The sequence below is a fragment of the Gavia stellata genome, chromosome 19 (assembly GCF_030936135.1).
Source record: "Gavia stellata isolate bGavSte3 chromosome 19, bGavSte3.hap2, whole genome shotgun sequence".
NCBI classification, from domain to species: Eukaryota; Metazoa; Chordata; class Aves; order Gaviiformes; family Gaviidae; genus Gavia; species Gavia stellata.
The window spans coordinates 3352187-3422844 of NC_082612.1; the positions used below are offsets into that span (position 1 = coordinate 3352187).

Here is a 70658-nt window from a genome sequence, read left to right on the forward strand (position 1 = left end):
CGGTCCTTAAGGAGAACGGCCCTCAAAATTTCCAGGTTTGACGGGATTCGGTCTTCTCTTCCAGCCGCATTAGCCGGTTTTAGGCGGGCGGAGGCGGGAAGGCGAGGGGGGCGGCCGCCGGCCGCCCCCCTCGCCTTCCCGCCTCCGCCCGCCCGCCGCCGCCTCCTCAGCGCCCGGGAAGGGGCGGGGCCGCTGCCTCCGAGGGCGGTGCCAGCGCTCGGGGCATGCGGCATCCGCCTCTGCGCAGCGACCGCGGCCATGAGGCGGGCGGCGCGGAGCCTCCGCCCGCCGCCCGGCCCTTTGTTTCTGAGGGTGAGCGGCTGCCTCTCCTCTCCGCCCTCCTCTCTCCCCCGCGGCCCTTGATGGCAGGGGCGGTTTGAACCCGCCTGAAGGGAGGAGGAGAAGGAGGAGCCTTTGCCGCCGCTGCCCAGGATGCGATGGGGAACTGCTGGGCGCAGTGGTGCTGCGGGCTCTTCTTCCGGAGGGAAGCCGGCCGGCTCCAGCGAGGCGGAGGGTAAGCAGGCAGCGCGGCTACCCCTTTCCCCTCCCCGGGGCGGGGAGGTGCTGGGCCCGCCCGGCTCCGCCTTCCCGCCTCCCCCCCCTTCTCCTCGGCGGGAGGTGAGGAGAGGCGGCCGAGCTGGAGGGCCCTGAGGCGGCCGGTCCCCGTCCCCCGCCGGTCCCCGTCCCCTTGACAGCGGGCCGTGGGTTGCCTTGGGGTAGGAAGGGGGGTGACAAGGCCGGGGAGGGGTTGCGGTGCCCGGTGCGGGCCCAGCAGGGAGGCGAGGTGTGGGTCAGGAGGTGAGGCGGACGCCCGGCCCCTCACGCAGGGTCTGGGCGCGCCCGGGCCGCAGGCAGCCCCCTTCGCCCCCTCCCCGCGGCAGCGCGGGGAGATGGAAGAGGGCAGAGAGGAAGAAAAGGCGTGTGTAGCGTCTGCCTTGGCAGCTGGAGCTGATGAAATGCCGTCGGGGGGTTGCTCGGCTTCGGGCAGTTGGCGCGGTTGATGGTAATGCACTTGCAGGGATGGTTTAGGTTGTCTGGCTGCGGGGACCTTCTGAATCCTTAGCCCTCTTCCAGGGTTGTTTTTCCAGAAGAAGCAGCTTAGAAAGATTTTTCAGGTCGGTTGCCAAAATCTGTGCAGGCTGCTGTGTTTGTGCAAAGATGGAAAAGCATCATATTTTCTGGAAGATGATCTTGTGTCCTCTGTGAGTCAGAGGCTGAGACTCTGTTGGGATAAAGGGTGACTATTACAGAAGATCAGGAGGAGAATGGTCCAAATAAACTTTCATATATCTTGTAAATGTCCAATCCGTGTTTTGTTGTGCAACAACCAGTTCATGGAAAAGCGGTGTACAAACAGGAGGGACGTTACCTGTACAAGACCTTGGTTTTCTTCCGTATACTTACCAGCGTTTCATACTTACACATCACTTATTTCTGACTGATGTATTAGGACCGAAGTCGTTCTAGACAGATACGCTGAGGATTTTACCTGTTGCAAACTCGCAGCCTCTTATTTCACATCAGCTCTAGCAGGCCAGTCTCTTGTTCTGCTTGTCCTAAAGATCTTTTAGGAATACTTTGCCGAGGAATGAGTAAAAGACCAGGACAGTGTGTGTGGAGGATACCTGCTTGTATTCTTAGTACCCTCTAGCAGAGGGTGTGAGAACATCTGAAATGTCTGGACAGCTGACACTTAAGTATCTGGTTCTTGTGCTACACTCTGAGAAAAGCAGGTAATACTTGAAATGTTCTTGCTTCACATGTGTTTTTTGCTGAGTATCCGCTCATAGGCTAATACCCCTTTTTTTTTAGCAGTCGAGGGTAGTGACGTTAAGTCTCCGGCAACGTGTACTTACCCTGTAAATTATTCCTTTGGTTGTGGGGTCTCTTTGGTCTTTTATTCCCCCCCACCCCCAACTACTTCTAACTGACTTACTAACTGACTTGAGGGCATGGGATAGGAAACAGAGTCCAAAAAGGCACAAGGTTGTCCTGGCTGTAATAGCAAATTCTAGATACGCAGTTGTCTTTTATCTTTCCCTCTGGTCTAAAGTGACTATTACCTATATTTTTTTGTTGTTGTTTTTCCCCCCTTGTATTCTTCTTTTCTTGTCTGTTTGCAATACTCTGTTACCCTTTTGTATATTCATTGGTGTTTGCAGTGTCATCTCTCCTAGTACTTGGTTTTGGTGCATGTTTGATTCACGAAGCATCATTTGTTAGCTTCCCGCCACACCGTCTCATAGTCTCCAACTGGTTTTCAGCAGACAGTCGCCCAAGTTGCTGGCTTACTTGCCAACCTCATCATGTGTTTTGGTGCCTTTCGTGTAACGACTGGCTTACTGCTTGCTTGGGTTTTAGAACGGCAAATATGAATGCCGATGCGCAGAATTATGCGAAATGCCATTCTCTTAAATGGCAGGGAATTAATGAAAAATTTCTTCATGAGCATACTCTCAAAGGAGAAGTTTGTTTGCTATGATGGCTTAGCTACTCATATGTGCATGTATTGCTTCTATTAGTCCTATATCAGACTGTCTGTACCAGTGAAATGAATCTCACTGCCTGCTGTTGTCATGTTAAACTGTTACATACATTTCTTCAGGTCTTACACAGCCTGTGGTGAAAGTCTTAGAAAAATGAAATGGTAGTACAGAAAGCAGACTTTTCCAACTGAAAGGGGCTGCACCTGTTTGGATTGGCTTTTGAAGCCTGAACCTGGAATATTGTATACAGGGATCAGTTTCTGACAGAAAAGTTCATCACTGCTACCCCTTGCAGATAGCTGGCACAGGTCTCGGATCTTCTTTGTTTTCTGGGTGTGCTGGTAGTTTACAGAACAGTATTGGAGTGTTGAGCAATTTAGGTATTTTCCTTCCACTGTGTGGTGGGAGGGGCAGGGAATGGTATTAAAAACAAAACTGTAAAACGTGTCTTTTAAATTTTCTAAGTTTGCAGGCTAGACTGCTACCACATTCTGCAGATTTGGCTACTTTGGGAACAGCATAATGTAATAATGTAGCTTATCAAGTTAATTGTGATTATTTTAATCACTCAGATTTCCCCCCTCACCCAAACTAGTGCTTCATTATTTTTAGATGCTCCAAGATTTAACTGTAAGAAATAAATTCTGAATTAAGTATACAGTTTTTAACAAGTGTTTCAATATCCTGCAAGATGAGAAGTTGCCTTTGCTTGGAATTGTGCTTAAAATCTTGGAGATTCATGTATGAATTGCTGCAATGATTTTAGAGTTCATGTTGAGCATGTGCAGAGAGAAATGAAACACCAAAACCTTCTTTAGTGTAGTGTAAGTTTAACTTTCTGTTAAAAAATACAAACTTTCAGTTGGTAATTTTAAAATTTTTTTAGGGAGTGCTTCACTTTTATGCTTCAGCTGAAATAGTTTTGCTCGAAGAACTGCAAGTTGCAGCCATAAGTAGAAAGTAGGTCATAGCTAATTTGTCACTATATTCGACCATAAGTATTCCTCTTTACTCCTAGAGGAGTGTTTAAAATAAGGGGGGGGGAAGGGGGCAATAATAAATATAATATGTCTCTAGGTTATCTGTTTGGTTAGTTTGGGAGGGGTTATCATGTGGCAAAATTGAAATAATCCTTTTTTTCACCAGTGTGGAAAAAGTAATTTTAACTCATGCCCTGGTTTTCATAGTTTAAAAGTCCATTTTCAGTGACTCTTTTTCCACACGTAATCTGTATAAGTTGGTTGGGCTTTTTTAAATAAAAGATGATAACATGAATTTGCATAGAAGGAGAATAAAGCATATGTATGTGTGGAGTGCTGAAAAGTTAGTCTCTTTAATAGCTTTAGATCTTTGAAGATTGATCTGACAGTCTCTATAGGTCCTGTGGCCTATTAGCTGAAGCGTTTTCTCTGGTGCCTATCAAACCTAAATGTTTCTTAAGTCCGTTTTAGAAAATAATGAAACAGTAGAGCTTAAAGGAGAATAACAAAAGCTGTAAGCATTTTAATAGGTTACTATTTTATTTCAATTGAAGCTGTTCTGTATGGGGGGGTGAAATTGATGGGTCTTCCATTTCTGTCCCTAATGACCTCGATCTTCCATAGTTGCTCTGGGATTTAAGGGCTCAAACTCTGGCACAGAATTAGGTCTTCTGTTATTGGGTGCCCGTTCAGCAGGAAGCAGAAAGCGTCAGTCTTCCTTGGCGTGTCATTGCTGTCGGGCTATTTGTAATTATGTTTAGTAAGCGTGCACTGTGTTGTTTTAGTTTTCTATAGGTTCGCTGTTCAATTCTTGCAACTAATGTGACTGCAGCTCATGTGTTTGTAAAGTTGAGCATAATTTAGTTAGCACCTGATGCTGTGAACAGGAATTGTGCTTTTGTTAACAACACAGATAGTCCTGAAACAATTTCCTGTAACAGTTTTATTAAATTAGATTCTTAATGGTACTGGCTCCTGTGCACCAAATGTTACACAGAAGGGTAGCAGTGAAATGACTTTAAATGTTTGTGCCACGTGTTCTTGCGAGGTAGTGCGTGAATTGAAGTGGCCTTTCGCCTCTGGTTTCATAGCAATGAATCAACTGGAGACAGTTCTGTAGTGGCAGCTATACGCTGTGAGGTACACTGCTGTATAGAAGGAAAGGTTGACCAGGACTCTGCAGTGAAGTGGGTCGTGCAACAAGTTGCCAGGGGAGACGTACCCAAAGAAAAATATGATCAAAATGAAATAAGATATGATTAAAACAATGAAAACAATTGAGGCTTTGGCTGGTGTGTTGCTTTTAGTCTAGTAGAAGTAGATGTTGGCTGCAAGTACAGAACGATCTTTTGTACAAGTATAGAAATGCCTGAGGCCCTGGGTTTCCTCTTGATATCAGTCAGCATTTGTAACTGGAAACTCTGTTGTTTAAAATAGTTCGATGAAATGGATGTTGTACTGAAGCACCAGTATACATTTGAATGTTCTTTTGGATGGTAGCCAAACCTCTTTCACTAAGAAAAAATGTATTCAGGTAACTTAATACTGTATTGGTTTTTTATAGCGGACAGTGTTAAGATAGTTAAAGAATCAAGGAGGAGACTGATTCCCTGTATAAAATTACAGGCTGTGAATAATTTTTTTGTAGTTGAAAAGTATTGTCTTGACCTCTTCGTAGATATTTTTCTCTGAGGTTCAACCTTCTAGCTGTGCCCAGCTGTCAAAATAAAATGTATTGTTTAGCACAGATGTTGTACAAGATGCTATGCTCGTAAGGAGTTAAGAACCATGACGAGCAACAGTGTTTTCAGAAATTGCCTGCAATAATGTTTTTCGAGAAAAATGTATTAAAGGTATTGCAGAACACACTAAATATCTGTAAAGGTCAAGTCCAGCATCCTGATAAGTGATTTGTTCTCACTTGAGCGTGTTTGTCTTTTCTCCAGTTCTACAGAAGATGTTTACATGCTTTTGCCTCTTTCCACACTGATAGCGATGCAGAGCACAGGTTAACAAGTAAATTACTTTAATACCTGAAGATTTTATGTGTAGTTTATACTTAACATATTTCAAAAGCTATTTATAATTAGCAGGCTCGTTTTCCTTCTGCTGTGAATTGAAGACTGTTCTGTAGTGTAACTGTAGACTTATTTTTCCAGATCTAAGTATTTTAGAACATGTTCAACAGGAGAACACTTCACTATAGAGGTGAGTACTTAAATTTCTAGTGATTTAGAAGGGGGGCAAAAAAAGTGGAAAAAGCTGAATTCTAGCAATGCCTTTAACACTTTTTGGAGTTTATGTACACTGAAATATTTTGGGTTACTCCAGACCAAATTGATGCTGCACTGAGTGGGAAGATAGTGGTTCTTATAGCACCTCAGAATATTAATACATCATCTCACTTGAATCTATCATTTAGATAGAAGAGAACTATCTGCTGTGATCTGATACTCAGCACCAGAGCATTCTAAAGTCTGCCTATTACCTCCAACACAGCAGTGATGAAAGATGCGTTGTTTTTTTTTTTCCTTTTCTGCTTGTGTAAATGCAGGAAATTGGGTTCTTGATTGCAGGATAATGAATCTGATTCTACACAAAGCTAGAATCCAATAAGCTTACTTTATAGTTAGTTGCATTTGTAGTCTACTTTGTTCACTACAGAGGTCCTTTCTCGGCCACCGAATATCACCCCTTTTTGCCATGGGTACTGCAAGGTTAATTTCTGTAAGCTGAGATTCTCAGAATAACCTGATTTACTTTTCTCTGAGTGTTCCTTAAGGTCTAAAAGTCCTAGACCTTTCAGATTGCCCCCATTACTGAGAATAACATGAATAACTGTAATCACTGCTTTGGCTTTCAAGAAAGGGGGCAGACATATATGGTGGGGGAAACTTGTTTTGGTGCACAACTTCCAGTTGTGAGAGAGTGTTCCTGCAGCAGAAATATGATAGGGAAAAGAAGGTTCTGTCCTCCTCCCAAATGGTTATTCATATTCTGCTTACAGCAATTAGTCAGTATACAGCTCAATAAGGAGTCTTGCTGTGGGTACTGACCTCCATGTTTGATGTATTGACTGCATGTGAGATTACTGTACTGAAAATAGTACAGAAAATTTCCATTTGCTTTGTTTTTATGTGATAGTTGAATTTCTGCCGGACAAGTTTGTGCAGCTTAGAATGCTTCGTTTATTCTTGCCCGGTTTGGGCTTTTTTTGGCTTCCTATCATTAAGCATTACATTGCCTTTATTGACCTTAGTTTCTTATGTGCAAAGGTGGGAGGGGGCTTGTTGTTGCTTGTTTGTTTTTAGAATGCTGGGTAGAAAGTCACTTTATGTTTTCTGTAAATTAAATGCATCTTGAAATACTTGTTGATAAGCATCACAGTTGCCATCTGAGGTAGAGGTTACATGTACTACACCCCTTACATCTTCTACGTTTTTAAATTGAGTGGGTGCTTTGGTCAGAGCCATACCATTCCTTCCTTCCACTGCTTGCATGATAATGCTTCAGATAGACAGAATTATTAGCAACCTTATAAGCTAATGAGATTTCATTTTTATCAGGGCCCACACATAATTTGTAGTGAAATACATGAATGCTTTTTAATTTTGACTCCTCTCCTTTTAGGAGAATGGAATCTTTAAGAAGAGAAACATTGGTAAAAAGATAGGTTCTAATCTAAAGATGATGTTTTCTCTGAAATTAGGGGCTTTCATAAATGGTATTACAGTCCCACTGTTATCATTGGAATAGCATTTTTACAAGACAGATTAGATATGTAATCATATTTCCTGTATGTGTTTAGTGACTTGTTATATTGAATTGTAAAGATAGTTTACTTTTTTTTTCTCTGCAGTTTGAGAACCTAGTGGAAAGTGATGAGGTAGGTACCTAGATCATAATGTGAAACCTGCTAGTACAACCCTTAAAAATGGTTCCAAGATCTGTATCCTCCTCCCACTTGATGCTATGTTGTAGCCTTAAATTGCAGGGGTTTTTTACTTTAAATTTTGCTTGCGCTAGGAATGAATATTTAACGCTTTGGGAAAGATGAAGACCTAAGAGAAGAGAAAACTGGTTGGGGGAAGTATGGGACGTAACCCTTTCAGGAAGAGAGCACTGTGGACATTAGGAAGGCAAAAAGAAAAGAAGAAAAAGAGGGGGGCAGCAAAAGCGGGGCGGGGGAGACTTGAAGGAGAATTTGCTCCTGGTGTAACTCTTGTATAAGACTCGGCAAATGCCCTCTATCTGAGAACAGACATGGACCTGGGTTGCTTTGCTGAGGAAAGTTTTGGGAGTGCTCTGTCTTTACAATTATGGGTTAACTGGCTGAATAGTACTTCAGAAAAATAGAACCACCACATTTTGAGTACTCTGCCCTGTATTTAAAAACATGAGGACTAATAGTTTGGTTCCTGAAATACACCATGGGAATGTTTATTTTCAGTTGGAAGAAATTATTTGTTTTACTTAGTCAGCCACTTCAGTTGATGGCATAACAAGTTTTTTTTTTTAAATTCCAAATGAAAGTGGGATTTTTCCCCCCCCATTTGTAAGACTGATATATGGGAGAAGCTATGATTTCCTATTGTTCCCCCCCCCCCCCCCCCCCCCCATCTTAAGATTGATTGATTGATGGGTTTCTCAAAAACTCAGACTTTTCGTTTGTTTGTGTTTTTGTTTTTTTTAACAGGGGGACAGCCCAGGAAGCAGTCACAGGTGAGACTTAGAGATTCAGGACCTCTCCTTACCTCTGCTCCCCCCCTGTGACTATTAAATTTTTCAGAGTTCCTGTCAAAAACCTTTCTGTCTTTTTAGTTGTCAGATACATGGAAATAATATATGTCAAACTAACCTTAATGCTTAACCACTTCAAAACAGTTTACATTATAGTGCATCATGCAAAACTATACAAGACAGTTAAAACAGTATGTTGCAAAGAGAATCTTTATTCTTGTTCCCAGGGTCTGCATTTAAAGTTACATGGGTGTTATTGCTACAACCCCAGTGATTTATTATTTTTTTCCTGTGTGTGTGTGTGTGCATGTTAATGTTTATGTAAGCAGTAGAAACTTAGAGGTCTGCTCTATAGGAAACATACAAAGGCACCAAAGTGTATGCTTTTGTTGTCTAATTCTAGACATTTTGTATTATTTAAGTTTGATAGGTACCAAATGTTGTTCCTTGTCAATGGTCCCAAAGAAGCGATATAGCAAACCTTACAATTATTGCAATGCTTTTGCGGTCTTGTTTGTTTCTACATAAAAGTAGACCTAAAGTAGGCAACAGATGAAAGGGCAACAATTTACAATTAGGGGACCAAAACAAGTAAGAAACAAAGTGAGATTTAACTGTGCAATGATTATTAACCATTCTGTTCCAGTAGTTCAGTTAGCAAACAATGCTTTGAAAATATGCTTTCTATAAAGGTACAAAAATGCTTTGTTAGAGTAAGGAGAGATAGCGTTGTCTTGAGTAAACTGGAACTTTGGAACTCTGTCCTCAGGAGGAGCAGGCCAAAAGCACAGCTTGTTGAATTTGCATTAAAGGACCGGTCACGAAAGACTATACGGATATGTTGAAGTGCAACTTAGGGTTGTCATGCGTAAATAATAGATGGAGTCTTTTTGTGTTTCTCCCATGCTTTTAGACCTCTGACTGAGGAAGAAATTGCGGACTTGAAAGACAGACATTATGACTCCATTGCTGAAAAGCAGAGAGTTGTTGATATGAAACTTCAGTCAGAGGTAAGCAGTTACGATACACCGTACGACTAGTATGGTGTGGATAGTTTTTTTTAAAGTCGTTAAGATCAACTGTGACCACAAGGAGATTGCGTTTGCATGAACGAAACAATTGGGTTTTGTTCATCAGTTGGTATTTTTTAGTCTACAAGATAGACAAAAATTGCTGTGCAACTAAGTTTGCATCAGAGATCGCTTCTTTTTAATAGCCTCTTAGCTGAAAAATTTTACGAATAGGCTGGCTCTCTGACTGACATCTGTTAAATTGCAACTTTTTTTAACGAAAGGGAAAATGGGGACTATACTTGATTCAACTTTTCTTGTGCTCAGTTTTTTCCAGAGCTTTTCTTAAGGAAAAAAAAAAGCATAATTTGTCGTTTTGTTTTAGTGTGCTGTGGCAATTAATGGAATATGATGTGGGATACAATGTAGAAATTGAGAATGATTTTTAATAAAGTACCAATGAAATATGCAACTGAAAAGATTTAAGTCTTTCACTGTGCAGTTCATAATAAAATGCAACATGCATTTACAGCAATTCATGAGTAATGATGTTTATTCAGTAGGGTAATGTTTAGTTACCTAAATTTCTTGGGATGTGTGGTGGTGGGGAAGCTGTTAGATTCAGTCAATGAAAAATGTTTTAGCTATAGTAATTTTTTTTTTATTTTCTATTAGATCTTCTTTTGTTTTATTGAACTTATGGCTTTATTCATAGGAAGATAGATAGGTTCTGCTTTTGTTAACCATTACTATTTTGTTCATATACAGTTAGCCTTACAAGAGGAGAAGTTAAGAATAGAAGAGGAGGCTTTATATGCTGCACAACGTGAAGCAGCCAGGGCAGCAAAGCAGAAAAAGCTCTTGGAGGTGAGGGGAAACAGACCCCAATATATATATATATCAGAGCTTCTGTTCTGTTTCTATATATGCAGACTTTTCTGATATCCTTTACATCTCAGGAAATGTAATGAGGAAATTGCTTTGGCTTGTAAATTCCAGTAGAGAAAGAAATACACTATTTGAAAGTACAGCTGACAGGAACAGCTGAAAATGATCAGAATTGTTTGAAACAGCTTACGTCGCCGAGTATAGATTTTGAATGAGAGCTGTATGTTTTTAATCTATAATTAGCTTAACAGACTTCTTACATTACATAGAAGTTACTGATCTTTGAAGTGATTTGTGATGGTTTTCTAGTAAAAACCCTGAAATTAAGTACACGTTATGACGTCATTTAGACTTGAAAAATGTACTTTATGTAATTTGTGCACTTAATTGTTCCTTATCTTTGTGGTTTGTGTTAACATGAAGATAAGTGTTTCCAAGTCATTTGAATTTACTGTTGACCCTGCTTTGAGCAGGAGGTTGGACTAGATGACTTCCTAAGGTCCCTTCCAACCTGAGTTGTTCTATCATTTTGTGATTTGTATGTGTAGTAGCCAAAGTCCAGTAATGACTTAACAGTAGTCTTCATTTAATATATCTGTGCCTGCTTTCAGATGTGTGGTGTCCATGCTTTTGGAGCTTGGTCAAGCAAAACAAAAACCACGTTATGTTTTCCTGCTTTTTTGAAAACAGATGCTGTTCTGTATCCCGATAGTATTTATTACTGATGATTTTCATGCTGCAGTTCAGAGAGTTAAACATTATTGGTGCCTTTCATATTTTTGCCAACTTAACAAACTATTAAAGTATGTCTTCTCACGCAAATTTCAGGTTGCCAGAAATGTGTATGTTGACAAGAACGTTTTCACTTTTTGCTATTTGTTCATCTATAACGTGTATGGCTGCAGTTGTAGCATGTTCAGGGCAACAGTCCACTAGGTATGTGATATGTGTTCAATTAGTAATTTTTCAAAAGTTCAGATTTAGGCTAATTGAAAAAGTCTGAAATCTACAATAGGTATAGGGGAGATCTTTAACCCTAGTGTATTGTCTATATTCAAAAGAGATTGAATGGAAAATTGTTATTTCCAGACTGATAGTGATGACTGAGTTTTCATCTAATATTTATGTTGCTAAGTATAGGTCTCATTTCACATTTCTCTTTCTATCCTCTTGCCATTTGGTATGGGAGGGTTAATTCTTTCTGACCTTTTTCTGCCTGGTTTTTGTTTTTTAAAACACTCTTGGTCTATAAAAAGTCAGCAAAACTAGATTGTTTTATGGCTTTAACTGTTTTTTGTACAAGTTCTGTGCAAGCAATGCTGTCTTCCTTGTCTTTCAGTATTTTTAATACGCACCTCTTTTAGTCAGGACCTAAGATAGAATGCATTATAGAGTTTTTAATTGCCTGCTCTTGTAGAATTAGTACCACTTATCTCCTTTACAAACAACCCCCCCCAACCCCGTAAGGGTTTTCTAAGGAAGCATTTTTGTGTAGATAGGCATCAAGCATTTAACCTTTCTAAATAAACTAGAAGCCATTTTTGAATACATAACTTACCTCATTGCTGTTTGTGGGCAGAAGTCTTCTAAATGAGAAAATGGCTTTTTCATTGGAAGTATGGCATCCCTTTAAAACTAATTTGGTTTGCTGTTGTTGCCCTACTAAATGTCAGGGTTTGTAACAGCGGATAATTTTAATATATGTGTATCCTGGAACTTGCAGTGCTAGATATTTGTACGTTACCTGGCAAAATGGGTAGATAATTTAAATTGGATTTTATGTGGGTATGTGAATCTTAAAAGAAAATTGTTGCATATGTCAGTAATTGATTTTTACAGACTTGTTAACTATGTTGGTGCTGAATTCCTGTCTCTTTCTCCTTGCGTACTTCAGTCTTCTCACCTATAACCACTGTTATGTGATATTTCTACTTCTACGCTTCCCATTGCCTTCCTGGTTTCAATCTGCTTATTCTGATACTTAAATACCCGAGATAGAAAGTGTGCCAAGAAATGAAGCCATCATCATCTTGGGATTGAAAAATACTAGCTGATCCAATGCAGTTATCTCACAAGACTATTTACCCAGCGAAGAGCATTTCTTAGATGGAGTTAAAGTAGACGTTAAAAATTCTGGTTTATTTACCCCTGCTTTTCTTTTGCAGGGACAGATCCATTAAGGCTGGGAATAGATTCCCCCCCCGCCCCGAAAATACAGTAGCTAGATACATCAGACTTGTCTAGAAAACTAGCTCATTCATTTTTGTCATTATCAGTGAACAATTGCTGCTTCATAACTGATTTACCTTTAGTCGCATAGTTGATGTGCCTAGTTTTTATGCTCTCATTTTTTTTCAAGGCAGGGAAAAGAAACTTCAGACAACTTAAGCTGTTTAAACCATAAAACTTAAGCAGAACCCTACTTCCATGACATCTGTTGTTCCTCTTGTAACCACAAAATAAATGCATTTCTGGCTTGTGTCTTGAATTTTTCATTCTGTTTTTGCCTAGTGATACCATGAAAGCTTTCTACCATAAGAGTGTAGAGGTATTAATACTTTTGGCCCAGGAAGGCAACGAAGCTTTTATTAAAATAAATGAAGCACTTAGTGCTGATACAGACAATCAGAGGAGATGGCAGTATTGCTTTGTACAGGGATAAAAGGCCCTGTAGGAAATTACTCTTTTTAAATGGTAGGGTGACTGTTCTTGTGCACAGAGCAAAACAAATCAAACATAACCCAGGTGTGTGTTGTGCATTGAAAATACCCGTGGCTTGAGAAGAGAAGACAATAGAGGACAGATGCAATCACGAATGAAGTGGTGTTCACATGTTTCTAGACAAATTGATGCTTTTTTTTTGTGCATGAAATAGGTTGACATGTTGAGAGCTCTATTCACAAGCTACGTTCTTGTAAATGGAGAGATTTCTGAGATTAAAACCAATACTGCTTGCATGTAACGGTCCCTTCAGTATAATAAAATTTAATCTTTATTTGAATGACGATCCTTTCCTGAGTTGTACTTGGACTGCTCCAAGGACCAGGACAATGCTCCTTCTAATGTCGCAGTTGAGGGAACGCTTCGTGTATTGAGTATATTGCTCTGAGTGATTGCATTCAGCTTTTTCAACAATTTACTTCTTTTGATAGCAACGTAGACAGCAAAGGATAACACAGAGAGCACATGCTGTTAATAATGGAGAGTATCAGAGGTAAGATATAAAATTTTATTAATGATAATCGAGAACTATGACACTTTTTACTCCTGTTCCTCATTTCCCCCTCACAAAAAAAAAATCCCCGTTTTTCAAACCTTACATATGCAGCATTTCTAAGTCAGAGTTGTTTCATTCATTGCACACCGAATAGTTACTGAATGCAAACTGGTTACTATTAATCTGCAAAATTAGAGAGTACATTGCACTCATTCTGGTTTTCCCTGTAGTTATTAGACTGATACATACAAAATTGAACCTACTCCCAGGTACTATTACATGTGTATATACACAAACAAAATCTAGTGTTTTATATTAAGAAGGTGTTTATGTTTAAAATCTTGGCTAATATAAAAATATTTTTATTATTCAGAACCCTGTTTGAAATGCTCGGTGAAAATACACGCTAATCAATTGGGAATTGAATGGTTTATATAGTCTGCCTGTTTCTTCATTAAGATTATTCATTTAATTCTCCACTCCTACCTTCTGTGTTCGGTGAGGGGGGGGAACCCCACCAAAAAAGCCCCAAAGAAACTGTGCAACAGTATTAGAGTTTAGAAAAAACTCTAAAATCAATCCCCTATTTCTGAATGGAAGAGAAGGGGGATAGGAGGGATTTTCAGTTAGGGAAGTACAGTTAGAACAGGAGCTGTGAAAACTGAGGTTTTATGGCATGAGTAGGAATTAGCCAGATTTTGGAAACAAAGGACTACAGTAGCAGGATTTGAATTCATTAGTTAAAAAAGGAATTGGAAAGTAAGGAGGCGTTATCTAAAGTGACAAAGGATGAGAGAGGAAGAGTTGTTTTGTGACAGAAGTTAATTCATTTTTAACTGAAAATACTCCTAAAGATTGAGCAGAAGCTCAGACTGGGAGAGGATGTGATGAGTAGGAATGGAAAGGCACTTTGTACATAATTGTTATAAAGATTTTAGTTAAAGGTATATGTGCTTTGTAGCATAGAACTGGGGGGCATGTGGATTAATGTGTCTCATGGCATCCTTAGAGGTTTATAAAGCGAAACTCAATACATGTGTTGTTCTTACAGCTCTGTGGCAGAGGAAGATCTTGATTCTTTCTTAAGAAACACAAAATTCCAGTATGAAGCTTTTCGAAGTAGTAGTAAGTCTTCCTTTTCTTATGCATGTCTTTAAATGTTAAGTGACTCTGAGGAGCACAGAGTGCTATTTATTTTTCTAGATTAATGTAATTTGTTTATATTTTTATATATATGCACACACATGTATACACATTTTATATATATATCTGTAATAAAAAAATCTGATAGAAACTTCTTTTCGTTTCTAATCCCTGATGCTTCAAGTGTTTGAAAAGCATAGCATATACGACTTGTGCTTACAGCCATTCCAGTTCTCAGAAGCAAGTTCTGTAAGCAAACAAGTCCTGTGCATGGACTTTATTTTACTAGGCTTTCCAACCATCTTTATGGAGGCAACATCAATGCAGTGAACTTTTCTTGTAAAATGTAACTGTGTATTAAAGATGCAATTGTGTGCATGTATAGCTTTGTTAATCATCTCTTAGCAAAATAATTAGATTCATACTAATGGTTAATTTTTTTCTAATGAAGTGCAGGAGAGGATTTGGCTGCTTACATTTAAAAATTCCACTAGCAATTTAGAGGAAGACAATTTTATAAACTTACATGCGTAAGTTTCGATGACAGTACATGATAGTCATTAAGAAGTTGGAGGACTGATGGTAGTTCTTGGGAAACACTGCCTGTAGTTTGGGGTTTTTTTGGGGGGAGGGTTGTTTTTTGTTTTGGGGTTTGTTTGGTTTTTTTTTTGCAAGTCTTCACAGAAGTCCAGCTTACTGAATTCCTCTATAGTTCTAATTTGACAGTATTGCCACATGTCCTCTTGTAATATCTTAGTCAGGTTGAGTATTAAAAAGCTACCGTATACTCTTTGAAGTGATAGATGAAGTAGTTTTTCAAATGTTCCAGAGGTTTAAAGGCCACAAAGCACAAGAAAAACTTTCTTTGAAAGTTAGTTTTGCATATTGAACCTCAAATTCAAGTATGTTTACAAATTAAAAATACTTTTTTTGTTTTTGTAGGACTTTCCTCTGATGCTACGGTGCTGACGCCCAACACGGAGAGCAGTTGTGACTTAATGACCAAAACAAAATCGATGAGTGGAAATGATGACAGCACTTCATTAGATCTAGAGTGGGAAGATGAAGAAGGTATTTATTCTGCCATTCAGTTTTCATTCTGAACTTACAAGTTAAAATGCTGACAGTTTAAACTATGTTGACTGTAAATTTGTTGGTTATCAAAAGGGGAGGTGATTTAAAACTTAATTCTGATGGAACTTCTGTCAAGTGTGTAATGATTAAACTGTAAATCATTTTTACCTAGAAAATTGCTTATTTTGAGAAATGTTGTTATCTGTCTAATAAATGAATTCATTTCTTTGGATCCTTCAGTAAATGTCTTCTGCATTTTGTGGAACTGACTTGTAAACTCACAACAAAACTAATGGTAAAGAAATGCTGCCCTCTTGTGAGCCAGTAGCAGAAGGAACAGCTTGTTCTTTGTTTTAAAATGTAGAAGTTGGTCAGGAGTCTCTGACTGAAGTATTTCAGGAAGCATTGTTTTTTAAACCCTAATTACTTTTATTGTAACTTCTACTGGAAACTTAGGTCTGCATTCCAGGTGAGTATCCCAACTATCCTAATAGCTGCTACTGTTTGTTACAGATCTTTTCTGTTCTCTTTAGTAAATCCGCAAAAGCTCTTGTCTTTGTTTCAAAGTTAATCCAAAATTTTGAGACCTTGACGCTTGAAAAGCTAACCAAAAATAAGCTAGGATTTCTTTTAGCCAATGCATAGCAGATTTTTTTTTTTTGCTTTAATAGACTGTTTTTTGACAATCTGTGTGTAGTTCAAATGTTTAGCACTGTCAGGAGCACTAAAACGTCTAGTTCAGAAACCTGTTTTGAAATCGACTTAACTTTCACAGATTTACCCAGAAATACCCAGAGTCTTTTATAGCTGGTGTGTGCAAGAGCTATTAGCATTCTGGAGGCACTGAAGCTAGGGCAGTATCATGTTTGTTGAAGTACACTGGGTTTTACACTGAGAGTAATTAGCACCAGTGCAGAAACAGTGTTCTGGGAACTCCGTGTTCTACACCATGCTTAAGAAAAGGGAAAATTGCATTCTTTGCTTTTTTACAGATTAAGTCGTCCTCCCACTCTTAGGTGTTAGCTTAATGTGATATCTTTCTAAATAACTATTGAAAACCAGATGAGAGCAAGATTCGGTCTCTACCAGGCATACCTGCATGCAAAATTACCTTGTTCATTTGACTGGTTGAGGGTCTTGTTGCATACGGGCTTGTATTATCCATGTTGCTGGGTAATGTAATTCTGTGTGTAGAATTAGCAATCTGTTAGGTTTGCTATTTGTTGTTCTCTTACCGCTGGCGCACTACTTAGCCATTCATCTGGTTTTGAGGTAACTAAATAGTAAGTGCTGAGAAGAGCCAAAAACTGCCTGAAAACAGAGACAAAGATTACTGCATAGTTCCGTTTCCGATTCCTACTAGCTTGTGCTCTACAAAGGGGGAAAATTGTTGAAGAGTTGGTCATTGATGGCAGTGCATCTCTTCTCCCTAGTAACTTCAAATCTTGAGCAGAAGAGATAGTAAGATAAGCTATGGAAGATTGCTTATGCTTGAGAACATCACTTGTTTTCATGGCTGCAAAGGAAGGAATGTGGCCATTTGAAAGAAGTACTGGTTAATATTGCAAGGGCTTTCAGTAGGTTTTAGCACATTCTTGGTACATCTAGCCCAACTTAAGTGCGTTAAAACCATCTCCCTGAAGGGCTGACTGCTTGCTCAGGATAAGAGGTTTAGTTACTGTGTGTGCTGTCAAAATCTACCGTGGAGACTGAACATCTCCAAAAAAGTAAGTGTGGGGGGTGTGTGTTTAGTGATCTGGGATATTAATTTATGGTCTAGTCACACATTTTTACTGTTCGTAGATGAAGTTGTATGGGGGCTGAACACAAAGTAGAGAAGAACCACTGTTTTGAAAGGGAACTAGCCTTCAAAAAAACCAATAACAAAAAATTGTAACCAAAGATGACATTGCTTGACTGAAAAGTTGCCAAATTAGGAGGTTCTTAACAGGGAATGCCTAGATCCTGAACTAGGCATGATTAGGTACTACTAATGGTAGTGTATAATCGTTATGTAATGCTAGTACTGAAACGGGATTGTGGATCGGAGCTGTCTGAGCACAGCAGATGCATAGTTTGTGCCCTGCAATGATACAGTTCATAAAGACTATTATGCAGAAAGAAAAAGGGTGTGAGGAGAAAATGGAAACGGTAACTGTCCTGGATTAAATTCAGATTTTTTTGATACAGTGATTCTGTTTCCATTCTTTGGTGTCAGATGCAGATAACAGGCAAGGAACTTGTAGTACTAATGTTGTGTTAGTATTTCTTGCCAGTGTATCTTGAGATGGACAACAACTTCAGTGAGCTGTTGGTACCAAAGGAATAATCAAGTTGAAAATAGCTATGTTTTGAAAGACCTGTGAAGCGTTATCATTTGAGTCTGATGAAGGGAAAAATTTACCTCTTAGATATTTTTAGTCTGCATCTCTCTTCCCCCCCGCCCCCAGGTGGTGTGTTTCACTTGCAATATGTAACTTTATAATTAATTAATTAATTAGTTAGCTAGTTAGTCCAAATATAAAAGGGGAGTTTATTTAGGAATGCACAAGGAGTGAATAAGAAGAGTATCGTAAATCCTCCCGTTTTTCCTTTCCAGTGGTGTGAGAGGGTTTTGATACACCATGAGAAAGTCTATAATTACTGACAAAATAAATAACGTCTCTGATGTCTTTGTGCAGCTTTCTGTCCAATGTTTTGCCTTATTTTGTGTGAAATTAAATGTACCTTTTCAGACAAACTGAAGACCTTTGCTAGACAAATGCACCCCACAGCTATCTAAATTTTAGCTGCTGTTTGAAATGTTTCACGTGATGGTGATTCGTCTGTTTGTCAGTAAGTTACAGGAGTATTACAGGATTCTCCAGACACTTAGCTTTTCTGGAAATGGCACAGTACCAAAAATCTTCTCATATTTACATGCCCATAATGTAGGGCAGCAGGCTGCATATATAGCAGAAATAAACACTGCTAGTTAGTTGTTCCACTATGTTGTCTGTCTTCCTTAGAACTCTGTAAAACAATGTCACTGGCTGTTGTGTTCATTTGGGCCAAAACTGACTGCTAACCGTGGATTTAATGTGAACACCACCACCAGAAAAAATACCATAATGCTCAGGAGCTGAAATTACCAGAGTTTGGATCTCTAAAGGATTCTTCTTGTTTCTTGTAGTGTTCTAATACAAACATAAAGGTACTTCCCTCAAAATTATGTCTGTCATAAACATGTCTTAAATTGCAGGCATGAACAGAATGATTCCAATGAGAGAACGCTCCAAAACGGAAGAAGATATACTCCGGGCGGCACTGAAATTTAATAGTAAGAAGACAGGAAGTAATCCAGCTTCAGCCTCTGACGATTCTAATGGATTGGAGTGGGAGAATGACTTTGTTAGCGCTGAAATGGATGATAATGGCAATTCAGAATATGCCGGATTTGTAAATCCTGTATTAGATTTGTCTGCATCAGATGTAAGGATATCTGATTCTGATCATCAAGACAGATAGTGAAACTGCGTGGCGCTTGTTTATGACCAAATGTTGAAAAGTGAAATAGAATGTACAAAACCAATTTGCTCTTTTATAACATGGTTCCCTTTTTCTTATAAATTGATCGGCAAGGGATGGGAGTGACTTACTATCTGAATTAATTCAGAATTAAGTGCAATTTTATCATCTACCTTCTAAACTTTTATGAAAACTGGGGTGAGTCTATTGTCTATATTTCTGGATATCTGGATTTAATATAAAGTTATCTGCACTAATTTAAGCTTCATAGCTTGACATCTCTTATATTTTAGCTAGCCTTTTTTTCAGGATGATGTTTCTACTGATTTTTTTTTTTTGTTTTAAAATTCATCATTGGCCAAACATTGATCTCAGAAACAGTCTTATATAATTTATCTAATACTTGAATATAGAAAAATAATTTTAAAAAACTTTATTTCCAGTATGTGCTTTTTGACTTCTTTGGCTATTTAGAGGGTGTACTTAGCCAGCTGCAAAACAAATTTCACACATGGTAAATTGCAGTTTTTCCCTGTCTAGCTTATAGTCTTCCTAGCCTTGTGTTATCCTCTTCCGATTTGTTTTATTTGTTTATTACTTTATGCTATGCACAGTTAACCTCAATAAACATAGTATAAATCATCAGGTTAGGTAAGATATTGTCTTGTATAATATGCCAGACTTAGTGTGTGATAGATAGAAAAACAACTATAAAAATTATTTATGTGTCAAACTGGAAATTTTAACCAGTGTCTAGTGGACAACTGGGAGGACCAAAGTCTTGATTTCCCCGCCTCCCCCCAAACAGGCCATCATCTGTTACTACATGGTCCTTAAAATTCTTTAGTTGTGGAAAACTTGTAATTCGGCTCGACTGGAACAAGTATTGAAAAGCAACATTCTCTGAGCAAACTGGGGGAGGGATGATTGCTCCGCCGCTGGGGCAGGAGGAACAAGAACCTAAAGACTGAATTCGTACATCGGCATTTTAAAAAGAAAAAAGAAATTCAAGTTATGAAATGGTGTGTTTAAGTGCTCTAGCTTTCCTGTGCCTCTAAACTGGGTAGTTAATACTGCTAGTATGGACTGAAATTCAAGGAGGTGTTCTGTTACTGCAAATCTGGTGTAATGTATCGTGTGGTCTCCCCCAATATTTAATGTAAGTTATACTTTTTTAAAAGAAAGGAAAAGCTCACTGAAGAGAACGTGCAAAACACTGTAGATCTCAAGCTTTCCCCAAAGTTTCAGTAAAGCCATTCTACTCTATTGTTATTTTGTATAGCCGTCTTGTTTTTCCCTGAAAAAAAGGGGAACGGAGTGTAACTTCACCATTCTGGAGTAGAAGCAACACGCTGTGCTAAGTAGTAGATCTGCCTCATCAGAAGAACTGAATTTGTCGGTGAAAGCTGTGACACTGTTTTAGATCATCAGAGCCTACATGTAATGTTAGGGTCACTACCGTGTGGTCCTCTTTGTGATAACTTCAACAAAAATACTGCACACTTGGTTTAAATATGTACAAATATCAACACTAATGAACAGATAAATCTTGTTGATAACATTCCATTTCTTAATTTAAGTTGTAGCTCTGTCATTGAAAATATTTTAATGTCATTATCTACATTTGCAATGCCTGTAATAAGCTTTAAAAATTTGTATACATCAAATGTATATTTTTGGTTTGGCATAAGCTTCTACTGTGTAACCTCTCCTGAACATTTATTTGTATAATATATTCCTATGGACATGAAGGCGACTTTCTCGACATGTAAATAATACGTTTTTTACCTGCTGAAGCTGTAACTTGCCCTGCAGTGGTCACTACTTTTCCTGACCAGTGAACATGAGGTTAACTTGTCCTGACCATGCTTTGAGGAAGTGAAGGAGCTGATAGTCCTGCTTGTGGAATGAACAAGCACTTAGGAAAAAGGAAGCTGACTCCAGCTGAAAGCTTTTACCTTGACGGGCATGTTCTGTAGCCATAGTTAGCAGCATTCTGCTTTTCAGAGCTCAGTGTACCACACCAAGTGACTTAAGATTATGGTCGATATTTGTGGAAATTGAAGAAACTGAACGATTATATAAAGAGCTCATGTGAAACAGTTCAACAGTACTGTAAAACACGTATCTGTACAAATTTAAAAGTCATTAAAAATTTCAGTTGGTCTTACGTTTGGCAATGTTTTATCCGTTGCTGGTTTTGTGGCTGCCATGTCATACGTAGGGAAAGCAGCGCGTGAAGACGAATTGTTAAATGTTACCCAAAATGTGTCAGCTAACTAAGGAAGGTTTTAATAAATAATTAGCTGTGTTTTTTAACTATTGAATTCCATAGCATCCCTTCTTGAGACCTGCTGCTTTGGAAGGGAAGCTCTAACACGCTGCAAATGCGGAGGACTTGAGAGACTCAGAGCGTGGAGCCCTTCTTCTATCAGAAATGAGCAGCTGTAGCCTCATACTTCAAAGGTAAGATAACCTTCCTTGGGTAATGCAGGCAGCTTCCCTGGCTTCATGTCTGTCTGAACTAGTGCACTGTTTGAGTTAACTTAGCTGATTGTGCCTGTACGGAGGAAATAAAATCTTTTTAATAGGAAAATATTATTTTTAATTCCAGGGAAGTGCTTTACTAAGCCATTTACTGGTTATACATACATTTCTATGCTAAAGTTGAGCCATGCTCGAATATAAAATCATTTGACGTGACTATTCGGGCAGTCTGTTCAGAGTTGCTTGGTTAAGCATAAAATTGGTGTTTCAGCATTGTCTTTTAGTATTTCATGATTGTGAATACTAGGACAGCTGAGCCAAGCAAAAACTTACAAAAAATGTTGGCTGCCTTTGTGTGTTTAGTATTTCTCACAATTAAATTAGCAGTGTAGGGCTAATGGCAGCCTTGGGGTCAGGGGAGGCTTCACCAGTTTTGGTGAACAAAGTATGTTCTGGTATGCCTATACTGAAACAGTTCTTCTTCAGTCAAACTGACTTCTGCTGGTTGAATCAACGCAGTGATAGGAGCCTCCTAGAAAAGGATTAATTTTTTTAATGCATATTTTGGGATTGATTCTTACCCTTGGTAAATATAGTTGTAGAAATGATTAGTGTTTGGAAACCATGAAATTGCTGGGGGTTTTTTTTCCATTCTCAAGGTTTTCTCCTGGTTCCTGGAGATGTGCCTACGGAATTCTCTGCTCTAGATCTGTGGATATCCCTAGAGCCACTCTGTACATTGTGAACACAAAATCTACTGAGACGCAGCACTCTGAAATCTGCAGACCAGGCGGAAGATTTTTCTCAGGTGAGTACTGTTTGTAGACGCTTCTGTTATATATTGCACTTGAAAATTTGAGATCGAGGTTGTCACTTTTTCTTTAGATAATAGCCCAGAAAGTGTAAGCAATTAATATGATCAGTGCCATAGGTTAATGTCCTGCATGACAGGCCTAGTGAATAGAAATTGGATAACAATGCTCCTTAGTGGTGGTATTAGCAACCTGTTTTTTAAGCCCAAAGCAGTACAAAACAAGAACTTGCATGTCGTCTGTAATTTAAGAGCACTGATAGGAAGAGAGCTGTTTACTGGGAATGCAACACTAACGCTCCCTCCCCCCTCACACGCGAGCCAAATGAGCGAACCTAAGAAATCCCATGCATTTTATATGAGAGGCTGATGACATATAAAAGCTTTTATATGTAAGAGCTTGTTTCAGATTGTATTTGCATCTTGCTCTCTTTTTCTAGGCAGCTTGCATTTGCAGGTATTGGCCGTTCTGCCTAATTAAAGAGTAGAAAGACTCAGGTCGAAAGCATATAAAAGCCAAGGAGCCAACAACTACTGGAAAACTGCAACCAGCAGCACCACGTCTGGTGACACGGTGATTCCTGCTCAGGTTTGTTTTGTTAAGCTGAGGGGCTGGGTGTGTGACAGAGGCATTTGTGCCAAGAGGGTGGCTGAATTGCACATCTAGGCCAAAGACTGTAAAAGTTAAGCAAGTACCAGAGCCTAGTTCAAAGAGCAGAAAACATGGGAGCAAGGTACTTTTGGCAAGGATGAGATGAATAGGCAAATGAAAGCCTACGTAAGTCTGTGTTTGAGTATCAGTGTCTCTCCCGTGACTTTCTCTCACTTCTGGTTGTTAGCCTTAATCTCAGATTATGTTGTGCAATTCAGCTGTCCTCCCCTCAATTACAATTATGGTTTTCTCGTAATGATGAAGGCTGAAATGCATCCTAATGTTTAGGGACAGTAAGGTGGGTAACTCTTATGTGTGCTCTGTTCTGATTCTTTCCAGTGTGTCTTTCAAGCAAACTAAAACACTTGACAAAAAACAAGTACTGATGAAAAGCTGAGCCCCTAGCAAAGAAAAACTTAACTGAAACAACCTGTGAAATACTTAACTGAAAAACAAAATTGTAAAAGAGCTCGGGGTGGGGGGTAGAGGTAGAAAACTTGCTGAAAGTATTTGTCAACTCTTATCTTGAGGCAATGCCACTTTTAGGAAGCCCAGAATAGTGCCAGTGAAAATTTCTTATCTGGATTGTTCTGGAAATAATTTTATTCACCATAAGTGCTTTTAGATTGTAGTTGTAGAAGACAGCAAATCCTTACTAGGCATCCAAATGCTTTTATTACAAAATTTATCTGGATTATTACATACCGTGATCACTGACACTGCTTGTTTATTCACATTCACAACCAAAAGTAGTTCACGTGCAGAAAATATGTGTTTTAATTCATTTTAAAAACAGAAGAAAAATCTCGCTGCAAAGTTAATAAAAACATTAACTTTAAGGGACTATGCTAACAAAGTGTTTCTAAGCTGCAAAATCTGAGAAGTTACAACCTAGGCTTGAAAATACTGTTTGGAATTTCATGTCAATAGCAAAGCACAAAGTATAACAAATGCAGTGAGATGTTACGTCCCTACTTAGCTAACCAATGCTGGGGCTAAAACACTGTTCTGCATGCTCTATGTTAATGCCTGTTAAAATATACCTTCAAGGACTGTGGTCACAGTTCTTGAATGGAATCTGCCGCAATGTATTTGCGTGGCCCTCTGTCTCTCACGCGTTTACGTGGCAAACAGTGGTGATGAGAGAGCACATATGCCCTGGTGAAGACAGTGGCAGGAATTTGTTTCTGTTGAACAAAGTATGTTCTGGTATGCCTCTGCTGAAAACAACAAATAAGAAGATTGATGTGCAGTGGTGAGAACCATCAAGAACAGTGTACCGAGATGACAGCCTTCAGTTTCAGAAGTTGTGCGGGTTTCAGATCATCAAAATCTGATCCAGCCTCCTTCTCCCCGCTAGCATGACTCATTTTCATCAATCTCTATGGGGCTTTTGCCTTGGGAAGGAAACAAGGAAGAAGAAATGCCATTCTCCGGCACAGGTTGCAGTGATGGCAGGCATCTTTCTTGTAAGATTGGAACTTCAGCCAAGTGTAAGTAAGTCTCAAAATAATCCACGGACTCCCCTTCTTGAATCTCTGCTAAAATCTGGTAGTCCCCAAAACAAATGATGCACTTCCACGGCAGGTCGATTTTGTTTAAGTAACCCAGTTCTGTTTGGTCCACAAGCAGTTTTGTTTTCTTGCTCATGTTCTTTATCTCAAAACAAAATTCTGAGCTGTTGAGTTTTCTGTAAAACTGCAATGAAAACTGAATCCGAGAAACACGAGTATCCATGAAGTTATAATGGCAGACATTAGAATCACGGCCAAACTTGGCCATTTCATCTGCCCTGACCTGTTCTCGCTTACAGAAATTCAAGCAACGAAACATCATCTTGTCTTCTTGGCGAGGATGGTAAAAAGTCATGTGGAGACACGTTACTGTTTCTTCAGTTTCAGCTTCTTCAAAAGAGGTCATGATGAAATGAGTCCTCAGAACTACAAGAAAGAAGTAAAATAGCAGCATGAAATCACTGTAGTACCAAAAAAATGGGCTTCAGAGTGGCATTCATATACTACTGTACAGTGACCGTATATAATTTATAGCAAATTGGCTGACAGTAAATGTAACGAAGCCACTGGAACGAAGAAGTGGGACTTGAGCCTACCCAGTCCATGACAACCATCGTTTCCCACCACTTTGCCCAAGACTTGTTTGGTGACCAGAGCTAAGTGACAGATTGCTCTGTGCTGAACTCTTCTCACCAGTCAACCTCACATCTGTCGCAATGCCTGCGTAGCACTTCAGAACTCTGTAAAGCACCCACCACTTTAAGTTGCTGCCAACTAGCTCTTCATGAGGATCTCGCAGGTAGATTTACGTTTGGAAGAAATATGTCACTTAGCAGTGACAGTAAGGTTTAGGGACTTAAAATGGAGCATTAAGTAGTACTGTCTGGGCCTGCCTATTCTCTTTTACAGCGTAAAAAGAAGAAGAAGGTATCAGACAAATGACTTTTACAAATGCAGTCTGACTGTAGGCAGTAGTATTTCAAATGTGTATAAAGCAGTCTTTTTGGCTCTTTAGTCAGAATTTACCTCTTGCATGAAACAAAATACAGTGTTTAGAAGTGACCGATGGGACAGTATGTAAAGTGAATGCAAAAGCTGGAATATCAGCAAGACCTAAAGGAGGAATTGTCACCAACTCTAGCTATTTCCCCTTTGCCTATCGGAAACCCCCAGCTATCTGCTGCAGAAGTACTTAATTAGGCACTAAAAATAACAAATAACTTTTGTTGGGTTTTGGTTTTTGTTTTTGTTTTTTTTTTAAGCTTCCTGCCTGCAGCATACAGATGCTTGCTAATGAACTGAATTCTGTTCCAAAGTCTGAATGACTGCAGTGCATCCAAATAAAATTGATGCGACACCTTAAGAAACGCTGTGATCTAGCCCTCTATACATGCAAGGCCAGTATTTTCCTGCACTGAAACTTAGTCTAAAGAAAGAAAAGGCTAAGTATTTAAAGTAGGAACCAGAGAATGAGTTCTCAGTTACTCAGCAGAGAAACATGCGAGCAGCCATTTAACTGGAATCATACAGTGCAGATGTTTGTCATGTCTAGGCTGCAATAAGTTCCTGACATGTCACACACCGATCCTGAGCTTCCTTACCGGCTCTATTCAGTGAATGATGCTGAAAAGCAGTTTACTGTTTAATCTGGTTTTTTTTTTATGGGTAGGTGAGTCATCACTGCAGTTAAGTATTCTGATCTGTGGGGTTTTTTTAAGGCTAAATTACACCACCGTACATGAACTCCACGTACAGTGAATGGTGGCGTATCTGTGTCACTTTAGGTGTGAAACCTCAAAATCGCTTCCTTCTTATACCTTTAACACAATAACAGCAACAGTTCTGACACTGAGGTTTAGCAGCTACAGTAGGCTACAGTAGCTAAAGTAGGCTACAACAGTCTTTCTGTCAAGCTGAGATGATGAGAGAAACACAAAATTTCAGGTAGCTTTCAGAGCTCACTTTAAAGCAAACTAGAAATATCATCTATGCTTTTGACAGAAGCACAGACAGATGCCCTGATGGCAGGTTACTCCTTTCCTATCTGTAAGACAAGCTGCAGTGGCATGGGTATCCATCCCTCCTCCTACTAGTATACCTCCACTCCGGTCAGCTGGCAGCGGCTCTGTGAGCAGGAGGATGGACTGTGTCTTTCTGTGCTTAGTTCTGCCCTTTGCTGTTCTGCACCAGTAAAGAGGATGTGAGATGTTATAGGAGGTCAGCTTTGGTTAACGGGGAAAACCAAGTAATTTCACTTAGCTGGCAGATCGGCCCATGGAGACAGTTTTCTGTCTCAAGACTTGCCCAATTTGATGCCAACTTAAAAGCATCTTCTGCTTCCCTTAGTATCTTCCTTAATTGCTTTCTGAAATGCATCGGGACTGAGCAAAACACAGGAATACAAAGAAATGTATTTTGAGAAATCTGCAGTGTATACAACTGCGTATCAGATCAATGCAAAATGTTGTCTTTATTCGTGTTTCTGAATTACACAAATGGCTACATTAATTAAGGAAGGGGAAGAACTGCCACTGATTGCTTTAGCAGCTCCCGCTGGACCTGGATCTCAGCAGGTCCCACAGACCCCGCTAGCTACTCACGATCTGCTTGTGTGCCACCTCAGGCAGCCCGAGCGCCGTGGCCGAGTCCTCCAATAAAGGTTTACTGAGGTCGGACTGAACATAGGTTCAGGTAAATGCTGAAGGAGTTTCTGTTTACTTGATTTTATTGGACAGGAGCAAGATTTCAGAGAACTCAAACTAGAGAAGGAAACTTTCTATAGTTAAATCCGTATTTCTGCTGGAACTGTAAGGTAGCCCATTGCACTGCTGTTGCCTGTACCTTAATCTGACTCAAACAAATCGTGGTTTTGCCTCTTTCCCTTCTCTCAGTGTCATCTCTTTCAGTGTGCATCGTTATACCCATTTTGAGAGACAGGGGAATGACACAGAGCATTAAGAATAAGGATGTTGAACTTGTTAAGACGGAGCCCTATGCTTGTCAACGTCTGCAAGAGCTGTAATGCTCTACTTACAACTTATTGCTCAGAGAGCTCTGTCAGTTTGTTTTTGCAAATCGAAACCTGTTTATCAAGAAAAAGAATAACATCCCTTTTGTTATTTAACTTTCCCTTGAAGTGACCATGATCGTGGAGGCAGGGCCAGTGCAGAATACGATTTCCAAGCGCAGGACGGGCACACAGCCATCCAGGCCCTGCTGTGGTCTCCACTCTATCTCTGCCCCTCCGCAGGAGCCCAGGCCGGAGGTTGTAGGCCCCCGCTTGCGTTTCGGACTCGGTAGGTGCGTCCTTGCACGCAGCAAGCCAGCGCTTCCTAGGCAAAGGTGCTGCTGACAGCCCCCGACCTCAGTTTTGCTAAAAATGCCATCTTTGCGGGCGTTACTGGAGCACACGCCCGGGCTGTTGCCCACCCGTGGCCACACCAGGCTCCCCGAGCGGGGCCCTGTGCCGCCGCGCCTCTACTGCTCACCGCACGGACCGCAGTATGGCGAGGGCGGGAGCTCCCGATGGCGCTCGCCGCCGAAGCCGCCACCTCCGTCGGAACTTAGCGAAGAAACCCCGGACTCCCCCGTACTCGAGGACCCGGTGCCCACCTCACCTGACCTATCGGCGGGCGGGAGCGGCCCTCAGGCGCCGGCCGGAGGATCCGCGCAGCGCGGGCTGAGGCCGCCAACGGCTCCAACGGCTCCTCGCCGCCCGGTACCTCCGCGCGTCGTCGGGCGGGGAGCGGCCAACGGTCGGCGGGCTGCGGGCCGCTCGACCGCCGGCAGAGCCTTCCCGCCAGCGGGTCGTGAGGGGAGGAAGGCGGGGGCCGGCCGTGAGGGGAGGCAGGCGGGCAGGGGCCGGCCCTGAGGGGAGGGAAGCGGGGGCCGGCCGTGAGGGGAGGGAGGCGGGCAGGGGCCGGCCCTGAGGGGAGGCAGGCGGGGGCCGGCCGTGAGGGGAGGGAGGCGGGCAGGGGCCGGCCCTGAGGGGAGGCAGGCGGGCAGGGGCCGGCCCTGAGGGGAGGCAGGCGGGCAGGGGCCGGCCCTGAGGGGAGGGAGGCGGGGGCCGGCCCTGAGGGGAGGCAGGCGGGCAGGGGCCGGCCGTGAGGGGAGGAAGGCGGGCGCAGCAGGCCGCGTTAAGGGCGGGAGGTGCTTGGGCTGCCTTGGGACTAGAGGGCGAGCTTGGGTTATTTTTCCAAAAAGTATACAGAGCTCTCCTTTTATTACAGTGAATAAACGGGGGGGGGGGGGGTGGGGGTGGGGGAGGAAATTAGCCTCAGCTCTGTCTGGGGTTTTATGTGGACATCTAAAAATCTCGCGCTCGTGAGTAACTTGCTTAAACCAGTAGTCACAGCAAAGTCAAGGATGTGATCCAGAGCTCAGGTTTCAGACAAAGTAACTTCAGTTCCACCCCCCACCCCCAAATTAACACTTTGAAGAGTAAAACACTTTAATGAGCAGCGTGTTACAAGTGTAACGCTTGACTGACGATGTTCCTCAAACGAGTATTTAAAAATATTTGGTTATTTGCTTTAAGCAATAGTGGTTCAGCTTCCTTGCACTGCCTTTGGGGAAAAAACCTAATCTTTCCTTGGCTGCTGATCTAAGCTGAGCTGAAAACTTTCCATTTTACTAGAAATCCTGAGGCAGCCCTGCCATCTGGTAGGAAAAAATGAGCAGTTCTCTCTCATTCAGCTGCTTAATTTTTCTTACTGAGCAAGATTACTCCCAAGCGCAGAATGAGACGCAGAGTGCAGAAAAAAACCTGTTTTACCTCGGTCTGAATCCTCGATGCTCGCCGTCCTCCCGCACCTGTCCTTGTACAGTGTTGTGGCTGGCAAGGTGTTGTGCCTTGATAAGTATTGTAGGTTTGATTGCTTTGGCACCGGCAGTGAAATACTGTGTTGGTTCACATAAACTATTTTTTATTTGCGCGTTCCTTTTATTTATTCAACAAGCAGGTAAATTACTCATGGGTTGATAAGTTCCTTTGTAGGTCTTGCGGAATAGCTTTTATCTGTACACAGGCTAGTATGTCTGCTGGTATGCCCTCCTCCCCTTAAATCAGAAAAAAAGGGGTTAGACTGTGTTTTGCAAGAAGTCACGTTGAAAAGCAGAGAAGGAAAACAGACTCTTCGAAGTTTCTCCCTTAGCAGAATGCCTTTCCTGCAGCAGGCAGGGCTGGGCGTACGTGCTCACACAAAAGCACTTTGGTGCCTTCTGGAAAAGCCAGAGTTGTGCAACACTGCTATTTATTGCATCTGTTGATGGTTGTAATTCCTGTCAGCCCTTTGGTTCCGGAAACAGCCTGCTTCCCCCGCCGCGAGAGAGCTTTTCTGATAGGATTATTTCAATACTTGTACCTATAGAGGTATGTAAGTACCCTTCCTTTTTTTCCTAGGATTATGTAACCTCATATTAGCTACGTATTCCTTATTAGTTTGTGATTTAAATATAGCTCTGCGTGATTTCATACAGGAGAGGACCAGAACTGGTATTTACTGTTCCTCTCTTCCGTAAGTTCCTAACTGGTTGAAATACTGCCAGCTTCAGGAAGACAGCTTCAGGAAGACAACTCCAGGTTTGCCCCGTATGAGAAAAAAAATTCAGGTGCTCTGTGCTTGTGGGTTTTTTGGGTGATCTTCCTGCTGAAATGGTTATGTGGTTTACTAGAGTTCATTCCTGTATTACAGCAACTTCTTTTTCTAATTGAAATTTCTGTGGTCAAAAGCGAAACTGCAGATAAATGTGTAAAGCTTTGTAGGGCTGAGGTGCGCTGCGTGGTGAGCAAGCCACTGGGACTCGGGCCAGGGGAGCTGGTGTCCACATTAACCTAGGAGCTCTTGCTGCTGTCCTGCTTTGTGTTGTCTACACAACCCCTTCCTCCCCTGGGCTTGTGATTTTCCCCAGACATCCTTTCCTTTCTGGAGCATGAATCTCCTGTGGCATCCCTGGAGTTATCCAACAGATAATTGAGGTGATAGATCTGAGCCTTCCCACGCCAGACTGTAAAGCCCGTGGCACATGGCATTCCCCCGGATTATGGAGACAGCGTGGGCTATGAAAATAAAGGTGGAACAGAACCACGCTCTCCCTTCAAGATACCTTCCAGCCGGCTGCTTTGCAGACACCTGTATTCGTTACCTTGCCAATCCCTAGAGAGGAGGAAGGCCTTGGAAAAGTCCTTAAAAGCTCCTTACTTTAAATGGATGTTTCCTGCTTACGTGTGCCCGGTGTGGCTTCTCTGTGTAATTATCTGTGGCATGTTATCGATGCTAGCTGTTTGGGCTAATTAAGTATTTGTAATGCGTAGGCTGAAAGACTGAGGTGGTTTTGGCTTGGCTGTGGTGGTGTATTGTTTTTCAAACAACTGATTCATAAGGCTTCGGATAACTCCAGAGCCTTGACAGGCAAATCTAGAAAATGGAAAAATACTGGCAACTCTTGCATTGCTTTCAGTCATGATTGGCTTCGAAAATCTGAGAGTCAGCGAGGGCAAATGTGTTTCTTTCTCTTTCTGGGAAGCTCATGGTAGGTCAAAAGAATTATAAAAAGTGTGTTCTGGGTTAGTGAGTGGAAGGACTGTTTTTGGATACCTGTGTTCCAGCTAATTCTTTCTGAGTGACTCAACGTGCAACCTTCCTGCCTGAGCTTCCTTCCTATGCTTTAACACACCTTACGAGAAACCTTAGCAGAACATCCCTGGGGTTTTTTTGAGTGCTCTGGCACATGGTGTAGTTGGCATGGCTGTTAATGGTCTGCCTGGCTGGTCATGAGTTGGGAATGCTGTGATAACGTTTCTCGGATACTCGGGAATCATGTCCTTTATAGTGCTGTCTCTTACTGTGTAAAAACCGTTCTGCGGACATTTGAGGCAAGATATGAGACCAACAGTAGCCTGGACCAGTCTTAAACTTTCTGTTTCTCTCTGCTATTTAAATTAACATGATGAAAGTATCCTTACCCTGTTGGATCAACAGCAAGTCTGGCGTGATTTCAGTGGTGCTGAGATTTCACCACGGTTCTATCCTTCCCTCCTAACGCCAGATTTTACGTGTGGTTATCAAAACTGCCTATGTATTGCTTAGGTTTGCCAGCCGTGTGGCAGGACAGATGCAGGTGTAAAGGGTGACTGCACTGATAAATGTTGTGTAAGTATGATTTCTGCGGCTTTCTGGTGGCCCTTTTTCAGTTACCGTCTTTCTCACTCACGGGTACAGCTTGTCAGTGGTGTCATCATGTGAATACTGAAGCAGATGCTATGACCTAGTGAGACCTTTTATGTCAAACTTTGCATTAGAAGTACTTGCAGTGGATTTAAATGCATTGGGGTTTGGTTTTAAGGCAAATATGTAGAGATGCCTTTTTTCTGCAGGCTTGGCCTCTCACCACAAGGGGACATAAGCAATGCGCTTGTGTTTTGATGTCACGTGTATGAAAGATGTGAAGTGCAGACTCTGTAGCGAGGTTAGCAGAAAGCCTGCGAAGAGCGCAATAGATGAGTGAGCTGTCCCCCCAGCCCTCTCCGTATTCCCCCGGTTTGTGCAGCCCTGCGGGCACGGCTCTCGGCGGGCGTCCGCTCTGTTTGCTGACTTTCCCCAGCATTAAATGCCTCGCTCTTGTCTTGCTGTGGCGGGCGCCTGTCTTGTGGGCTTGGGCATGCTGGGTGGCAGGGGGCACGCTGCCATTGTACCACCCCTGTCCCAGGGCTCGCTCTCCTGGGGTGGCACAGGGGTGACCTGAAATCGTTGTTCACTCATTCAGGGGTGTCCAGAGACATAGAGGAGGAGGTTGGTGAGAGCTGATTGCTGCTTTAGAGCCATAAAATCCAGGCTGGTGGACGTGTTTGCTTGTGTGTAGGTGATGGTAGGGAATAACAAAATTCACTGCCTACACCTGTAACACGCGTCTTGGGTTCAAATACCAACCTGTGCCCTTCTGCTGCTCTTCCTCTCTGCTTCACAGACCGTTTCCTGACCCAAACCATCTTAGTGCTGTTGAGGGTATCAGGGGTGGGAGCCGGTAGGTGGCAATGTGTGACCAGACATGGAGACCCACCATTTGTTTTGGTGTTTTGTGGGGGTTTTTTGTGTGTGTTTTTTTTTTTTTTTTTAAAGTCAGAAACTTCAGTTTGATATTGCAAGAGCTGGTGTGGTACTTGTAAGTTAATGGTAATAATGGCAGTGGTAACTTCCAGGAGTTCGTTTGGGAAAGGTGTAACAGAGTATGCAACAACCTATAGCTAGGTTCTGCAATGAATTATTATTACCGTATAGCAACTGAGTGCCTCATGTTCAAACAGAAAAGAAATAGGCCCTTCTCAAAGACACATGTATTCCAAAGATAAAGCAAGATATTCAGCTGGATCTCAGTGTGAGAGGGAGGAGAGATGCATGGGAAGGAGGTTCATTCACCGAACTTGTAGATTCCATTGCCAAGAACAGCTCCACTCCATGAAGCAGAGAGGAGGTCTTCCAAAGGAAGAAGAGAGCACAGTTCCCTCTATGTTTATTTACTTCTTTGCTACTTGTTTACTCAGGAAAAAGAACTCTTCCATTTCCCATCTCATCGGACCTAAATAAACTGATGAGGAAGCTCACTTAGACTACTGAAGAGAGCGGTTTCTTATGAGATGGACTTTGTTTATGCCACTCTCCAAGTTCTCATTTTCTTTCTTTTTCTACATCATGGTCCTCCTTCTGAGCCCCTCTGGCTTCTCCCCTTTGCTTCTTTCTTGCCTGTCTGCTATCTCAGTTTCTCTTCCATCTCCTGGCCCTTCTTGCTGTCTGTTGTTCTTCCCTCTCGCCATCCTCTTGATTGTTTTTCTTACCCCCTCTGTCGCTCCCTCCACCCTTTGTTTGTTTTTTTCTCTGAGGCCTTTCTCCCTCCGTGTGGATCCTCTCCCTTTCATCCATCCCACTGCCCTTATTTCCACTTTCTCCCCAGTCTGCTTTTTCTGCTCAGGTCTAGACACCCGTGGAGTGACTTAAAGGACAAGTGAAACCATGCAGTCATGGAACAGCAAGGAAATAAACACTGGGAAGAGACTGGGAGGTGGAACAGACAGATCTGTCTGTTGGCATCATGCAGCAATACCCACTAGTGGGTCCTCAGCATTTTCCTCCTTATTCTATTGAAAGGATGGCTGCCCTCTCTATAAATAACTGGTAGAGATCCAGGGCTAGAAAAAGAAAGCACAGCAGGGACACTGTGGAAAGAGGTGGAGGTGTTCCTTGCGACTTGAAGCCCCTTCTTATTGACAGCTATGTCTTTGGAGGAAGGTTCACACAGCTTGGTGAGAGAGCAGCTCCTGTAATTCCAGCTTTTATGGGACAAGAAGCAGAAAAAGAAGAGTAAGGGAGGTTCAATGCCATAGAGCAGGTGCTTGCTTCTTGCTCAAAATTAAAAGTAAATCATCTTAAGCCCTCATACAGAAGAAAAATTGTCAGCTCTTCCCTGTTGTCTTTTTTTTGAAGTTTGAACAAAGCCTGGAGTCTTAAGCATGTTGGAGCATCACATTTCTCAGAGAAGAGTGTCTTAATGAATTTCAGTAGAGCTGAAAATGAAAAAATAATTTGTGCAACTTAGAAACATGCTGGGGATGAGTAGTCTCTGCACAGCTGCTGATTGTAACTGCGCTCACAGGTTTTCCCTTTATCTTCTAATAATAGAAAGCTGTGGGGTTTTTGTTGGTGAGCCATACTGGAGTTCTCTTTGTTTACCAATAACCGTGAGTCCAGCTTTCAGTTATTTGGTGGTCATCTCCTGTCTTTATATGCGGAGGTGATTTACCAGTTGAAGTTTTCCTCCCCTAGTTGTACGTCACTACAGTTCTAGCTGGCATATACATCTCCCTACATTTTATTTTGTGAAACTTCTCTCAAACTAGAAAGAGAAAATACTTGGCATACAGATAAGGCTTTTCCTTCTGTAATTGCTTCCAAGAAGTATGCAATTCGTGTGTGATTTTCCACCCCCCCCCAGATACCCTGTGAACTTTGTACATATGACCTATGATATTGTCATGATATCTCAGTTTTTGACCTTGTCAGCTTCACAAGCTATATAAGACTGAACCTTATCAAGGCTTGCTTAAGAGAAGTCTGTATTGCTGTGGGTAGCCAAGCATGCAGTGTGACACCTTGACTCGAGTTCTGTGCGACAGAGAGCATGCCCAAAGTGAAAGCTCCATCATAATCTCATGCTGAAGATCTGAACAAGAGAAGGCTTGAACTGGTGTTTTACAACCATCAAGTGAGGGTTTATTAACCTTTATAATCTGACTGATCAACTGTGACCATTAAGAGACCAACAGCGGTGTTTGCAAGAACTGGAACAACAGTCCAGGTTTCCTACAAAGTTTACAGTAGAGGTAAGTATGTCCTCCCTAGGTCATAACACTTGCATTTCAGTTTGATGCTCGCTGCTCTTCTAGACAACTAAACTGAGGAAGCTGCACTTTCTCAAAGTGGCCAGATACCAGCAGTCATCAAAGGCATCACAATACATAGTTTGGCTAGTGGCAACTATTTTAAATACTGTATTGGGAATTGATAAGGTTCTAACAATGATAAAATCTATTTGCTGCATTAAAAAAATCTGTTTCCTCTTGCTCTGGAGCAAATGCATTGCAGTGTAAAAGCTGTGACAATTGATACAGATTGCAGAGAAATGGTTTGGCTGAAAGCAGAAGCTTCACGACTTCAGCACACTTTGGAATAGCCTCCAAAATACCATCTCTGTACTTCTTTACATTCGCCACATGAGGGACGATGTGGTCTTGTCTCCTAGGTATATAGTAGCAATTCCAAATGTGTTGGATTATCAACATTTTCGATGAGATACTATTTTGATAGCAAGGAGCTTAAACATTGCCTTCACCGGGACCAAGGTTTTACCATAGAGACTGAATCTGCTCACTCTGTCTGGTTTGACACCATTTAGATGGAGATAATGTCATGTGTACAATGCAGACTGAACAGAACCAACCTTGTCAGCTCCCTTCAAAAGCAGTGATTGAACAAAGAAAGTTATTTTGAAGAGTTAAAGATAAGCACTAAAATAAACTGTCTTTTGCGGATACATAGCAGGACCAGCAAATATATAGTTTCTTTTTTTTTTTCCCCTTTGAATTTGTATAGATGTTAAGGTGTTAAAGATTCCACATTCTGTGCTGTGTGGCAGTAAAAGGTCTATTCCATTATCTCGGTTTATAGCGTTTAAGGGCACCCAGCTGAGAGAGATGCAGCCTGCCTTAGAGGTACATGACTTTTTTTTTTTCTTTAAAGATATATATAATCGTGTCCCAAACTACTCTACCTGCAATGTCTTTATGTTACAGAGCTTATCCATTTTCCTCAGATGTAGGCTTTAATTGTAGTTTCTAGTGAATCAGTTTGACATCGCTCTTGCTTTCTAGCTGGCATCCTAAAACTTAGTGACCAAAAAATAGACCTGAAATAGATGTGAACCTTGTTGAAATAAATGTGAGCCTTTCCATGGAAAGGGATCTAAGGTGGAACAGAGGCAGAAAGAGAAGACAAGGGAACCATGTCTCAATAAATATTCTCACTTTGGCATCTTTTGCCTCACTCCGGGTTATATTGGCTGTCGCCCTTTCAGATTGAGCCATTGTAACCTGCTGTAAACCAGAAGCCTTGCTAGACTGTGAGAGAGAGGATTTGCCCAAGGAAGCAGGTGCCCGGTTCATATTTACCTTTTATTGTTCTGGTAACCCTCCCTTGCAGCAGTTGCTGTCTGATGATGTTTAGAAACAAGGCATTTGTATTACTGTAGGCATATAGGCTCTGGTTGTAAATTGGCGTTGAGAGGTGGTGAAGGCAGTCGCGTAGCTCTTCCCTCTTCTGCAGCCCCTTGCTTGGGACTAGGGAGGGTCTGTCCTTTACAGAAGCTCTTGGTGATGAAAACAGTAGGATTTCACAGCACAGGGAGCATTGGTTTATGGCTCTGTGTATAGTCTCACAAGGGAACACTGTTCAATAGGCTTCAAAGTGATTCAGCCATGGCATAACCGTGGCTGTGGCCACATGTAATATAGCCTGTAGCTCTTTAAAGAGGATTAGCCTTAGATCAGGGACAGCATTCATTGCTGGATTTCATGTAAAGCAGAATATGCTAATGAAATGTAAATGTCTACAGCAAACATTGCGTAATATTGTAAACCTCAAAATTGAGCATTGTGTCTTGGTATCTCTGCTGGAAGTCAAACTTTCATATTCTGTTTGTTACTTGGAGAAAAACTGAAGTTTGTAATATCAACGCAAGCTCTCTATACTAAATTAAGATCTAGTTCGCAGTTTTACAAGCAAAGTTAAAAAGATACCAATAAACATTTGAAGGTAAGTTTTCAAAGACTATTGAATGCTTTAATGATGACATAGCTCTCCAAAAGAGACAAAATCCACCACATTTTACAATATCTTCATTTGGGTTTTCTGCAACAGGCATAGGCTTGATTTGATCCTGCGTTCTCTCCCCATCTGCCCTTCCTTTGCTTTAAACACCATATTTGGGCTTACAAGAGTTTCAGCATCAGTCCTGCCGGGACACAGTATTTCTGACATGCATTTCTGAGCCATTTCACCTTTTTAAGGCACTTTCTGTCTGTACATCAGCCCCAGTTGGCAGTCTAGTAGGCTTGATTTGGCTCAGTTTATTTCAGTTTTATGCCAGTCTTTTGAATACTTGAAGTTTAATATTGTATATATGTAAAAAAGCCCCCAAACTTCAAGGAGACCCACGATTCAAACTGTCTGACTTGAGATGTTGTGAAGGATTTTATTTGCAGAAGGTCATGAACATCTCTCAGAAAATTGTTTTTGTGGGAGCACTGGGAAATCACTGGCCACTTCTGAAAGCCTCGGTTGTGTTGTTGCATGTAAAGGAACCCATTCTTACTGTATTAATGTGCTGTATGTAGTTTAAAAACCCTAGAATCATCTTTATTTTTAATGTTGTGTATTTGTAAGCTTCACAGGAGATTTGTTGCCCTGATACGAAGCTGCCTCAGTGTCTGGACTTGAAACGTTTGCCCATGGAAGCATTTAGACCTGCTATGGGTGCTTTCCTCCTCGCACAAGTAAGCAGGCATTCATGTGAAGCTCTGTCTTACCAGCCCAGTGGTGTGTATTCGTGGCCTGGGGTTTGATGCCCACACAGCACATTCAGACAAATGTTAGATATAAAATACAGCGATAGACATTATATACCCCGATGAGCCATTTTGCTTTTGTTTACTTTCAAGTGATGACTTGAAGTGCCTCATCCCAGTCTGCAGGGGAATAAAAGTTCAAAGAAAGCCTTTGGGAAGAAGATCCTTCTGGCTCCGTTTCCAAAACGTGCGCTTTCATTACTTAGTAGTTTTTTCTCTCTGCACAGCTCCATATCTGAGGATTTTGTTGTTCTGGGATTTATTTTTTATGGTGGTGGATAGTTGGTTTTTTTTCATTTTGAAGGTCATTTGGAAGGGTTTTTTTCTGTAGACGTGGAGGGTGGTGATACATATTCATGAAAGAGAAGTCTTTCCAGCCCCTGCTCGCATTGACAAAGACTTAGCTGTTTCACACAGCAAGCTGACTGGAATTGTGTGGGGCCTGCCTGACCAGATTAGAGCAAACAGCAAGCTTATTCCTCCAGTCGTCAGGCCTCCCCTTCCTAACAATTTCCCCAATTGTCATTTTGACAAGGCTGTCATTAGGTGATGGCTTCTTTTGGCCATTTTCAGATAAAGATAATTTCCTTAACTTCCATTTTATTTGACAACAAGTAGTTTGGGAGAGAAAGGAAGTGCTTCAGTAGTTTATGGATTAAGGGTTTGTCACTTCAAAGGCATCTTTGATCTAAAAATATGTGGTGTACCAAATTCATTATGTCTTTTTTTTTTTTTTTTTTAGAACTTTTTAATTTATTGATCTGCCCCTCAATTATTCCCTTTTTTGCATCCCCTAGGAGTACATGAGATAGCAATGGTGAGGGGAAAGCACCCAAATGGCCTTTCTGAAAAGTCATGACCAGGGCAAAACAACAGGTGCTTTTGTTCAGCACCCAGCGCCGGTTCCCTCGCAGATCTGGCTTTAGCCAGAGGTCCTGCCTGCCTCTGCCCTGGGAGGGATGTGTGGCTGGGTGTAGAGCTCGGTTGAAAACTGGGAGACAGTATGTTTCATAAGGAATGGCTCATTGCACATTTTGTATTTGTCTGGGTCACTCCTCTGGTGTAACTGAATGGCCTAAAACCATGGAGCTCGGGCAGCGAGCGTTTAGCAAACCAGAGTTTGTGTAGTTCAGTGATCAGTTTTGACTCCCTGGTACCCGCTTCTGCCAGGTCCATGCGGTGGGCAGTTGCTGTGTGGTTTTGGCTTATAAAGCATTCTGTGGGTGATTGCCCCCCCACCTGCCAGCCCCCTGAGGCCCTACACACTGACTGCTCCTACAAAAGTGCTGGCAAACGACCTTCTCCAATTAAGAGAATAGCTTTGAAGTCAAGCTCTGGAGCTCCTTTTTTTTTAATAGGAGTAACTTTACTGAAGCTCTTTTTTATGTCTGTGCTGCACTAAGAAATCCCAAACCTCATTCTAACAAACAAAACCAGAAAAGCTCTTTTCCTGGTCTGTTTGCAACTTAAATGCTCTTCCACAAAGCACTAAGCTCAGCTTTGGAGCAGGCAGGTGCAGTGGCCGTTGAGTATGTTGCTTACCCGACCCCATCCACCCAAGGAGGCATGCTCAGAGTTGGACTTGATGATCCTTATGGGTCCCTTCCAACTTGAGATATTCTGTGATTCTTAAGTGCAGGTCTGCACAGGCAGAGTTTCTCTTCGGGTCCGTGGTTCGCACTGCTGCAGGGAGAGCGGGATGTGATGGAGGTTTGAATATGGATCAAGAGCCGGGCTTTTGCAATGCCTGCCTTAGCTGTGTCAGGCACCGGGCTTCACTTCGACCCCTCCTCTGCTTTTTAATACTGACAAAACTCTGTTCTTCGGTAGATCAGTGTAAATCCATCACGGTAGCCCATTACACTAGCCTTACGCAGGCTTAGCTGAGGCTGGGATTTGTTCTGTGTTAATATTAATATCTGTTCTACCTAATTACTTCAGCTTTTTCTGTAATGTTACCTCCGTATTATACCCAGCCGGCTAACCACCTACTTGCTGCTGGAGGCTGTTCTTGATCCCATTTCTAAACAGAAGCACTTCTGCTTCAGCTCTGGCTGGGGTAGCTGTGCAGAGGCTGGCTTTTTTTTTTTTTTCCTTTTGCCTGCTAATTGGCTGAGACCACCAGAATTTGGAGGACACAGATGTCACTGATAGTTTGCCTAGGGAGCACATTCATGCCCATCTGTTGCAGTCTAGAAGGCTGTTCATATATCCACAAGGCCTTCATTTAATTCTTGTCAGAAAGTAATGTAAATCCAGTTTACCTCAGAGGTCACAGCCAAGATTTATGCCAATGAGCCCCCTGCAATTTACACACACTGTAGTTGTATAGGATGAAAAGAAAGCCTTTCATGTTGGTGCATATTAACAAGAAAGCTTGCCTTAGGAGAGGCTTTTTGATTGAGGTTCTTCCTTATTTTAATACAGCTAATGCCAGTTGGTATATCCAGCTTTACCAAAAGAAAACATCTAATCTTTAAGCCAGAGAAGTAAACTAAATAAATAAATAAATAAAGCCCCTAGCAAATCGATTTTTTTTTTTTTAAAACCATCTTTTCTCTTTCATGTGGCAAAGCCTCCATGTACTGAAAAGAAAGGTAAATGCTCTAGGAAAACACAAGTATGTGTGCATTGAAATAGTCAGGAAACTGAATTTGCTTTCTGTGGAAGATGATATTAACTCAGTCACTGAAACCTTTGCTAGATTATCGTAAGCATGTTTTCTTTTTCTGGTTTTTTTTTCCCCTCAAGCTGCCAAATCTGTTGATAAAGCTGAGCCTGCTATTTTTGACACATGTAATGGGAAGGACTCCAGAAAGCTTGTGTGCAGAGCCGCAGGAGGGATAGCAGCTGAGCGTGCCGTACGATGTGCATGCTTCCTGTTACCTGCTGAAGGAAAAAATACCAGCCTCAGCATTCAATTGCTCTTCTAGGGACAATCTTTTGCAATTTTTTCAGTCTCCCTACAGAAAGCAAGGGGAGACAAAATACCATAGTATGGAGTGAAGATGACACCATAACTCGATCAGCTGCAGGAGGGGATGCAGCTAGGAGAGATCCTGCACTGCCTCTGTGTCATGATTTCACCTGTCATCCTTATTTAGCAAGAGACTATACCAGCTTAAAAAGCTCCCTCAAAAATTAGTGTAGTTTCATTGACCTTAGCGAAGCTACGTGTAGATAGGCCACGGTGCACCACGAGCTGCTGTGTGCAGTCTTCGTGTTGGGCAGTTAATTACTTGATTAGAACAAGAAAACTGGATTTCTCAGGGTCGGAGGTAAGGATTCCAGTCCCAGCATGCAGGAAAACTGCTGTCCCGCCACGTGGTGTTGGCATGGCTAAAGTGTTGAATTAGACCGGAGGGACGAGCTAGAAGTGCAAGTGCTGCAGATACTTGAATTGAAAAATAGCTGTTAAAAAAGAAACACTCTTAAGTACTTTGGTTATTAAAATTGCTTGTAAGAGCAGGCAGAGAAGAGTAGCCCACAAAGATGGATCAGGGTCTGCCAACAAGATTACAAGGGGGTTTCAGAGTTGGGCACCTCTGCTTCTTTAGGCCCAGTATAGTTTGAGGGTGTTCCTTTCATTTATACTGGCTCTGCTCGGAGGCATCCTCCTCCCTTTTCCTCCTTCCTTTTCCCTACTTTTTCTGGCTGGTGGGTTTTACCTTGGCAAACACTTTCAAATGTTACAGGCATGAAAATCAGTATCATTTGCATGGTATCATAATGACCGGCGTGGTTTGGGATTAGGAGGGAGGAGGGTAAGGCATCGAAATGTAAACAGGGCTCAGGTTCTAAGTTCCAGGGTAGCACTCAAAATAATTAAAATGTTTATTTGAAAGTCAAAACAGCCTCAGTCATAAATAACTATCCATTCCTCGATTGATTGTGTTGAGTCCCACCCGAGAGCGCTGGGAATAAGGTTTATTTGCTCCCTGTTGGGATTAATCCATAAATGTAGTCTCCACATGGAACTCATCAGGTCTTTGCTTCCTCTTCATTAGTCTCCCTGGAACTGGAGGGTAGCCTGAATAAGATGAAAATTAGGATAATATATTTTCAGAGAGAGAAGGTCTGGCGACCTCTAATTTGTGTTTCAGGACCATAATGCTGTGGAAAATTTCCCAAATGATGTTGTCTGAGAAACCGATGCTTGTTATGCTTGCCGTATTTGAAGTTTGAATGTGGCAATTACATCTTCTTTTTCTTAAAGCCTCCAAAGCTAATTGCAGTCTTAAACTAGCTAGATTGACTCCCAGGCTTCCTTCTATCCACAGCAGAACTTAAAATTCCTTTCTCTTGACAGATCTTTTGCTCTTCTAGCCCAAGGGCTCTGAAATGTCACAGTATGGCCCGTTTCTTATTAAAGAGATCATTTCACTGTAGCCCACCCAATTCCTCCCTCCCTCCCTCCCTCTTGTTCTGAACCCCAGCGCCGATTAGAGGGCAACCACAGAAACATACTTACTCATCCCCTGAGACCTTTGTAATTTTTTTTTCATCATATTTGATGCAAGGAGTTATTATAATCCAGGCTCCAACTAGAAATGGCACAGATTTTTTTTCTTCATTTCTGTTTTAAAGTGCCTAACAATTACATCAACCATTTAAAAACACTCTGTGCCCAAAGCTGGAGTAAAGGAGCTTTCCTGTCACCAAAAAATGCCTAAGTCCTCAATCCGATGCAAAATTTGTTTTGTTATGTGTTTTGAAAGTGGTAGCTACAGCATTTGTTAGTGCATCCTTAGAAAGCATTTTTTCTAGATGGTTTTGCAGCATATCAAGCTGCAATTTTTATCACTTCAAAACTGTAGTCTCCTTAAGGTACTGTTTGTTAGGATTTAATGGTACTTTAAGAAAGCTAATTAGTAAGCACTGAGAGGGTTCTAAAGGCCTCTAGAAGTTTGGGCTGGTTCTGCTGTTCAGCTTTAGTCTCAGGTCCTGCATTTGCCCCAGGTCCATAAGCTGCGTGCTTGGTTATTTTCACGTCCCAGCTGTCATTCAGTGCTACAGCTGTCACAAAACACAACTTACAAAGTGGCATCTGTGTAAAGGATGCTGCTATAGTTTAAAGCTCTTTGGTGCATTTTAAGCTGATTTTATGATGCGAGTCATTGCCCCTAGTGATGGGTCTCAAAAGGCTATCTTCCTTCTGAGTACTAATGTACAGTTTATTGCACTTTTCTGTATGGTTCCAGCACTTTGTTGTCACTGCTGTTGTAAATCATTATTTATTACTCTAAGTGTCCTTGCTGTTTATGCAGTTCTTTGGAAAAATATACTTGAAAAATTTCTCCCATGGACATTCATATATCACTGTTACAGGTCTGGCAGTTTCCCGATGAGTTAAATCTTTACAATCCTAGGAAGCCAAGTGCTGTACTTCTACACTAATATAAGCTTCCCCGCTAAGCCCCATCAGTTCTTTGTGAGACTTGCAGCCTTGTGTGGCTCACAAAGCCACGGGGCCCTCCTGCTTGCAGTAAAGACCCAATGTGATCTTCCAGGCTGCAGCACTGCAGCCCTCCAGCCTTTCTACGAGACGGGTTTAAAAGACTAATTTGCGGTTCTGGACTGCAACATAGATAGATAAGTTGGAGCATGTCTGTAAGCTCCCTTGGATGCTCTTAATGCTATGTTGTTTTTTGTAAAGGCAAGTATCCCAGCACTTGTTTGCTTTAGTGCATCTTCACAGAAGACTGTGTTTATGAACATATATTTACCAGGGCTGTGAGGTGGCAGTCGAACGCAGGCTTTCTCCAGCATGCTTCTGCGTGCTCTTGAAGCAGTCTCCTCTGCTCACTCGGACTAATGTTCACAGTGGATCCGAGATACGCATGTGTGTGCTCGGCGGTTACTAGAGAGGACTCCCTAGAAAACGAGATTTTTGAGAAATCAATTACACAAAGGAATGGAGTTGGGGCCAGATGGCAGGGATGCTTCATCCCAACCTGGGGGCTACTCATGGGACAGCCACACACTCTTTCCCACAGTGCTGGGTAATCAGATAAATCAATTAGCAGATGTCAGTGCAGTTAACAGGGCAAGCAACACTAGCATAGGTGTGTTACTGTGATTATAGCAGAGGGGCCTGCTTTTCTTTTCCCTGATGGATAACCAGCAACTGCATCAGCTTTTCTAGACCTGGCAGGGTAGGAGGAGAGGACTCTGCCTTTCCCAAGAGTCTGCTTTCTGGGTGTTGTCACCAGGTTCAGATGTCTGTCCTTGCTGAACTGGAGGTGTTTAGGGAGAGAGGAGCTTTGTGAACTAGGATGTGGACTAGTACCTTGTGCTGTGAGCAAATCCCATCCGTGTTGTAGTCTTTTTAGAATGATCTTTGTTGGTGACAGATAGTTCAGCCCCATCTCCTGGGTGGACTTTGGACTATGCCGTAGCTGTGTCTCCAGCCCTGTCTCTGGCCCTGTCTCCTTTTGCTCCTGACAGGAGCCCCTAAATGGGCCCTGTGCCCGGTCCATCCCTTTGCCGTGCAGGAGGCGATCCCAGCACCCCATTACCAGCACCTAGCTATGCTCACCTGGCTCAAACCCTGCGGGATGGTGCCCTGCGTGGGGTGGCCTTGCTTGCTCTTACTTGGAGCTTAAAAAGGTGGAGAACCCTTTCTGGGTTTTTCTTCTGCTTTGTTTCTTAATGTCCTGTACCAGGACGGGCAGAGAAGCACTATGAGAGGCCTTCAGCTATAAATTCTGCAATCATTGCTTTCTTTTAACTTTGCCCTGCTTAGGAGTTGTATTCTTGGACTGTGTTGATACCTGCATGTACACCTGTTTTCTGAAAACAGCTCTAAATCCTTTCCCAGGAAGGCATTTATAATACAAAAGTGACTGGAGAAAAGGAAGGTAGAAATATTAACTTAGGCAGAGCTATGAAGGGGAGGGAAACGGCAGAAATCCTGCCTCAATGTTTTGTTGGAGGGATGGGAACTGAACCTGACTGCAGACTTTAACCTGCTCTCGTTACAAGAACTCTGACCTGTATTGTGTATTTTATTTGATTGTTTTTCCTGGTGGAGGTAAACATCTCCGAGGTGCCAGGGAGATAGGACAGGCTCTTTTTTAACAGCTTTCTGAGCACAGAGTTGATTGCCTGAGAATCAGAAATACCGCAATGAAACCTGTGCTGTTCATCAGAGCACTTTTTCACTATATGGGCTTTTTATTCGTTCATACAGTAGACATCTCGCAGATGCTGACAAACTTGACTTCACAGCACCCGCAGTTTCTAGCTGTCCATTTAGTGGCCCAGCAATCAGGCTCAATCTCTGTTCCTCTCTCGTGTCTGTGACAGTGGAAGAAGAAATGAGGCACAGCATACGTGACTTGACATCACCAGGACATCAACAGCAGACCTAAGAACTGAAGCTAGCTCCTTTGTATCTCAGTTCGACATTGTACTCTTGCGACTCCCTACATCATAGGGAGTTGGACTCAATGATTCTTAGGGGCTCCTTCCAACTCAAGATATTATATGATTCTATTATGTGATTCTAAGTCTTACTAGAGGATGTTTTGTACCCTCCAGAATGTGAAGACTACACTCTGCTTTTGCAGCTGGTTGAATACTGTTCCAGGACCTTCTTGTGCCATGCTCTGGAGTGCAGCTGGAGTAGAGGGAAGCCCTGTCGAGCTGCTCCATGGTGTGGGTTGCACTGAAAGAATTGACACCAGCAAAACACCACTGCGATCACAAAGCCAAGCCTCAGATGCTGGAAAATGTTGAGCGTTTAACAGTGTTAGTCTTGCCTAAGTTTTAGCCATGGCTCTGCATCTAGCTGATGTCCGCCCTGCTCTCCAGTTGCTCTTAACGTGCCTGTGCTCCTGTCCTCAGTCTCCCTTTTATGGCTACTTTTTAAATTTCTTCTTTCTCTGACATTTGTCTGCAGAGTCAATCACAGCCCTACTGACTAGCTCCTGCCTCCAGGCTCTTTGCTGATGAATCCCATCTTTTGCCCTGCTCCACCTGCTCTTCCATGGCAGGCTCTCTGATCCTCTCTGCTTTCGCATGAGTGCATCTCTTGTGCCCTTTGCTTTTCAATCTGGCAGCTTGCTCTTACTTGGTGCCGTTGAGAACACAGGCTATCTGCCACCAGCTCCGTGATCCAGCGATCCCAGAGCTGCAACAGAAAGGAAAAAAACCGTCTGGAAATTTGGCTGCTAAAATGTAAATTGTTTCTAGTCAGCAGAGCAAACTGTGCCTGTATGTGTGTTCCTTTGCACTCCTCTTCCTCCTTCATAGCCTTACTGTTTCCCCAATTTTAGAAATGTTTTCACAGAGGCTGTTTCTGACTACATTGCTTCAAACTGTGGGAGTAGTTTTCTAAGTGAGACCATCACCAAACTGGTGGATAAAAACCCCAAAGTATTTCTTTCATGCTTAATTTTTGAAAGCTGCCTGACTGTTTTAGCAGATACTGAGCCTGATACCTGGGATGGAAATGGTGGGGGTTTTTTTGCATCGTCATTGGCAATGTCCTAAACACCTGAAGGACTTTCCGTGGAAAAGTTACAGCAGGCCAGACAGCCGGGTGAACGTATGGAGAGCTGGCCTTGGATAGAGGCAGTCCAAGCAGACGCTGGCAGACCTCTGCTACTAGGGACTTCCACCAAAATTACTGTAGTAACTGGAAAGGATTTGGTGTTGGTATCCTGCACATCACGTGCAAGTTGCTCTACAGCGTATCCAGAGCCTACACGTGGCTGCTACCAGCTGATCTCCTCAGTCCTGAGCCCTGGCTGCTCGTGGGTGCCCGTGGCCCCTGCCCAGAAGGATGCTCAGCAGCACCCAGGCAGTGCTGGTGCCAGGAGCACTTCCTGAGGGTGGGGGCACGAGGTGGGCTCCCTGGGGAGGCAGAGAGACGGGGTCGGTACAGGAGGTGGGCAGGAGGGGTTATCAGGTTTGGAAAGGCTCCTGAGAGCTGGTCTGATTGCAGGAGACCCAGTTGTGACAAAAACAAGCCTTGTGTGTGTTCGATAAGGTGGTCGAAAGCCCCAGTCCTTTCTGTCTGTCACAGCGCTGGTGAAGCTGTGATCAGCTCTAGCGCTCATCCTGCAGGCCTGTGGCTTTGTGCTAGGTGAGCTTCTGCAGCATGCTGCCACATCAGCAAAAATACTTTTCATTCCAGCGGGCTCCTTCAAAGACTGTTTTTGCTCCACTACATCAGCCAAACCGTGGTAGGATGCTGTGTTATGTGGCAGGAGCAGGGCTAGCCTGAGAGGTGAGAGCAATGTGCTCCTTTGCCCCATGGTAAAAGAGACGGCCCTGTGGTCTGGTAAACGTACGTAGCATCCTCTGCGAGTTCAGAGCGCACACGGCTCTGCCATTCAATCCTGGCTAACAGTGTGCGACAGCCTGAGCCTCCCAGGTGCAAAGGGCTTCGGCACAGCTTGGCTAGTCACTTCCCTGCTTGGGGTTTCACAGCTCCATTGAAGAGCCCCTCCTTTCTCCCTGGCGCCTCGGAGATGTTCGCCTCACACAGTTTGTCACCGAGACCCTGCAGTAATTTCACACACTCCTCTAATAAAGTCCTCCGAGGCTGTCATGTATTTTCATCTATTTCCCCTATTATTTCTCCCTGCTTGAGCCTTTCACATAATTGATGATACTTTAGTTAATCATTTTCCCCCTCCTTTGTTCGCCAGGTACCTCAGCCTTGAAGGGATCCTTTTCATTTAGAATCCGTGTCTTCTCTTAAGTAATTGATCACCGTGCACCCGGGGACACCCGATTCACAGCCGAGTGGGATCAGCCTTCATGAATAATCAAAACACTGTGGCCACACTGCTGCAGGAGTGCAAGCAAGCTCTGGATGCGGTCCTGTCAGGAAAGACTGACACAGGCGAGGAAGACGAGCGAGAATACCGGCAATGCCAAGGTGAGGTCCCCAGGAGAGGCAGCAGGACCATGGCAGCAGCCGCCGGTCTTCAGCCCTGCCCTATTTTTCTTCTCCTGGCAGATGAGTGTCAAGAGATGCCTGGATTTCGAGGCCATGAATGGGACGCGGGCTACAGGCAGGCAGGGAAAGAAGTCCACTTTGTTGCAGTGAATTGCTGTCAGTTCTAATTTTAGGCTTCAGTAAACATGAGGCTGTAAGGAACAGTTTAGTTTGGGAAGAACAATGCCCAAAAGTTTGCTGATGCACATAAATTTCAGTTATTAAAAAAAAAAGAAAGAAAAAAGGATGCAACTTCTGAATAAGGGCACATATTTCCTCTCCTTTCATAGGAACTGGGGGAGGGCCTTTTCTGTTTGTCAGCTTCTCCTAATATATTAAAGAGCTCATTGCCTGAATCTTTATCTTGTAAAATGTGTGTGACCTCTATAAGTGGTGTCCAAAGAAAAAAAAGCTTGCGATACCCCTCTTGAAAGGAAAATCCATGCCAGCTAATGGCTGGAATAAATAACTGGGAAAGAAAGCAGTATTTAGCAAGAGCAGTAATAGAAGGGTTCTTAATTTGTTTTAATGCTGGCATTACCTGCTGGAAACCAGCATTTATTTTGGTATTGCTGTGGTGCTTTGAGAGTGGTTTGTAAAAAAAAAAAAATACTATTTATTTCTTAATTCCAGTGGCAATCCAGTACATGTCAATCATGAAAGGATGCAATACACTCGGTTCAGTTTTCTCTAGGTTCAGACTTACAGAGAGCAACATAACTTCATTGCCACAGCTTTTTCATTCATGAAATTAAAGGCATGTTTGAATTGCTGAACTTGTTTGAATTACACCTTTTCAGTACAGGGTAGGGAGGTTATGTACTCCTCCCTGCCACACAGAAAAATAACTTCAGCAAGGACGGAAGAATATGGTAAAGGATGAAGGTGAAATTTCTGGCAGGAAAACCAAAGGCATTAGCAGAAAACTACAAAAAATCTATTTATGTGCAGGTTTTCCTTTGCATGACACATCTGCAGTACTCTCCGTTTTCCAGTTTAGTGTTAATAATGTTTAGTTTTGCTTTGCATGAATGACTCGGCCATAACGTTAATTTGATCTTCAAAGTCCTTTGTTTGTCTCGGACTGCAGAGCCGTTGAGAATATGTTTTTCTGACCGTCCTTGTTCTTGCTGGGAGGTCAGCTGCCTTTTTGTGAAGCACCTAAGTCTGTTTGCGGTGGAGGGTGGCGTATAGGTTTCTGTTATGGATACTGGAAGATTTTTCTCTTCTTTTTTTGTTTTCAACAAAGGGTACTTTGTTTCCTAATCACAAATTCTTTCAAGTTTTATTATGGCTCCTTAGAATAGGCTCTTGAACTCCTAATCAGGTAGCGCTTTTTTCCCTCATCCTCCTCCCTCCTTTTCTCCTATTAAATACCACAAAGTATGAGAAATAATCAGTTTAGTTCCAGATAAGGTAAATCAGTGCCCTTATAATCACTTGATTAGACATGGTCCTTCAGGTAAACTGCTTCAGGAAATGGGCGATCAGAGCCTGAAGTGATGCTCAGGCTTTTCTGAGGACCGTGTTCCCATCAGCTGAAAGAAAAATACCCAGCAGCGGGGCGGTGACAGTGACATTAATAACTGCTGGGGCTCTCTGCTCGGGGTAGGCAGGGCCTCACAGGTCGGCAGCTCTCGGCTTCGGGGGTCCCTCCCAGCGCAGAGGCGGAGGGGGTTTCTTCGCCCCCCTCTCCTCCCGGGGCTGCCTTTGTTCGCCCCAGCTTTCTCAGACCAGGCGCAGTAGGAACTAAAAGCCAAATACATATAAATGGCGAGTAGAGGGGAGAGGAGGAGCGCATCCTTACCTCGCTTTAGTTGAGGGGGCAGAATGGGTGTTAGATGGGTCTGGATTGCTTTTTAATTTCTTTTTAGGCTAGAAATCAGTCCAATCAACTTCTGTGTCAGTTCAAGCGTCGTTAATTAACGAATTCGTATTTCCTGCGGTGAGAACAGCTATCTGTTACAAGAGTAAACTCTTGTCCTGGGAGTTGGATTTTAGCTGAAAGCTGCAGGACTGTTCACACCAGCTCCCCAACTGGTTGGTGTGGTTCTAGTGGATGTTCTTGCGATACAACGTCATTTTATTGTCATTAACACACTAATTGTGTTTATTTCCATGCGGTGACAACTAGACGTCCCAGCAAGGCTTGAAGCTCTATCCTGCTAGGCTTACACGAATGTCCAACCCCAAAGATGACTGAAGGCTCCTAGATTGCCAAATCCTTCTGAAAATGTTACCCTGGTTTCCTTTTCTAACCAGCTCAGCAGTAGTGACTGGTGAGGATGCCTCTTTAAAAATCAAAGTTAAATATTAAAGAATTTGGCCCTATTCTTTGCTCTTTAGTTTATCAAGTAGGAGAGGGATTAAGGTTTAATTAAGGATAACATGGAGAACAGGGAAAGGAGGACAGCAGTAATACCTTTATGCTTCAATGAGAATACCAATGTCCATATTATCCCACTCATTTTTTTCATAGTTGCTGACACTGTTATTGTTTCCTGTTTTAGTGTTATTTAAGTAAGTGTGAGTTCGCATGGGAAAGACAAAGGAAGAAGGTAGAGAAGGAGACAGAAAGGCTGTCTGTGTAAGCACCCTATTTCTCTTTCTCTAGATCCCTCCACAAAATGTCAGTCCTATGGGATCATGTGGGGACACATGTGCTTGTTGTGACTGCCTTCAGGCCCCCCCATCCTCCTTTGGAAAAGATTTTGGGAAGCTCGGTCTTACCCCTCCTACACGGTGGGATAAAACCCTCTGTCCATCATTTTCCGTTCCTTGTGATGAGATGGGTATCCCTGCTCCTGCACTGATTTTACAGTGAGATGTGAGGGTGGGAGCACGACCTCCTCTCCCCTCCAGCTCTGCTGCTTGGCCACCTTGCCATGGCGTGGAGGGCTGAGCCCCTCCAGACACCACTTCAGAAGGGCAGGGAAACATGGCTGCGCGTGAAGCTGGGATGTGTAATGGGAAGCGTGTCCAGAGCTGCAGCAACAAGTGAGAAAACGTGGGTTGGAAAAAAGCATCTCTTTAAAGGTGACTTTTTGGAAAAAGGGCCCTAAATATTTGACTTCCCACTTTTACCTAGGAAAAACATACTGGTGAATGCACTGTAATATGAGCATGAAATAAGACTTTTTAGGTAGTGCATTTTCTACAGTCATCCATAAAGGATTGATTAAAAAATATGTAGCAATACATTTATTGCGTTGCCGCATTAAAGCAATGATGGTCTCTGAGCAGGGTTTTTTCTGAGGATTAATGGCCAGAAGGGGCTAGATCTGCAGCTGATGATCACCATTAACCCCATCTGGTCAATAATCCTTGTTAATCCACTTTTATTGGCCGGAGAGTCTGCCCGGCCAAGCGCTTAGCACAGCACAGCACACTCAGGCTGCAGCTTCACCTCTGTTTCAAAGAAAATTAAAATGTGGGCTGCATCTGAAAGGAAGGGACAAATCCAAGCCCAGATCTTTAGCTGTGTGCTCCTACTAGCAGTTGCATCCTTAGTCGGGTCAGGTTGGAGATCCAACCGAAGCTGATGGTTATATGGGAAGCGAAGGGCCAGACCAGGGAGGGAGCAGGGCATGGGCATGGGCTTGGGCCAAACTGTGCTTTTGCCTTGCGAGCTCTGGCACATCGCTTGAGGATCAGGGGCCAGGCGTGGGAGCTGGGAGTACTTGGACCTCATCCAGAAAAAAAGTCTGTCTTTTGAATCCTTTGTGCTTGGCCTTTCCAGCTGGGAGGGAAGCTGTTCTTTGGGTAGGGTTTGGAAACCCTTGGGTGCAAGGCGTGAGGACTGGCGTTTCCATGCGGCTCTGTGCTGGCTATGCCTGGGTAGGAGTGTGCCTGGACCAAGGGCACCTTCTCCTCTTAACTTCTTTTTAACTTCTGTTGCAAACTGCAAGAGAAGTACTGAAGCTCAGGCCAGCTCCTCAGCTAATGTGAATTACTTGGCTAAGCCGGCTTCAAAGAAGATGCATCAGCTTCAAACAGGGAATCTCATAGCAAGGCTTCAGCTGCTATCTGCCATGCATCCGTGGGCACTGCCACGTTAATAGCGGTTCCCAGGCACGTGGCTTAAACCATTTTGTCTTGCTGTAACAGTGAGCTCTCTTGTGCTGAGGGAAAGTGTGTCCTGTAATCTATGGGTACTGCTTTGAGAGCAGGTTGAGTAACTCAGGCCAACAATTTTTTTCTTACTGAATTGTCAGTCAAATAATTATTCTCAAGAGCGTATGCTTGTTATTCATTATATCCCTTTAGATTTTTGTCTAATTGCTTTATATGGTCTGGGTTTATTTCCCAGTTTGTATGTGGCTTTTCAAGCTGGCTCTGCCACTGTCACCAGCAAGCCCTGAGCAAGGGGACAGGTCTGTGCTGTTGGCCCCGTTTGCTCTGCCAGGAGTCCTCTCCTCACATGGGGGAATAGGTTTCCTCCTGTCTCTCTTGGAGTAGCTCTTCACACCCAGCCAGCCCCCAGCTGGTGTGACTTCCTGCTGAAAGCCCTTTTAATGGCTGATGGCTCCCATTTACCGGGATGGCAGAGCAGCCAAGGCTAACGGATGACAGGAGAGCTCACCTTCCCTCCCGATAAGGCTGGTGGCAAGAGTTAAGAGCTGGTAGCAAGTGGAAGAAGGTCTGAGAGGGAGGGGAGGTATGCTTTTTGCAGGGTAGGTGCTCTGTTGTAAGCATTGTGGCCGAACCTGCTGCAATATCTTTACCTGCTCTTTGACCTTTTCAGCTTTGCTTCCCGAGGACTTGAGGACCCTTCTGGAGGAGGCAAAGGAAATGAAGTGGCCCTTTGTGCCAGAGAAGTGGCAATACAAACAAGACCTCGGCCCAGAAGACAAAACAAACCTGCAAGATATGATCAGCGCGAGGCTCCCCGATTTGCTGGTATGAAGTTCAACACACCTGTTGTGTAAAATGTCCAGCTGTGGTGCCTGAGGGTATGCAGAGCCCTGGTAGGTAGTATCACCTGTGGGTTCAGGGGCTTGTTTTTGTGCACGGTGGCAGCAGCAGGTGAGGAACTGCTTGGCAAGCAGAGGTGAACGAGTCTGTGTTGGGATGGGGCTGCTCATAAAGGCCAAAGGGCCAAAGTAGAGATGTGACGTTTATTTTTTTCGGTCCTCAGACAAGAGGGGAACCTAGAAGCTACATATAGTTTCCAGGTTTTTTTCACTGAAGTTGCTATGAAGCAACATGTGTGAATCATGGTTTCCTCCTCCTTCTGAGACAGCTCATCTCTATGTGACCGCTGAATCTTCCAAGGAAAGGAAAGTCCTGCTCTCTACTGCCACTGCAACCAAGCCAAGGTTGTGAGATCAGTGGGACCTTTGCCTCTGGGTTAGACTTCTGGTCTGTTGGCTACGTAGCTTGCGGCAGACGGGTGTGCAACACCATGCAAGGCTATTGGTTTGAGGTCTTGCTGGTACCTGCAGTTTTATGTGCTCTCCCAGTGCAGGGAAGATAAAATGGATTCAGATAATAAAGTTTTGAGTGTGCCCAGGCATTTGGCTGGCATTATAATAAAACTAAAATGCTGAATGTTTACGTAAAGTTTTTAAAAAAACATGAATTTGAAAAGAATGCTCTGCCTTGTTTAATTCAGCACTGCTAGGAGGCAATGAAGATTACTCACTTTAGTAGGGCTTGCACAATTCATCACCTGCTTTTCTTTTTTCGAGAAAATTACTTGACAGGATCTCTTTGAGGACCAAAGCTGGCTGAAACCTAGGCAGGAGAGGCAAGAATTTAATGTGACTTCTCCTGTGAGTAAGGGATACTTGGCTGTATAAGGAGTTGCAGGATCCAAATGGTGCTTGGGGATCCCATGCTGTAAGGTGATGAGTTTGAGCTTAAAGATTAGAAAGCAGCAAGAAATGTGGATTGCTTTTTGCTCTTCTGATTTTCTTGGAGGCATGTCAGAGATGACTTGTAGCAAAAGAGGACTCCCTTTTCAATGGTAAGTGGAATATGTAGGCTAATGAGTATCCTTCTGGCAGGACAGACATAAAGTAAGGATGAGGTTTGTGAGTTTTTTGGGGTTTTTTTGCTTACTGTGGTGCATGTCTGAAGCCAACACAGTCCCATTCCTCGTGGGAAGGGGCAGTCTGGCCTGAAAATCTGGGATTCAGGGCAGGGAGGTCTGGCCCTGCTGAAATCCCAGCTGCAAAACTGCTGTTAACTTCAAGGTGGCCAGGAGATTTCACCTGCTTCAGAGAGAGCCCTGCCCAAGTAGGGCCAGCAAGTGTTTGAGGACGATGATTACTTTGAACAGCACTGAGCAATGAGAAGCTTGGAAAAGCCAGTGGCAGGGCTGGGAGGTGTCAGCCCCAGCATCCCCTCGCCAGCACCCCACATTGCAGGGATCCGGAATTTGCTGGGGGGGTGGGGAGCGGCTGCTTCTTGGGTATTTATTTTCTTTTTCTCTTTGGTGTGTGTGGCCTTAGACAGAAATTTATGGCAGAGGTTGACCTCCTTTACAATCCCTGCACGGCTCTCTAACTTTGGAGCGTTTGTCTGCGCTCTCCCAGGATAAACACCTGCAGTAAACTCCCTGAGAGACCTGGCTAGATGGGAGATTAATGTGGCTGTAATAGTGGAGCAGTGTTTGCAGCATTATGCCCTCTCCCCAGGTAGATGGATCTTTTCTGAGATGATACCAATTATTTATTGCTGAAACATCTGTTGATAACTGCAGCTGCCCTTGTTAAACAAAGCATATCATGGGGTCATAGACTATAGGGACCTAAAATCCTACCGCATGCTAGTTTTAGACTATTCACCGACACCCCCTGAAGTCCATTGGTTACCGTTGTCTTCAATGTTTCATCCTGTGGTTGAAAATACTTTGTAAACGTTGTGCTGCCTTTCCCCATGTGCTTTGAAGTATTATTTCATCTTCATCGGTAATTTATATTCCAGTGCCATTGTACCATGGGAAAAAGGGAAAACCTTTTTTGTTTTCCATTTAATTGTAGATAGACTGACATTTTGACCTGTATTATTAGTATTAGTCAGGAAAAGGGATTTTTTTTTTCCCTTCATCCATTCCTTCCCCCCCTCCCTTTTTTTTTTTAAATAAAATTTCAAGGCAGTGCAAAGGCTGCTTCAGTTCTTTGAATAAAAAGCTGGGGGGGAAATGAGGCTGAAGAGAAGTGATTACAGTGTGATGAGGAAAGATAAAAGTCTGAGCAACTTTTTTCTTCCTTTTTTCTTTTTTTTTTTTTTTGGCATGAGGGACAGAAGGATAATTTAATTCCCTGGAGGAAAAAGCTAAGTCTTTGTCGATTTATTGTTCAGAAAAACCTTTAAAATTTTTCATCTCTGTTTATTTTAATTTGCCATGCTTAGAATAAGCTCATAAACCGTAATTCATTACATTTAAAAAGTGCTTTGAGATCCGTGAATAAAAGGCACTTCATTACCATAACACACTGCTGGTGTTACGAGGAGGCAGAGCTACCAGGGCTCACCATGAGGATGTTTTACTCTGCGAGTAGGCTGAAAAGCTCCATGAGACCAAGCACAGTGAGTAAGCGGATTAGGCTTTGGCTTCAAGGGTTTGCCTTAGTGTTGCACTTTAAAAAGTGGGATACCCGTTGCTGGCGGCTGCATGCTAGTTTGACACATCAAGAAGGCAAAGCCACCTGCACCTGCAGCCTTTTCAAGTGCTCTTCTTCGCCTTTGCGCTGGGATGCTCATTACTTCTGCATGCTGGCTGAAGCAGTAGGAAGGCATGGCAAAACCAGCTTGGGGGAGCAAGGGCTAAAGGCAAGCCAAGCTTTCCTCAGCGCTCTCTCGCTGCAGCCTCAATGGGAGCCGTGCTGCTGCCAGAGCAGGGCTCAGGGCAGATTTTGGCAATGTACGCAAACTTTTCTTTTTTTTCCCCTCTCTCTCTCCACTATATGAAATTACTGAACCTCCTTAGGGATTTTAAGGCAACAGATTTACTGTAATCTTTGAGGCAAACCAGCACTTCTGATTTTACAAAATCTTTGCATCTTACAGAAGGTGGGGTTTTTTGGTTTGGGTTCTTTTTTTTTTTTTCTTCTCCTTGCTGGGGATTCACCAGCCAATCCAAAGGCCACCCCAGTTCAACAAGCTCAACATACTGTTTTCCACGTTTTCCTAGCAGGTTTTAAGAGAGCCTTCTTGTCGGCTGCCATCGGCTAGCAAACCAAGCTCGTCCTGCAGCCTTGTCTCAGCCTGAATGCCCCTTTGGTGGGAATCTGCACTAAGGCTTGAAGGGCGCTAACCAGCATCTCTATCCAAAGCAAAAACTGGGAAGCACTGGGATTTTTGCTTTTAACAAATCAAAGCAAAATCAGAATTGTCACAGCATCCTTGCTGACAAGTACAAATAAGGAGGGATTACTTTTTCTCTCTAAATACCACATGCGCTGTGGGGTTCGGACTGGGGCTGCAGATCCAAAAGGGAGTCTGCCAGGGGTTACCCTTCCTGCAGATCTTCGCTATCCCAAGGGATGGAAATAGCCTTAATCTCGGTGACCAGCCAATAGAGGGCAACATGCCCATGGACACGTAGGCTTTGATCCCACAAACCCTGTTGTGGGTTACATTGAAGGACAACTCTATGTACACAAGTAGTTCTCTTGTGGGACGATTCATGCCACATATTATTATTACTTTTTTGCAAGATCGGAGCCCGTTTGCAAACCCATTGTAATGATGTGGGGCTTTACCTCATTTTTATCGTACGTATCAATAGTTCCCGCATCCAGGCTCAGGCATTCAGCCATGGACCAGGATCTGCTGGGATAGGTACAGTGCGAATACAAAAGGAAAAGCCCCCAAGAACAGGGCTCCTGCAGGTCCCTCTGCACCCGCTGCAGGGAGCTGTGCAGGCTGACCCCGTGCTCCCTGCTGTGGATGGGGGAGCACGGATCCTGGCCCTGCTGGCACAGAATCTCATGGGAGTTAATGGGAATATTGAAGAGAGTAGAAAATAAGGCCCCGCAGCCCTTGCCTGGGCCTTGGCTAATTACGTGCTGATGGATTGCCATTAGGGAAACCATTCTGAGGGACATGCCCTAACTACCCTTAGGTGTGTGTGTGGCACTTAAGAGCTGGAAGCCTTTGAAAAAGAACTAAAGAGGGAGGTGAGGATTTAGTTTTCTCCTCCTTCCAACTGTTGGTGTGGTAACAGGAGAATTAAAGCCCTAAATTGTAGCCCTGGGATCTTGGTTGTTCAGGCTGACCTTTTGCTACCTGCCTCATAAGAGCTCTTCTTGGGTGATCCCAGTGAAACGGAGAGTGACGTAAGGGAGAGCTGTGGCTGTGGGCTGAATTCAGCCCAAGAGAGAATCCGTGGCACCACAGCCTCCCTTACGCTGCGCCATCACTGATGCTTTGTAAATGAGAAGTATCGGAGATCAGGTGCAGCCAGGAGAGCTTCAGCTGTCCAGGGTGACCGCCCTGATGCTGCCAGCATGCAGTGCTGCAAAGCATTCAGTCTTCGGCTGCCTCTGTGGGAAAACGGCAACAGAATTTATGTGGAGCACCAAATAAAAAAATGGGAAGTCTGATCCTGGGTACCTGTAGGGCTGTCAGTTTACTTTGCTCATGGGTAGGATTTTCTTTTCTCAGATGCAGCTTCATGGAGTATTTCATCCCTGGAAAAGACTTTAAATGTTGTATTACTGAGATTGCTATGTTGTGTTTTCCTTCCAAATGAAACTACTTCTCAAATGGATTGATGTTTTGAGGACACAGATTTAGGAAGGAGACTCTCGGATTTTTAGCTGATTGTAATGGTCTTGATGCCACCCTCGCGGGGGCGGGGGGTGGTGGTGTTTCTGTCGCTGGCACTTAGCTATTTCTAAGCATTAAAATATCCTCTTCAACACAGTATTTTAATATGCCACAGGGAATCGCCACAATAGTTTATAAATAGTCTAGAGCTTGAGCACAGCAGGACAAATCAGGGCCACAAAATGATTGTTGCACCTATCCTTGGTAATAATTAAGAACAGGTACTCCTGCAGATGACTGTGGTCCCCCAAGCCCCTGCTGCCTTGTCAGATACATGAGGCCCCCAGGAACTCCCCCTCGAGGAGTTTCCTCAGCACTTCAAGGGGTTCTGCTTCTGTCCTCGCCCCAAAATGCTGCTGTTCAGCAGCCTGAGCCGCCTGCTGCTTTCCTCCCTCCTGGGACCACTCAAGTTCATCACAGATGGTTCTCCCACTTGCCCCTGCGGGTAGGTGCACTCGCTTCACTACTGCTACCCAGCACTGAGAGCTACATGCCAACAGCAGCTTGACCAGGGATGGTGCCTTCTCTGCTTTGTGTTGATGGGCTGTGGGAGGCCCTCTCCATCCTGCAAGGGATGGAGCTGGTCCTGCCAGCGGGACTCTCCAGGCACCAGTCTGCTGGAGCTCTGCTTCCTGCAAACAGCAATGGCACTCAGTTAGTGGAAGCCAAGAGCAGCACATGGAACATCCCGATAGCAGTAAAATGAAATCAGTGGCAAGTTAAATTGCAAAAAAGGGGGCTCTTGAGAAAAGCAGGAGTTATTCTCGCTCTAGTACTTTCTCAGTTGGTGAAGCAAGATGTGGTCGGTTGTAAAAAACGGCCCCGTTCTGTGGTGTTTTGAGCTGCTGATAATGGACCTAATGCTGCTCCCATTGAATAAACACCCAACTCTCCATTGCCTTCAGGATGAATAATTTGAGCTAATTAACAGCTTCAGAAGCTCAAGCCATTAAATGGGGTTCTCCGCTGCTCTGAGCAGAGAGGAAAGTGTCCAGGAGCTTCTTATTCCTCAGTCTGCAGCTATTTACTGTGACTTGACTGTCCCGTGCTTCAAGAGTATCCGTCTGCACCTCATGGACATGCTTTCTTCTGCCCATCACAGAGGTGGTAGGAGGCTTAATTCCTTGTTATTTGTCGAGTGGGCTCTGATTGCCAGCTGAAAGGCAGAGGTTGATAGAGAAGTCCCGTGCGGTGACAGCAGCTTTGGTCTCTTGGAAAGACAGGCTTTGCTAACAGTGCATGGGGTAAAAGGGTGAAAGACTTCAGCCAAATCCATTGGTGTTGTGACTCTGTGTTTAATCTGACAGGGGACGAACGCAGGAGGAAAGAAAACCGGGCAATTTGTTAGGGTTCAGTGAAGTGCTAACTAGGAACAGCTCTTGGGAGAGAACTGAAGCACCTGGAAGTACGTGCCACTGAAACTGCTGCCCTGTGCACAGAATTAGAAATTCTTTGTTGACTGCTCTTGTTTTTGGGGTTTTTTTTTTAAGATTTTTAAACCTCAGCTGCAGTTACAAATGAAACAAAGACTAAAACAGTCTGAGATGAATGAATATAAGCAAACACAGAAATCCAGAGTGTCTGCAAAACTGCAGGGACACTCTAAAAATGAAATGATTCCTGCCCCTGCTTTCTACCCTTGCTGCTTGCAGAGGCGTTTTACCAAAGGGGACCCTCCCGAGCCCGCAGGCTGGGGGGGTGGGTTGCCTCCAGGATCCTCACTTTATAAAGAGGGCAGAGAGAGTGGATTAAATCAATATTTCATTTATTTGGGCTTGTAATTCCTCTTACATCAGCTGCCACATAAAGATTTTCCCCTATTTTCTTCCCCTCCTCCTTGTCCTCATTTACTATGCACCAATAATTTCCCTTTGACGCTTTCCTGCCAGTCCTAGTGCCAGATGGCCCCAGTTCTGAGCTTCTCCCCTCTCTTGGGAGCGGCCCCCATTGTCAATGCAAAGGAGGCGTCGTGGCTTTGAACCCAAAGCTGGGACCCAAACTTCAGCCCCGGCGTGAGGAGGAGCTAACCCACTAATGCAGGAAACCATGCAAACAGCACACCCTCCCACTCATCGCCATTAAGGAAAAAACCCCTTCACTAAAGGCTGTTTTGCATTTTCCCCAATGGTCCATGTATAGAAATCTGGTGCAAATTTAATTCTCTCACCACCTGATTCCACTTCCCAGCCGTGAGGTTCCCTTTGTGTCATAAACTCAATTAGACATATGCATTTCACATCATGGACACAGATGTGAGAACAAAGTGTGCACGTACCTCGCTCTTTCTCTCTCTCTCTCTGTGTAGATGTGCCTACATCGGCTTTAAAGTGATAAAGAAAGTGAGTAAATCTGTTTAGGGCGCTAGCCCGCTATGCAGCGCAAAGCATCCGGCTGCGGCGAGCAGCGCTGAGTTTCTGATTGTGTTGGGGTAGGCTGTGACATCTTGGAAGTCAATAGGGTTTCCCTGGGTCTGGGCTGGGTGACAGGGAGCCGCTCCTCCGTTTGATTTCAGAGCGGTGTGGGGAGCGCCTTTGTGCATGGTTTGGGTGTGCGCCCAGCACGCCGGTGCATTAGCTGTAGGTGCTGAGGAATTTTCCAGCCACACGAGTTGGCAGGGAATGAAAGGAGCGGGTATTAATTTCTCAGTGTAGTGGTCGGAACAGGGGGGACGTAATTGCAAAGATTGACATCGAACCGTGTTTCTGTGTGCCACACAGCATGCAGCCCTGCCTTTTAAAAAAAAATAGCTGAGTTTCTCTCCCTGGCTTGACTTTTCTACATTTTGTGTCCATTTGGGTTTGGAGAGGGACACAAGAGGTTTCGGCATTGAGCGGAGAGTTAAATTATGCAGCTGCAAGACTGCCAAGCCCTTCAGAATAGGATGCTTCGTTTAGATTTTCCACAATGCTATTGAAGTGCTTATTTTCCTCCTGAAGAGACACAAACAGATGCAAACTTCTGTAAACACTTTAGAAATGAATTCAGTGAGTTTGGCCTCTCAGCAGTGCTCAATAGCTGACAGAAAAATGTCTAATTAGTGCAAGTGGAAATAATAGGGCCACTTGGATTCCTTCCATCCTCCTCCAAGTCTACTTTTCCTAGGAACTCAAAGGCCCTTTTGTTTGGTAGGTCACCCTCTCTCAGGCTTTTGTGCTCCAATCTATTAAAGGAAGAAGGGGAGGAAAAAAAATAGATTAGGCGATGCTCTGTGCTTAAATATATGGCCTGTTGATGAGCATTTCGAATGGCTGGTTCGCAGTGTCAGTTTACAGGTGCTTGGAGAGGGGGATTCCTCCATTGTTGGCCGGCACAAGCGGACTTGTGCGTGCCTGGCTCCAGGAATCCTTTTCAAGTGCCATCCTCTTAGAAAATCCAACTCGGGCTCAGGAAAAAAAAGGAAATTTGTACAAATCCGCTTCGCTGAAGTGCAAACAAGCTAGCAAATGCTCGCAACAGATCGCTGCTGCGAGCCCGCCTTCGTGCCCTATAGTGTAGGCTCTTCTCTGAATGGTTTGACCTGGGTTTTCTCCTGCATACCTCAGACGGTGGTTATGCTGCTCAAAATCAAGAACGAGTCTTGTTGTCAGATTGTGGGGCTCTAAGCTAAAAGCAAAGAGAATAGAAATGAGGCTGGGGAGGAGTCCAAGAAGTCTGAGCAGTGTCTAAAGCAGTTCGTGGACATTGCTGTCTCTCTGGCTCTGCCTGTGCGATTGCACAAGGAAGGCAAGGGAAAGAGGCTTATGCTAAGACAAAACTGGGAGATAGCTCACAAACTTGATGTTTTAGTGGGGATTTGGACAAAGTTTTCTTGGCAGTCTCTCATCCTCTGATGGTGCTGTGGGGCCTGATACTCCCTCCCCTGTGTTTCTTTTACTATGCCATGAGTGGAGTTACTCGCCGACATGAACGAGATGAGAAACGCGTCCTTTTTCTGAGGAGGCTTCATATGGTTTAAGGTGTTTTTAACTTGCTCTTGTGATTGACCACACCACAAAGCAGTACTCGACCATTGCCAGCTCCCAGGTGTCGAGCCAGGCTGGGCAGCAGGAAGCCAGGCTCCCCGTAGGCAGCGTGAGGCTGCTGAACGGCTGGTGGCCATGAAGACCAGACAGGTCAGGGCACCCACGAGGCTCCATAACTGAAGAGATGGGTCTTCCCTTACAGGGAAGATGGCTGTATTTCAGGCAGATGTTCCAGTGAGACAATGACTGGATGCTATCCTCCCCATACTGCATGACAAACCTGTAAAAAGGGAATTGCCTGGATGTCAGCATGTGGAGCACCTCCTTCTCCACCAGGCAGGAGTACCAACCCCTGCCCACCATGGGAAGGGGTCAGTTTTCAGTAGATGTCCCCAGGTCCATGTGGATTTCTGCAACTGTGATGAGGCTGTGTGCCTCCTCATGGCTGTCTTTGCTGGCCTCCTGTCCTCTTAACTGCATGCTATCTCAGGAGCTCCGGCTGATTCCTCGTGTCAGTGTGATGGCTCAACCACTGTGGGAATCCAGGAGAATTCATACAGACTTAGTAGTCATTAAAGATGACCTACAGGGGAAAAACATCAGACTCCTGGCCTGTTTGCTTGTTTGTGATGTACAAAGGAGTGGATGGCTTGAGCTCCATCTGGGACAATGGCTATAATGACCATTTCCAGTCTTTCCAGACTCATGTCCTCCTTTTAAACTAATTGTTATTACTGCTAGTAATCTGTTGGCTGTGATTTAAATTCATTAACAGACCACCAGATTATGCGGTTCCAAATACTAAACAACAATTAGAAGGACAAAAAAAAAAAAAAATCAGGAATGATATCTACGGCTCAAACAAAATATACAGCTGGAACCTTCCTATCTTAAAAATGAAAATATGGTCAGGAATAGTCATAATTATAGGTTAAAATAAATCCTATCTGATCACTGCCACAAAGACTTTCTCCATTATATAAATGCCTAGGAACATAAAGATTATAAGGTGAGTAGAAATTTTGAGACAGACTTTTAATTGCTGGTGAATATTTGCTTCTTGTAATGTTCAGTACTTCACTTGCTGTAAAACTGTGTAGCCACCTTACAGCAAATAACTAAGGCTATCCCATCGTTAGGCAGAGGGTTTCTAAAGCTGAATATTTTCTGTAGACAGTTCACTGAGCCTTTGCGAGGTGAGTTTCTCCAAGGCTGCTCCATGGCACTGGTGTTCTTTTCAGGTTTATTTGAAAGCCTCCATCGTGGTCAAGGACTGTGTAACGGCAGCTGCTATTGTGTTCCTGATTGACCGGTTCCTGTATTGGATTGATGCCTCCAGCAAACTTCTTCAGATTGCCAAGGGTCTGCACAGGCTGCAGCCCACCACGCCGATCAGTCCTCAGGTGCTCATCCGCCAGGCTCGCCTCTCCGTCAACACAGGTACCGCTCCGTTTTCTCAGCTCAAGCCCAATTAGGAACTACTTGACTTTGAAGAAAACACTTTGTCCCTTGCTGGGGATGACATGCTTACGGCCCCGGTGCCATCTTTTCCAACGCACAGCCCACTCCCAGCCCCCTTGAGCCCTCCCAGCCCCTCTCACTAGCACAAAGGGGCTGGTATAAAGGGTTTCAGAGCCAAAAGCAGGAGAGAAAATTGTGAAAGGGTGTGGAAAATACTAATTGGAGCTTTTGTTCCTTAACAAATCTTCCCTGCTGGTTTCAAACAGGAATATCTGAATTGCTATACTTCTGACCAAGGGCCTTTAAAAAGTAAATTAGAATCCCAGCATTTTCTCTGCACTGTCCCAGCTGCTTTTTCTTTTTTTTCAGTGAGACCACTTGACTGTGCAAACAACGCAGCTTACAACCCCTTGAGGATAAACTGATTTAAAAAAAAAAATAAAATTCCATCATTCCTATAATGTGGGCAACACCTGTAGGATTTTTAATATATCTTCCCACTGTCCCATTGGGGAGAAGAAAACAAAGCCAGTCAAACCTGCTCTGAAAACCCAATTGAGGAATATTTTATTTACAGAAAAGAGAACTATAAAAGTTCCCTGCATAGGCATTTTTATTTGTGACTGTGGACTTCTCATGCTCCCATTGCCATGGTGCCTGTGTATTGGCACACTCCAATTGATGGGCTAGTTCAGCCAACACTTACACTGCTTCACTGGCTGGAGCAGCCTTCTTGAATTCAGCCGGACAACTGAGACAAAAAGCAAGGTTCAACATGAATCAAGCTGATCAAATTAGACTCTAAGGGGTCTCCTGCAGCCCATCAAGCCTGCCACGGGTGACTCTGGCCATGCGACAAAACCTCTGAGCCATATGACAGGGGGCTGAAAGGCAGAGTCCCCACTTTGTGTTGCATGCTGCATCCTTTCTATACATTTTTTTGGCTGTATATTCTGTGCTTAAGATGGTTCTTAAAAGCTAGGTAGAGAGTGACAGGGAGGCAGCATAGCCTGCGGCTACACTTTCTGTGGTGAGACGTCCAGTCAGCTGCCTTCGAGGTACATCTGCAGAGCTTCCCCTCCTGGTGAACTCCCCAGTGAGACCAAAATGGGTTTCCAGAAGCCGTGTTTCCTTGGGACAGAAACCAGCAGCTCTGTTGCTGAAAGAAGCAGGCTAGACTACTTTCTTCTGGAAGAGAAATGAGAGCAGGGAATCCCAACCGGCAGGGTGGCCAGCAGCTCAGTGCCTGCCCCAATCTTGTTGCCACCTCCCCTGCTCTGAATCCTGTAGCAGCCCAAGGCATGGGAAGGAGCAAAGCGAGAGATGAGTGCCTGGAGCCACCTGCCTACACCGCAGGGCTTGGGTGTACTTTAAAACCAACACGCAGCCTTAGCCTCTTCTGTAAAGGAGAGGTACCTGTCGTTTTCTCCTTGCGGTCAGTTTACTGAAGCCGTACCGTAGAACGTAGACAGCATGCACAGAATTTCAGCAGAAATACCAGAGCTTGACTCAAGGAAGCCTTTCTCACATTTTAAGGTTAAGCACTCTTCCAGGAATGTATAGTGTGTTAAGTAAAACAGATATATACATAACTTCATCTTACTGTGCAACCACATATCATACATAGCATATAGTGCCTGTACATTTATGACTATTGACAGCAACAAATCTATTTGCAGGTGATATCGAGATGTATCAGGTTAAACATCATACAGCTTCTTGATGAGATTTTTCTGAAGCAAGTGTCTGGCTAGAAACAGTTGCCTCATCAGCGTTTTTTGCAACATTTATTGTATATGTGAAATAGCTTGTGTCAAAGAGATTCCTGAGCATGAGGTAGCATCTGCAGCATGTACTTAATTGGAAAATTTAGTCTAAGTGCAGACCCAATGACAGTGCTGGGAAGAAGAGTATGATTTGCAGGGGCTTTCACTGATGAATATTTTTGTTCACTTCATGCCACATGATACATTTTTATATTCATTTTCCATCTTTTTTTTTTTTAATTTTTAATCAGGTAAACTTTTAAAAGCTGAATATATTCTAAGCAGCCTTATTAATGACAATGGAGCAACAGGTACGTATATATTTCTTTTCCCACTTCATAGTTGCTATTTTGGTGGGATTTTTGATACTAATTTTAACGGTCACACACACAAGCTTCAAATACAGCCAATGTGACCTCAGTAATGACTCCTTACATCACGTTTCTCTTTTCTTCTTTGCTAAAATGTGGCAACTGCAACTTTGTTTGAAATTTCTGTAATTCATCCTTGTATATCTTCACTTGGGTGGGAAAATATTCTGGATTGACAGCCTTCCTACTAATTTCTCTGCCCAGAGAATTTTGGAATGTGGACCAATTTCAGGCAATTGACTGATCTAGAAAACTAAGACAGCTCCCTCCCCCCCCGCCCCAAATCCAGATTATTAGAGTAATGCTTATCCTCCAAATTCACACTGATCCTATGAACTAAACGAATACTTTATTCTAGACCTGTAGCAGACTGCAGTGCAATTATTTAGTATCTTTTGGGGTTAAGTAAAAAAGAGAATGAGTCCTGGTTCTTACAGCACTTTCTTCTATTGCTGGATAGATGTGCAAAGCTGTAGGAGTGGGACCATTCCTTAATTCATGATGTTGTTTGTAGAAATTACTTTTTTTTTTCCTTTCTGTCAAATGACTCTACTGTGGGTCGTGTGGCTTGTTTCAGATCTGGAGGGATGTATAATATTTCTAATGGTAAGAATTCATTAATTTTGACAGACATCCATAATTACTACTTAGTTATGTTTTTGAGACAATATGTTTTAGGGTTTTATATCTGTTCTCCATTTTCTTAGCCTTCAGGGTTTATTTAATCAATACATTCAGGTTTCTCTACAACCATGAAACTTAGAAAATTTAAGACGCCTATTCTGAATTTTGTTGGTTTGTTTTTCATGTGAAACTGAGGTTCTCATACTAGAAGGGCCTTCATGCAAGACAGCTTTAAACAAAATAGCAGCTATCACTATTAAAGTAGAACGGGCTATGCGAAACACTACATTTCATCTCTCTTGGGATTATGCTTTTCTTTTAAGATTATTTTAATAATATTCAATGATAATACTTGTTTCTTTAACATTGAAAATGTGTTGTTGCACAGATACTTCATGCTGAGAATTGCACTGAAATGTTCGCAATACTTAGGAAAGCTTAGTGGTTTTATTTCACGTTCTATTCTGAAATCCAATATAGATTTGATAACAAAAGACTTTGTGTGACTGATGGTACTGTGTTAACATGAAAACTTCTGTTTTACTCTTCATGAGATACTGATATCTGAAAAGAAAACATGTTTTGCCAATGGTTAAAAGCATTTTGCTCTGCTGTATATACTGGTGACAACGAAGATATCCCATATTAATTCTTTTGACTGTTTTTTAGTGGAACTCTGTGCAATGTTTATATACAATGACTTCTTGTTACTTCATGGAAGAGAGGTACCTTTCACTTTTTAGATTGTTTTTATGCTCTATATAGCTGTCACTCGAGCTATATACCCATATATTCCTTAATGCACCGTCACTTTGTCATGTACCTGACTCTAAGTCCTGACTCAAACCAGCCGAATTCAGTGGGGAGAATCCTGGCAATTTGGTGGGATTTAGGTTACCCTCAGAGGCTTAATATGACAGCAACATTTTTCGTTCTTTACTGAGTTTTTCCACTCTTCCTGCAGGTACCTGGAGATACGCTAAGGAAAGTGATAGGATTCTCGTTCAGTCAGTCTGCTTACAAATCAGAGGACAGATTCTGCAAAAGCTTGGTAAGGCTTTTTTCTATAAATGTCTGCTCAAGGTTTTCCCCTATTTTTTTGCTTTGCAGTAGCTTTCAAATGGTACATTTGGCATATATCAGAGTTTTTGCTTGTGTAGAACACCTGCCTGATGCCCATAACACAGCCACAGAAGATGAGTTGTACACCCATCTGTTTGCAGCAAGGACCTAGAGCCATGTACCAAGCAAACATATTTTAGAAATGACCATTTTTTTACTAATCTTACCAGAAGTCGAGGAGCATTCTGAAATGTCGTTCCCTTTTTCCCTGTGCTACTCCATGTTTGCTAACGCTTTTCCCAAATTCGCTGTTCTCAAAGGCATGCAGTAATTTATCACAGGTACATCACAGCAATTTCCTCTCTCAGGACAAGAAAATACCTCGTTTTCAGCATGATGGGCTTCTGTATTCAGGGCTTGGTACTTGAGGCCAACAACCTTAATTTTATGCTTTTGATGCGACCTTTCATCTTCCGTGACTGTTGATCTGAAGTCTTTTATGAGCATAAAATGTGTATTTATGCCCAGCCCAAACCTAAAGGAAACAAATGTTCAGTGTCACCAAAGCAAAAAATGCCATGGTATGGTTTTATACTGTTTTGAGGGCTCCTGACTCAAGGAGGTGTAAAATAAGCTATTGAAAGCCATCTGTAGCAGTAATCTGCTTAGTGACTATTTTTCTGATGTATTTCAGGGATGTGGTATGAGGCAGCAGAGCTGATTTGGGCTTCAGTTGTGGGATATTTCAAACTTCCTCAACCAGATAAAAAGGTAGCATTTCCTTTTCACTCTGGATATCCTTGCCAATCTAATAATCATTCCAGATTAGCTTTTGTTTACTTCAGAAAAGTCTTTTGGCAATAATGTTTCAATTACGCACCTCAGACAAGGTTAACATGCAGGACAAATGTTGAGCCAAAGTCTGTATTGCACATTGTTTCCGCATGCATGCACAGACTTACAGACACCTTTTTTTCCTGCAGGGGAATGAGAGTAATAGTTTTCATTAAGCAGAATCATCTGAAGTCAGCCATCACCGAGGATGTCACAGGTGCCTCTGACAAGGACAGACTAATCCCAGAATGCAGCCAGAGATTTTATTCATTTATTAGGACTAAAGCTAATTCTTTTTTCCTAGTAACCAGGCATATCTATTTGCTGAGTTGCACTACGCTATCTGTTGTGGGTGATGGATGTTCCCTGGCACTGCAGTATCTGAACACCTTGCAACAGCTACCGTATCTGTCTTTAACACCTTTGTGAGGCTTGGCCGCACTAATCTTCCCGCTGTAGATGAAGCAACAGTCGCACCGTGTGTCCGTAGCTAAACAGGAATGTGAACCTAAGTCTTGCAAGTCCTAGGGTGATGCTTTAAGAAGTTTTGTAATTGTACCCCAGCATAAGTTATACCACAAAACCAGACCTCGTCACCTCTCCTCTGCCATACCTTAAAGCTTGACCTCAAGCTTAGAACATTTTTACGGGAGCAAAGATGTGTAGTGAATTTTGCAGAAAGCATACAGATGCTTCCTGGCATTCTTAACTATTTAGCTGGGCAGACCCTTAGCTAGCACATATAGATCAAATCTTCCAGAGAGATGGACAATTAGCAAGTTCATAGATCTATATGTTACACGTTCATGTCATATTTTTTAATTGGTTCTGTAGAACCAATTACAAATTGCCAAAACACCCCCAATTATATCAACACTAAGAACTCTTGACTTTTGTCCGACTCTCTTTATTTGGTTTTTAAACAGTGCAATAAGCTTGGGAAGCGTGTTAAAAAAATTGCTTGTTTTCTTAGGCCATGCGTGATGAGCATTTATTACTTCTATCATCTATCTAGACATCTTCACCCTGGATTTTTTAGAAAGGCTGGGGTCAGTTGGCCAGTTCGTGAATGTAATTTTTGGCTTTCTGTGGCCTTTTCTGAAGAACAGTGGCAAAACAGCTTGAGTCTTTTTTCAGATATGATTAACTGAGAGCTTACTGCAGCTTTTGGTAATATCACGAGACTTCACTTTCATTGTCACAAACAGCACCTTGGGAAAATGCAATGCTAAGGAGAACACAATGCTATTTAAGTTGAAACCTAGAGCTAGTGGTAATAGGGATGGCTGCCACTCCTGGAAACTCAGATGTATCCACCAGGCTACACTTTCTGCAAGTTGAAATTAATAAAACCTTACCAAGATGACGTCTCTGAATTTCCTAGCAGTCCTTCTCTTTGGATCTTGTTTGTTTGTTTGTTTGTTTTGGTTCTTTTCTGGTGTGTTCTACACAGAACCTACTTTATTGTAAGCAGTAAAATTCAAAATACAAGGGGAAAAACACTATGATAATTTTCCATTTCTCCTTCAGGGAATTGCTACTTCCTTGGGTATTATGGCAGACATCTTTGCTTCCATGAATGAGATGGATTATGTACGTTTTAAAACCAATGCTGAGATTGACCTGGTAAGACCTGGTTTGGTATTTGTATACCTGCATTCTTCAGATGGACTGTATGTTGTTGGCCCAAATTCACCCACACTTTGTTCTTCCTCCAGTTCCTCTCCTGTGCTGAGAGGGCTGAAGAAACTTCCATTGCTCATGGTGAAAAAGTTCATTAGCACCTAGATGGAAGAATGCCTTGCTTCAGGAAAAAGAAAACATTAAGAGTATTTACAGAGTGTGTCTGTCTGTGTCTGTGTAACATATAGAGTGTTTATAGGGTCAAAAAGTGACACATTGATGGTAAACCTGAGCAAAAAGGCTTCTTCAGAAACAGACCTGGCTGTTGTTGTTTAAGATATGATGTCACACTCTATCAAGACTCAAAGATCTCGGAGAGCTCAGGGAGCCTACAACAGACAAGAAATAAATCCCAAGCTGCCTTGATTCAATCTAACAGGTAGACCCATCTCTTTGAAAAGAAAGCCTTTGAGATAAGATTTTCCCTCTTGCTTTTTTCATTTCACTAGAGCCTTCTCCGAGAGTTCAGTCATCGCCTATTATCAGCAGCTGAGGCCTGCAAACTAGCAGCAGCCTACAGCCAGTACACCCCGCTGTTTGTCCTCACAGCCGTGGTAAGTATTAGTCTTCGTTCTGAAAGTGTCATTTTTATAAGAGAAAGAGTCCAGGCTATTAAATTTGGCTCTAATCTGGCTTTCAAACATTGCATCATACAGGGTATTGTGTCTGTGTTGTGGGTATGACGTTGTACATTGCTCTGAACTCCAATCAGAAGCTAAGCAGATGGGTGGAAAGCAGTATCTGTCCACAGAGTAAGGATAGGCTTTCAAGCCCATCTGAGAATGCTGCTTCTCCTATAACTACAGCTGTATTTCAAAGGAAAAAGAGCAAGATTATTTCCTCCAGGAAACACAGCAGCAGGCAGTTAGAGCTGACGTTTGCTTCAAATTGTATAAGGGAAAGAAACGTATTTTTTCCTCCCTTTATTTATCTCTGACAGAGGTCCGGGTTTTTAATTTCTTCATGCCTCTTTCATCCCCTCCCAGAACATCCGTGGGGTGTGTTTGCTGTCCTATAGTCACTCCAAGGACTGTCCCGCAGAAAAGAGAAAGTTCTACTTGTCCGAAGCCAAAGAATCCTTTGAGATTGGCCTCCTCACCAAGAACGATAAGAGTCCTGTCACCAGCAAGCAGGAGCTCCACAGTTTTATTAAAGCGGCTTTCTGCCTCACAACCGTGCATCAATGGCTCTATGGGGAGAGTGAGAAACTCCGTGAGGCAAGTCAGCTATGTAGAGAAGCCATGGGAAAACTGCATTCATATAGCACTTCATTTACAGAAGAGGAAGAGAAAGGAATGCTTGCCAAAGAGATCATGTCTCTGATCACATCTGTGAAGAAGCGCCTGCAAGTGGAAAGCTTCCCTAATTCTGATGCCAGGTCTTACGTTCCAGACAGTTATAAAGGCATGGTGCAAAAACCTATCCTGCAACAGGAAGTTAACTTTGAGAAAATCCTTGCCATGCATTCTCAGCATCATCTGTC

The 70658-nt window shown here is 43.0% G+C and overlaps 3 protein-coding genes across 3 annotated transcripts in view; 2 read left to right on the forward strand and 1 right to left on the reverse strand.

Moving 5' to 3' along the window:
- The first annotated feature begins 303 nt into the window (after positions 1–303).
- Positions 304–19343, forward strand: AP1AR (adaptor related protein complex 1 associated regulatory protein). Its single transcript, XM_059826866.1, has 10 exons — positions 304–514; positions 5626–5674; positions 7326–7352; positions 8163–8188; positions 9120–9216; positions 9985–10083; positions 13257–13318; positions 14373–14446; positions 15407–15535; positions 18780–19343. The coding sequence occupies exons 1-10, from the start codon at positions 438–440 to the stop codon at positions 19043–19045; spliced, it is 906 nt and encodes a 301-aa protein (XP_059682849.1). The 5' UTR covers positions 304–437; the 3' UTR covers positions 19046–19343.
- Positions 19344–23690: 4347 nt separating this feature from the next.
- On the reverse strand, positions 23691–28152 carry TIFA (TRAF interacting protein with forkhead associated domain). Its single transcript, XM_059826918.1, has 2 exons — positions 28127–28152; positions 23691–24935 (listed from the first exon to the last, which is right to left on the reverse strand). The coding sequence occupies exon 2, from the start codon at positions 24913–24915 to the stop codon at positions 24352–24354; it is 564 nt and encodes a 187-aa protein (XP_059682901.1). The 5' UTR covers positions 24916–24935; positions 28127–28152; the 3' UTR covers positions 23691–24351.
- A 19299-nt stretch (positions 28153–47451) lies between these two features.
- ALPK1 (alpha kinase 1) overlaps positions 47452–70658 on the forward strand; it is a 30564-nt gene continuing 7357 nt past the window's right edge. The window contains exons 1-9 of the mRNA XM_059826923.1: positions 47452–47572; positions 52377–52531; positions 62616–62814; positions 64853–64912; positions 66561–66647; positions 67353–67429; positions 69023–69118; positions 69625–69729; positions 70162–70658. The exon at positions 70162–70658 is cut by the window's right edge and continues 755 nt beyond it. Coding sequence (XP_059682906.1) covers positions 47452–47572; positions 52377–52531; positions 62616–62814; positions 64853–64912; positions 66561–66647; positions 67353–67429; positions 69023–69118; positions 69625–69729; positions 70162–70658 — 1397 coding nt within the window. The remainder of the gene's footprint in view (positions 47573–52376; positions 52532–62615; positions 62815–64852; positions 64913–66560; positions 66648–67352; positions 67430–69022; positions 69119–69624; positions 69730–70161) is intronic.

Coding starts and splice junctions, on each gene's coding strand:
- TIFA (XM_059826918.1), bottom strand. CDS start 24,915: ATGACCTCTTTTGAAGAAGCTGAAACTGAAGAAACAGTAACGTGTCTC.
- AP1AR (XM_059826866.1), top strand. CDS start 438: ATGGGGAACTGCTGGGCGCAGTGGTGCTGCGGGCTCTTCTTCCGGAGG. Junction 7,353..8,162: donor ACCTAGTGGAAAGTGATGAG/GTAGGTACCTAG, acceptor TTTTTTTAACAG/GGGGACAGCCCAGGAAGCAG. Junction 10,084..13,256: donor AGCAGAAAAAGCTCTTGGAG/GTGAGGGGAAAC, acceptor TTCTTTTGATAG/CAACGTAGACAGCAAAGGAT.